The following is a 61,237-nucleotide window of genomic DNA, read 5'->3' as shown; positions in this document are numbered from 1 at the left end:
TTTCTTTCAAAAAAAGTGTTTTCAAGTCATGGAACTCACTTTGCATATTACTTGTTCCATCATATTTTTGTCCTCTCAAATGAGCAATACTTAACCCATGTTGAGAAAAAAAACCATCAATAGCTTTCTTAAGTGATAAGGCACTTGTATTATTGACACGGATGATTCCAACAAATCGTTCAATCACATGACCTTCATCCACATATTGTAGTACAACTGACGTTTGCTCTGGATAGAAAATTGTTTTGAAGATATATCTTTTGATTCGTCTATCAAAATAGAAAATTGTTTGTCACTCACATCTCTTATAACTATATTAACAATCTTTGTTGTAATGCAGTTCACTATATCTTTTTTAATATCAGGTGCGATCAATTTCAAATTATTTGGAGCATTTTCAAAGTTACGGCTTCAATATCCTTGTTATAGTTACATAACTATCGGAATAGTTCAAGAAAGTTACCTTGATTCTTCGAATCATCAGTCTCATCATGTCCACGAAATGCAAGACCTTGTCGTAATAAAAATTGAATACAATCAATCGATGCACCTAATCCAGTTCGATACTCAGCTCGTGCTTGGTCAGACATCCTATTTTAAAAAGTCTCAATATGTTGATTTTGTTTTAAAAGAGCCTCACATTTTCCCCAAGCTTGATTGTGTGCACTATATGGATGACCACCAACATGAGTTTGCAATTTCTATTTTTTCTTCCGATTGAAAAATCCTTTGTTAACAAAATATTCCCCTCCTGATTCTTCACTTACTTCTGGTTTAAATAGGTAACAACATAAACAAAATGCAGCATCCTCTAAAATGTTATATTCTAACCAAATAAGATATTCTTTAAACCAAGTTGGATTAAATCGTCTTGACTTTGTCCCAAATTTCTTGAATGAAAAAATATGACTCCGAGGTTGACAAGGACCCTTTTGTAGATATGCTCTACGAACTTGATCTTGAATATTATAATTATATTCAGAAATTCTAGTTCTTAGATCAGGATCTGCAAGTAGTTCTTCTAAATTGATTTTTGTATCAGATCTATCAGAATCAGGTATTTGTCTCTTGTTTGAAGATGATGCCTCTGTAGTTTCTATCGTTGTTTTTCTTTTAAAATATCTCTCCATACTGATATGTTTACTCTACAAAATTAGTATTAAACAATATAAGTATTATGATTTATCACATAGATTGAAGAGTAAAAACTAAAAATATTAAGAAGAATTTAAACTTACTAGTAAATTGATATGATACTTATATTCTAACGATGAACGGAAAAAAAATTATCTTGTATCGTTTAATTCTGAAACAAAATAAAATAAATATGTACATAAGTAATGTAAATATGTGAATTTAAAAATTGCATAAAAAATATAAATTAAAAAATAATATTTTTTCATGGAATATTGTTGATAGAGTGAAAGCTTGTTAGATAACGAGTGCTAGGAAATAAGGTAGGGTTTTATCTTATATAGGTTTTTTTTTCCTCTTTTAAAATATTGTTTTCCTTTTAGGAAATCAAACTATCTTCGTTTTACGAAACCAAATCATCTTCTTTTTAAAAAATCAAATTATATTTCTTTTAGGAACTCAAGATGTGAGAGTTACAAAAAGCACATAGTCACTGCACCAGAAACTAAATTTACACTTAAAAGAGCATTATTTAATATATATTGTATTTTTAAATTTCAAAATTAATATTAAAATACAAAAATCAAGAAAATGAGAGGTTCTCGTCCCTTCATAAATCCGCCCTTGTTTGTAGATTCAATACCATTTTACATATTTTGTATGAGTTTTGGTAAATGTTTGTATATTTAGTATTAGTTTTAAAGATTGCTATTAATTGTTGCAATATTTTGAGCTAATTTTGATATAAATACAAGTAATATTTTTCTCTTTCTTTAATTTTGGAAGATAGTAGACAAAATTCAAAATGCACCAAACTAACCCCACAAATATTTTTGTAAAAATTACACACTGATTTTTATTTTATATGATTAAGAAAACAAAGTTAATGATCATAAAACCCAGTTGGCGAATATGGGTCCCTCTTCTTTATTTTTTGAAACTCCATAATGGTCTTGATTGACATTGATAACATATCCTTAGCCATGGTCCACCACCATCATCCCCAACTAGTATTCATCATTCCACTATTTATTTTATTACAATTATTCTAAAATTTAAAAAGCAAAAAATTGAAAGAAAAAAATAACATTCAACACCACACATGGGTTGCCACCAAACTTATACCATGCTCATCACCATCATCATCATGCTCCTTTAATCCCAACCCTCCATTTCCTCCATCTACTCTATATAAAAAACCATCCAATCCAACCCAAACTCCTTTAAATTTTGTGGTGAGAAGATCAATTTGTGGAAGAAACTAAGGCCAAGTTCTAGGTCATGGAGAAGAGCAAATCATTCCCCAAGTACTCCTCCTCAACCTCGGGTGAGTTCGGTTTCCAAACTCGATCTAACTCTTACAATTTCAACGGTCCGACTGCGAAAGCAACCGGGTTCTCGACCTCGGCCGATCCCGAACTCCAAAGAAAGAGAAGGATTGCGTCTTATAATGTTTTCAACATGGAAAACAAAGTCAAGTCTAGTGTAAAGAACAGCTTCAAATGGATCAAAACTAAATTTAGTGACATTCGCTATGGTTTGTGAGTTTCCTCTTTTTCTTTTTTTTTTTTTTCTTTTTTGAACATTGTGTAAACAAGTTTGGCATTTTGATCCGTCTTTCCAAGACTTGGAACCAAATTCAAGATATAATTAAAGAGTTTGGAAGTTGTGTGTGTTTTTGGCTCTGGCTTTATTTTGTTTCTCCATGCAAATATATAAGCTTTTTTTTCCCAATATATATACAAGATCATTTACCTCTCCTCTTAGTTTTGTTTTGGCTGTTCTTTTCTTTTTTATTTCCCATTTTCATTGTGTATTTAAGTTGAATTTAAAAAATCCACTTGTTTTTTTTTGTTCTTGTATGGATCATGAATTAAACCTCTAACCTCTACGACATAGCTCTAATTCAAACTCACTTGTTCTCCGTTAACCGCTAAGTTCATAAAAGAAAGTATTTATATGTATTTGTTCATGTGAATAAAATCTACACACATACCAGAGTAAAAGAAATAATGGCTCTTCCTCCTTTCAACCTCAAGCCATCAATTTTGTGTTTTTCTGTTAATGATTTTTCTTGTTCAAATCTAACTCCCAAACTTACTTTCAGTATGTATTTAAAAGAATTTATCTACTTTAACACATAACCTAGCATAAAATTTTTCATCCATCAATTTAACTAACAGCAAAAAAATTTTTAAAAAATTTAAGGTTTTCAAAATAATTGAAAGCCAAAGTCATGGAATTCCATAGTATTTTTTTGGTAATTTAACCTTTATTTTGAAGTTAATATATTTTTAACACATCTTATAATAAAAAAAAAAAGGTCATGGAAAGGGTAGAATAAGCAATAAGTTGGAGTGAGTACTTGAGAGCCATCGACCTATAAAATTTTTGTGTATATAACTCTCTGTTTTACATTCTTCAACCCTAAATTTTTATATATTTGAGTTATTCTTCTTCTTTTTTTTTTTTTTCCTTTAATTTAATATATGCAAATGAAAAGTTGTTTGAAATGTGGAAAAAGAAACAAGAAAATAAAAAGGTGAGCTATTCACATTTTCTTTTTCACACGTCTTTGGATTAGTATGAAGATTCCTTACCAAAAATATCATTCGTGGGTAACAGTGGTCCAAATATTAAATATTGAATTAATTAGTTAGAATACAAAAAGAAAAGAAAAAGACTTGGGTTTTTTTAAAAAATATAACAAACCTCCAAAATATTTACAATGCCTACAAAAATTTTGAAAATGAAAAAAACTAATGGGTCCACTTTGAAAAATATAAAAAATGTCTCAATCATACACACGATTAATCGACCACATGATACGTGATCGTGTAGAAAATGATACACGATTATGTAGGTAGTATCAACATCAACCACACACGCTCATGTGTAATTACTCTTCTAACAATCATGATACGTGCTTTATGTAGGAAATAATACACGATCGCATACCAAGATCTAAACAATCGTGTACCAAATTTAAACGGATCTTGGTTCACAATCGTGTACCAAGATTTAAACGATTTTTGTTCAATAAATCGTGTACCAAGATCTTTTATATTTGGTACACGATCTTGAAGCAAATAACACTTTGAAAAAAATAATATAAGATTGTTGATTGATTGAAAAAAAAAAAGATAATAATTGTAGAAGTATAATGAAAAAGAATAATAATAATTGTAGAAGAATGATTATAATTTCAAAAAAATATATATAAAAGAAAAATTGCAAAAGAAGAAGAGAATGAAGAAAATGGATAGGAAGAGGAAGAAACCGGGGTCGCACGAAATGCAAAAGCAAAAACGGCAAACCTGAAATATTTATAAAAAAAATGGACAGCTTCATAGACTTTTTGATTTTGTTACACGGACCATAAATATTTTGGTGTTTTATTATATATATATGAAAATTAACCTTAAGACAATTCATTTATGTAAAGCGAAATTGTTTTAAATGACAAAATTATTAGAAATGTTTATTAATATAAACAATTTTACTTTCTGTCAATAATAAATTGTGATAGATCTCATATAGATGTCTATTACTTTAATTATAGACATTAATAGATGTATATGTGAGTCTGTCACAATCCATCAATGATAGACTATAAAATTTTGATATATTTATAATTAAGTTAATTCATACATTATTAAAGACATTTGTGACTCTGATCGCGAACTTCCTTTACGCAATAAGACTCCATGCGGCGAAAATAACTTATGCGATAAGAAGTAACTATGCGATGAGAGAAAGACTACGTGGGAACCCTTGTTACAATATAAGCCTACTTAACTAGAAAGTAATTATGCCATTTCTCATGTAAGGAAGTCGGCAATTGATTTATTCTTGTCGTCCAATCCAAATTCGAGATAAGGATAGTGCAAAGACATTAGCGTCCTAGTATTGGACCACTTCTCACTATCGGCAAAAATAATTATTTCAATATGGAAGACTTTACTAGAAAGCCCTATAAATTAATAGAGGAAATACTGTCATTTTGAAGTTGCTTTTACCATGAGTCCAGTTAAGAGAGAATTAAGAAGATTTTTTAGGTTTTCAGAGATCCAAAACAAGTCTGAGAATCCGGCAGGAATTGCAAGAAAGTGCAAGGAAACACTTGGCTAAGGAACTAGACAAAAAAGCTAGCTGATTGTGATTATGAGTGGTTATTCTCATAAAATATTTTCAAAATGAAAAGGATTTCTAAAATGTATTCAAATCCTTAAATATATTTCTATTGAAAACATGAATGATATGGTTTGTCTTTTGCTTTCCAATTCTTAAAATGCATATATAAATGAATTGGTCTTATAATTATAAACTAGAATGATGTGATGAAATTATGCGTTCTCGAGAATGCATGAGATTTGATAAAGGTTGAAGTGAGATGATCATACAACACGAAATGAATTATGAAGAGTGATTTAAGAGAAGTATTTTGTGATTTTCTAAATGAAAGAAAAGTTTTGAAAGCATTCTCCCCAAGTCCTACGTTGCATTTTTGTGTAACACATTATATGTGTTATTGTTAATGTTGACGTTGTTTATGTGAAAAGACAAAACCAATTTTTCTTGAAATGATGATTTCGAAAGAATGCATGAGACTTGATAAAGTTTGAAATGAGATGATCTTTTGTAATCTATGAAATATAATGTCTCATACTTGTGTGATATGGTATGGGATGCCTTATCATTGTTGTGTGATCTGGAATAGAATACCCTATTTATGTTGTGTGATCTTGAATAGGATGCCTCATATTTACTGTATGATCTGGTATGAAATGTCATTCACTCCAAGTCTATGAGCAACTACAATAACTTTCTTGAGAAATGAGAGTTCTTTTGTAGTTTATTTGACAATGCATCTTTAATTGCTTTTTAAATTGATATTTGTGCAATTTTCTCTTTTGCTAAATGATTTTTTTTCTTTTTGGCTTGATCACCCAATAATTCTAGGATTCGAACCACGATTTGGAATTCAGATCCTCGACATTTTCCTGCATCTTCTTCGATCTGGCAGCATCATGCATTCTTACTATCCTTAAAGGCTTATTAGAGTGAATGTTCTCCCCGCAAACCAGCACAAGTCCTTTCAACATGCTTTTCCCCTCTCAACATAATTGCTTCAAGCTAAGCACGCTTAACTTTGAAGTTTCTACGATCAAGCTACCGAAAAGAAAGATGCACCTTGTTGGTATAGGTATTACTTTTAATTCTTTTAAATCTTTATTAACATTACTTTCATGTCGTCAAGATCCCTCTCATTTAGATGTGATACCAGTTCATTCATGTATCATTCCTAATCTTAACGGTTACATATTTCTTTATTCATTATTGTAGGACAATTGTTCTTGAACTAATTAGTTAAGGGTTAATTGTTTTTCTTTGCTTTGTTGTTTGATTAACTCCAAAATCCTCCGTTTTATGAATTACTTTGATTCTTGAATCTTCTTTCTAGTTTTTTTTATGTAGAATTGTATAAATCTATTCACAAAGTCCTTGTGGGTTCTATCCATTTCTTGCACTAATTTGCTTCATTTTGTAATAATTCTTTTTTAGGGTAACATTTGGATGGATTTGAGGCAGAAGAATTTTCACAACACAATAGATAAAAATTCTTTAATTGATATTCCTTTCTTGTACTATTGCATAACTCTTGTATTGATAATTCTTTTTGGGTAATCGTATCAATTCTTGCATTTTTTTTATTAATAACGACCCCGACTACCAAATCCATTTCACACTTCTAATACTAAAAGAAAATTAGTAAAATATTAAATTTTAGATAGATGACCTTATAGATTGAACTCATTTTTTTCTAATCACTTCACTATGTCGTTTATTTATTACTTGATTGACTTGGTGGTTATTGTTGTGCTGGATTCTAAGACCAAAAACCAAAATGGAATGAAGAGGAAAAAGACAATAGAGCAAGGAAATAACAAACCAATAGTGGCCTCACAAGTCAAGTCGGCCTCAACTGTCACGCCCCCACCCCAAAAGTCACTCCATACAACCAAGTGGAGACATGACTGTCTAGACACTGTATGTGAGTCTCTCCGTGAGATAGCATCATAATGCCTAGTAAGCGAAATTTAAGACAATGACACGTAGGCTTAAATGTGGAGTATGAATCCAAACGAAATAAGTAAATCTAGTTGACTTTTAAATAACGGAGTACAATTGAATTTTAATACATAGTCATTCAAAAGAAACTGCATACAGACTCAAAACACAACTTGACTCTTCTTGCCTAGCCTCTACATGCTTATGTAGAAATAATGTCATATGCGCCCAAGGTTTCCACTTAAATTTTTAGCTCATTGACCAAGATAAAGTTGTGTGTAACTTCCCGATCAATCAGCACCATAACCTCACGTCTCCAACAAATTCATTATTTCTGTATTGATTTCCTCGTCCCATTGTCTTTATGCTTCCTCTACCACGTTATCAGTTCCCTCACTTAAGTTTCTCCTTCTTGAAGAGCAATGATGTTTAATTCTCATCTTTTGCAACGGTATCAGAACTAAATTTCTTATCACATGAAACATAATCCCTTTTCCTTTTTTATCCTGATTTCGTTATCGGTATGGTTGGGACATCAGATTTTTTGCACCAGAATCGTGAGGAGCAATAGTTATGGACAACGAAGAAAAAATTCAGCTAGGGTTAATCGTAACATTCTCAATGCTGCGACCCGCTCCGTTCCTTTTGACCTGGATTGATTGTTCAACCCATTGGACCCACTACCTAACTTTTTAAATGTCAAGGTACTAGGGTTTTTTCTTGCCATATGGGTTCTCTTAGTCATCTTCTATCATTTGGGCTATTAACATCTTAGCTTCTAGGCTCATTTTTTAAATGTCAAGCTACTAGGGTTTTTTCTTGCCCTATGGTTTCTCTTGGTCATCTTCTATCACTTGGACTATTAACATCTTAGCCTCTAGGCTCACTGAGTTCAGTTTAAGTGTGAGAGCTGTACCCACATCATACGGGCTAAAAGATGATTAAGTATTTAAAGAAGGGAGTTTGAATAGAACTAGACGATAAGAAGATGGTGTTAAGAATATTGGCATTTAGTGGTTTTTTAAACGGATGCAAATATAATAACTTGAAATGCTATAATAATCAAAATATCTTGTTGTTTCTATTCTCTGCCTTATTTTTCCAATTAACTCTACTTATTAACTTTTTATTTACTTATTTAATTTTTTATATTTAAAACATAACATCTAAACTAAAATAAAGTGTATTAGGTCTCATTTGTTTTGTTTTTTAACCAAGTCTACAAACATTACTTTTATTTTCAAAAAACATCTTTATTACCGATGATTTGAAAAAAAAAATAAAAATTTGAAAACTAAAAAAAGTAGCTTTTTGTTTTTAAAATTTGACTAAGAATCCAACCAACGGTTCTTAAAACGGTGTAATATAATTCATTTTTCATTTTTTTTATAAAATTGACATTTTTATTGGTCAAGTGCATGAATATTGAATTTTTCAAATATTGGTTGTTTTTTCTCAATTTTAGAAAATTACTTACAAAATTTTGGAATTTATATAGTTTACAAATTGTAATATGATTGATGGTGTTGATTATGACCAACCATCATGCGGAGGTTGTATTTATGCAATTCACTAAGACTGATACAGGATATTATGACCCAAGGGTCGATCTATCGTTTTCATACATGGATGTTGATCCATCAACTTGATACATGCATGTACATGGACGTGACCATAGAGAACATAACAAATATCTATAATATGAATCAATCAAAGGACAGATACATCCAACTTATCCCTCTCTATCAATCTATTCACCCTAAAATAGTGTTCCACATGATGTAGCCATCCGTCCACGTTTTATTCTTCTTCCCTTTAAATATTGGTACCTCCAATTTCTATAGCCTCATGTCGAAGAGGGGCATCTCTCGATGATTTGGTGCACACAGTACTCCAACTTCTTCATCCCCAACCGGGTTAGTTTTTTGTTCACTTTTTTCTCCCTAATTTTGTTTCTCATTCATTATTCCCTTTCCTTTGTCTGTGATAGTTTTTTCACTCGAGATAGACTCTTTCGATGCACTTCCAATCACCCCATCCCTTGCACCAACAATTTCAAATCCTCGTTCAATTTTGAAAGATTATCCTCAATCTTCTCTTATGTCATTATCTTTTGAAAGATTATCCTCAATCTTCTCTTATGTCATTATCTTTCAAATCTCTGCTTCTCCACATTGTGTTTCCATCTTCCTTTCAAATGCTAACTTTCATTCTTCTACTTGCAAGAACCTTGTTTCTACTCTACATTCTATCTCGGTCATCCCTGTGGTTACTCCCACCAGACTTGCTTCCAGTTTGATCACCCTAACTTTCATCTTACCAACCATTTTAGAAACGATAGCTCTGATACCAAAATTGTGAGGTCTCAACCTCAATTTTATTTATCAACAGGTAAAGAAGGATTTGAGAGCACCACAATCTCTCTCCACTTCTCTATTGAGAATTCTACACCAAAATAGTTCAGGAAGAAGATACCCTCCTCTTACCATACTAGACATGTAAATAGGCAAATACTTGGAATTACCACTTCTAGATATCTAAAGAGAATACTTAGCCTCTCTCTAACAAACACAGTCCTAAGGGTCCACACAATTAGAATTACCAATTCCCAATCATTATTTTTCTTCCCACTTTTATTTCTACATATGAGTACACCTTTACTATGGGATCTATCATCATTCTAATCCAGATGAGCATCAAAATCTGAAAGTAACATAATTTCAAGTCGTGAAAAAAAAACACTAACTAATCTCTTCCCTACCGAATATGAATTAGTGAGCCTTTAAAAAGTATGGACTAATCATTTCAAAATTCATCTCAAACATGTCAAAATATAAGAAAACTGGTTTTACACCTACAAATCATCTAAGGCCAAGTGTTTTTCTTCTGTTTTTTTTTTTTTTTTATTGCACAATTACTTGACATAAACTAGAATATTAGTGCAATATACACACAGAAAAAACTACACAACAAATCACCCACAATTCACCATAATATTCTGTAATTAAAATTTCAATTATCACGAGTTAGTCTGTTTATTAGTACAAATTATACAATACATCCGGTCAAAAATCAACCCACAATAAATTTTAGCATTGTTTGTCCCCTTTGCGACCAACTGAGATGGTCATCTTTTGCCAATAACTTTGTGGACAATTTCTTTACTTGCTCACTGAACTCCTCATGCTTAATAGCTCACAAGAAGTAAATAATAATCTAATGGAAATAATAGCATCATATTCTTGACAACCATTGTCCCACCTACGTAGTAATGAATATGTAGACAAACAGCTTGGTTGGAAGAGAGACTAGTAAATACTTACTACGAGAAAGATGTCCAGCCCTAGATTTCACAAAAGTCAACAACAAAAAATGGAACAAATATGAGAGATAATCTCCACATGCTTGAAAAAAATTACATAATTTCTTCCAATCTTCTATGAAACTAAGTCAAACTAAAACCTATTTATTTCTGCAGGGAGGTGATTGTAGACATAGGAAGGATTGGGCATCAAAAAGAACAAAGACCCATGAATTCTATAAATAAGTACCTCAACGTTGGTTCTCTTTGCAAATCCAATGAAGCTATACAACCGTGAGAGAGATTGATTCGATTTTCTAGGATTCTTTCGGAGCAGAATAAAAAAGCAACTATGACGAATTTGACTAGCATTTAACATTAGAAGCAATAGGAGCAGAACTTTGCAACGGCGTTCTTGAAGCACTACATACAGGAGAGAAATTAAGGGTTTTTTTGTTGCAGTGCAGAAAGTATGAGAGAATTTTGAAAGGAGTGGGCCTTTATAGCCATTAAGGATGATGTCTAATTGCTCGTTGTCTTGAAGACTTGGCAAAGGAGTCGGAATCAATCAGCATTGAGGATGGTCATGGGCCCATTGCAGAGGGATGGCAGTCAACCATGTTGAGGATGAGGCTAGAATTTTGTTTGAAGTAGAGACAATGGAGGAAACGACAGCCAAGGCAACCATAATGAAGAGACTAAGAGAAGCTTGCAATTTCCAAGGGGAAAGAGAGAAAGTGAAATGAAAAGGGAAATGCCAATTAAAAGTGAATTTAACTTTTAAATGAGAAGGAAATGTAAATTTCAACTGGCGCCTATTTTTTCTACATCTTTTCAATAGCTGTTTTTTTCTTCCTTCTTTTGGTAACCAATGGCTATTGTTGCTGTAGTGTCTGTTTACAGCCAACAAGACTGATAAATCCCCTAACTAATTACCGATACACTCTTCATAACATTCCTATCATTATGGATATTGATATAGTGATCTGACTTTTCACCCTAGACTCGAGATTGACATGAGATGCAAGTTATCTATGAATATTGATTGGAGAAAACATGATAATTAGAAGAGTCCAAACACAACCTGATATCATATGAATATCTTAGACATTTGAGATACCCAAAAGCTTACCCTAAGAATTTAGGGTATTTTTCGTATGTGCTAATACAAGATACAATATCAAAACTCAAAAAATCGTATGTTTTAGAATCCCAGAACATCAGTTAACACAACAAAAAATTTGCGTGCAGACTGCTGTGTAGAGGAAATAAATAAGAATTTACCAGAATTTCTTGTAGTAGTGATGAATGAGAGTAGGAGCAAAGTCTTGTTTCTTCCCAACATCTTTGACACAACCGATGATTCTCTATTGCAAAGTAGAGCACCAACAACACTAAAATTAAATGTAAAAATCAAATATCTCAACTCTGCGCATTAGGTGTGAGAAGAAAAATAAAATTAGGAAAAGTATTCAGATAAAGTCAAGTAGTTAGACGAGGTTCGATGAGGCCGAACTCCAGGACAATGATTCAAAAAAGTGAAAGCAAAATGAAGATTGAGAGAGTTTTATTTCTACTGAGGGCGGGTATCTGAAAATCAATCACAGGATTACAAACAGCAGTTGGAAGTTTTAATAGCTTCCAAGACTGCAATCAATAAATATTAGTTTGTAGTTAGATTAGTTCGGCACCATGAACAGAGCTGAGGTTAAATTAAATATTAGTTGATACAGCAGTATAACCAGTATGGAAAGAAATTGCAGCTACATAAGACACCATCTCGGACACTCAAAAGGCATTTCCATGTGGCCCTTTGGTTCTCATGATCCCTGCAGGAGTTCCATCATATTTGGTTCATACCCAAATGATCTTAACAATTTCATCAATCCCTTTAAGACTCCATAGATTTCCTTGCTCTGAGAATGCCTTTCATCCAAAGAATAAAACTCAACAACGCTATCATTCACCTCAATCAAGCTACATCCTGGCAATTTTTTAGACCCGGTATCCCTCATTAAAATCTTCAACCGTGCAACATCTTTCCATCTACCAAGATCTCCATAAATATTTGATAGCAAGACATAGTTTGCAGGGTTTTTGGGTTCAAGCACAATGAGTTTTTGAAGAGCTAACTCCGCCAAATCTATATTTTTGTAAATCCTGCATGCACCTAGTAGAGCAGCCCAGATGACAGCATCTGCTTCCATTGGCATCCTCTTCACAAACTCAATTGCTCGGTCCAAAAGACCTGCTCGGCCAAATAGATCAACCATACAACCATAGTGCTCAATCTGAGGCGCAATTGAGTATTCATTGACCATTGAGTTGAAATAAGAGGTGCCTTCTTCAACTAACCCAAGATGGGTACAGGAGCACAACACCCCGATGAAGGTGATTCCATCTGGTTTTTCGCCATTGATCTTCATCTGGTGAAACAAAGTTAATGCATCTGCCCCACATCCATGGGTTGCCAAGCCACAAATCATAGAGTTCCAAGTAATAAGATCTTTTAAATCCATGCTTTCAAAAACTTCCATTGCATTCTCTATCAAACCACATTTTGAATACATGTCTATCAATGCGTTTCCAACATAAATGCTTCCTTTAAACCCAATTGTCGCAGCATATACATGCACCCACTTTCCCAAGTCAAGAGCTCCTAATCTTGCACAAGCAGATAGAACAGTGACAAGGGTGGCATCATTGGGAACAACAAGGCCATCTATTAGCATCCGTTTGAAACAACGCAATACTTCAAAGAAACACCCATTATGAGCATATCCTCCAATCAATCCATTCCAGGAGAAAACATTCCGCTCAGGCATCTCCTCAAACAGCTGCTCACAAGCCTCAACATCCCCATTATTGGCATAACCATTCAGCATTGTATTCCAAGACATCGTATCTCGGTATGGCATTGTATCAAACAGCTTTCTGGCAGCTTTCATATCCCCTATTTCGATATAACCAGACACCATAATGTTCCACAGCACAACATCACGTTCCGGTGCTAAGTCAAAAAGTCTTCGAGCGAGTGCCACACGATTACACAAAATGTAGCCACTAATCATGGAAGTCCAAGCAACTATATTTCTCTCCAGCATTCCAACAAACAGCTTGTACGCAGACCCAATTGCCCTCCCACCAGAGTACACATCGATCAGCGTAGTAGCCACAAATTGGTTCCCTTCAAGACCTCCCTTAATCACCTCACAATGTATCTCTTCACCTTCCACAAATGCTCCGATCTTCGCACAAGATTTGAGGACAAGAGGAAATGTGAAGCAGTTGGGTCTCACGTCCATGCTCTTCATTTTCCCAAACAAGAAAACCACTTCCCTGTAAAACGCGTTATGGAAATACCCTCTGGATATCGCATTCCAAAGCTCTACTTTTGGGTCGGGAAAATGATCGAACAGATGGCGAGCATGAGCCATTTGCTTCAAACCAACCCATGAAGTTACCACATTGGGAGCTACATATCCATTGTATTGAAAACCATGGGTAATAATCTGGGCCTGAACTTTCTGAAGCAGCGCAACTGTCTTACATGATCGTAACAGAGAAATGAAGTGTTCTTCAAGGACCCAGCGAGGATGCTTCTGGGCTGAATATAATAACAGCTTCGCTATCTTTCCCGAAAGAAGAATCTTACTTCAGATATTCAAACTCTAAAGATTAGTTCAATGATTAAACAACATATAATCAAATCACCGCCGTCGCATGGATCGTGGAGCAAGGCAAGTGCAAGAGCACGTCAATCTGATGCGCAAGGATGGGTCATCGGAGTATAAGGTCTTGGCTGTTGCTCGCAGAGAAGTCACAAAAAATACACCACTTTTCTTGTTAGTTGATATTGTAACACCCAAAATTACTTATTTATTTGTAAGATTGATATTCAAATTTATAAATTTGATAGTGCACACCCAATTTGAACCAAGACATCTTGTCCATATATATATTGTTCTCAGTTGAGTTAAACTACGTTCTACAACTTCTACAAATTTTAAAAATTTTAAATTACAATATTTAATTTTTTTAAAAAAACAATATTGTATTATTGATGCATAAACAGTAATAATTTAAAAAAATAGTAAAACTTTAAGAATATTATTGATAAATATCGTGTTTTATGAGTTTGTTATCGAGGGTTCGAATTTCGTGCTTAGTAGAAAATAATATTTTTTTTATGGGCATATCATTTTCTATAGGTCTTGTCCACGATCTTATCCTAAACCCATAATTAAAAAAAAAAAAAATCTCGATGGACCTTGTCTATGATGTTTTTTTTTTTTTTTTTTTTTGTCTTTGTTCATCAAGAAACCCTAGACTCATCAATAAAATTTTAAACTCATCGAAAATTCCAAAACAAATGTATTAATTTTTTTTATGATGGGCAATGTCTATCTAACTTAATGGGTATTACCAATCAACTAATATATTATCTCTAATGTTTATTGTACATCATCGAGAAATAGTTTTTTCGACGTTTGTAGACCATCAACAAAACTAAGAGAACTTTTTTCATAAGTAAATAAAAATCCATATTTTTTTATGTTTTTTCGTATTTCTTCAACATAAGATACAAGAGAGTTTTCCTTGACGTACATGACCGTCAAGATAAACATTGTATCAAAAAGAATATTTTTTTGATGGTCATGAAAAATTTGTGTGCATATGAGAAGACCAAATTTGTAGTAGTGAATTTTGGAAGGGTTAATGTTAAAAATGCTATCCATCTGGTTTAGTTTGTAACAATTTCTATACTTATTATTATGATCTAATCATAATGTCTTCACATACATGCCCAAACTTTAGTCTAATTTGTTTTGAACAATTTAATGAAAAAGTAGACTTAAGTTGCATTAGATAAAAATATTATATGTTAAATAAATATTCATCAATTATAAATATCATGTATCCAATAAGGTTTTGTGACTATCTTGCATTAGAGATAAGAATTTTGTTAATTATAAATACACGTTCGAAAGTCTAAAAGTTAAAACTTAATTTATCATTGAATAAAATGTAGATGAGTTATTTGTCAAAAAAAAAATGACACCATCGTAGAAATGTCATCACTGCAATTCTTAATAACATCATTCTTACGGATCTCTAAATTATGAGTACTCTCATTTAAGAACCATAAAATACACGACGAGATCGTTAAAAATTGAAATGTAGAAATGAAAAACATATACTTTATATAATTTAAATTTTAAATTCAATCAAACAATTGAATGTAGTATAGATTCCTTAATTACTAATAAGAATATTATTGAAACAATGTTGGTTTGATTGGCTAGGTTGGGCTCTCAAAGAAAGACGAGATTAGCGATAATAGTGATGAAGAAAAGTATAGGCCTCAACACACCATTTTCTACTGCGGTGTTTGGCATAATTACTGATTTGGGTAAAACTTCAATGGTAAATTTCATACCCATATCGCAATGGTTTCCATCTGTGCAAACAAAATAACGAGGACCAAGACGGTTATTTTGTAAGGTAAAGTTTATTGAAGTATCGAAAACTATTCCTTGCTTTACACACTCGTCAAAATCCTTCTTAGAATTTGCTTCAGAGAAAGTGTGTGTCTCATTCAGTCTTGATACAAATCCTACATTAAAAAAAAAGTCATGTTTTGATTGAGCCATTTAATGTTTGTTTGATAACACTTTTATTTCTCGTTCTCAATTCAACGTTTGAAATTCAAATCCATTTATATTGTTGACTTTTTTCAAATAAAATTATTTTATACTCACATTTTTAATATTTTTGAAACAACTGCATTCAAAAGTATCTTTATTTTTTAATTAATTTCAAAATATATATATATATATATATATATAAAAGTTTGAAGAACTTAAAATTAAGATTTATGAAAAACATGTAGACTAAACTAACATTTAAAAGTGATTAAGCTAAATAAGCTCCAAAGTCTTTGAACGAAAACAGTATTTTAACCAAATGGATTTCACAAAATTTCTTACATTGAATTTTAAAGACTATATTTCAAAATAAGTTCTTACAATTATTTTATTTAAAATTTCACATAACTTTGTTAAAAAAAACGTGAATTATCAATATACTCAAACAATTTCATTTAAACAACGATGAATGAGAAATGAATATTACCAAACAAACCATCAAAATAGTTAAAATAAATGAAAATAATTAAAAGTAGGACATTAAGAATATAATTACTTAGAGTATCATCGATGAAGAAAGTGTTATTACGAGCCCATTCAGAATAGAATGTGAGAGTTGGGGGTAAGTTCCAACCAAAATCACCTCCAACCTTGTGGTCGATAGCAACAACGTGGAAGAGTGATCCGATAAGGAAGAGACATGTAAGAGAACCCATTCCTCTGCTCATTTTGATTAATTTTTGTGTTTTTTGAATGAGAAGAATATAAAAAAGAAAGGTAGGGTTTTAAAGTTGATTTATGTGAAAATAAATATATGGATAAGATGTACAAATTTGAATAATCAATTTAGAATGCCAAAAAGTTAAAAAAAAAAAAAAAAAAAAAAAGAATAGCAGCCAATGAATTTGGGTTGTACAATTTTTAACATGTGACTAATGAGTTCTTTTATGTATTATTTCTTTAGCCACCTTTTAAGCTAAACCTAATTAAGCCAACAACTAACTAACTTCTAAAAGATAGCTTTAATGCTGATTAGAGCTAATTAAAATTATATGGCTAAATGGAGGGTTTTTTTTTTTTTTTTAATAGAATTTTCAAATTGCTATAATTTATTAATAAAAAAAAATCAGGCAACTATGTTTGATTAATCCTTTCATTTTTTTTGCTTTCTATTTTATGGATGGCTTATTTTTAACCAAGTTTGAAAAACTAAAACTAAATTTTAAAAGCTACTATTATTTTTAATTTTCAAGTTATAGGAAGTTTTTAAATAATTGATAAAAAGTAGATAATAATAGGGTAATTGTAATTGATGACTATTTGAGAAATAATAATTAAGGATATAACACACTTTACAAAAATTACAAATATAGCAAAACTATATAGACTTGTATCACTGATAAACTGGTATGATTTATCGGTGATAGACCAATTTTTAGACTCGATAGAATTTGACAAATTTTTTATATTTGTAATTTTTTTTAAATGTTGTTATATACTTAATTATTTTAAATTTAATTATTAAATAATTTGTAAGTATCCCATAATACTATAAGAAAGTTGACAAGGAAAGTTATATTTGTAGACTTCATCTTTAAAAGCAAAAATAAAATATAAAATAGTTACTGATGGAGGCCTAAAATTTTCAGCATTAAATAATACAAAAGTCATATTTTATTTATTTAATTAGAGAAAAAACAAATACAAAAGCTGATTTTAAAGACTCAGTCTAACTCCATGGTTAGGAAAACATAGTATATTAAAGTAGGGGAGAAAAAAAAGTCATATTTTGAAATATTAATCTTTATTTTGAATCAATTTTAATTTTTGTTTTTTTTGTTTTTTAAATAAGTCTATTTTCGTCTCAATTTCTTATCATGATTTAGATCTTTTATTGAATAAAAAGGTTACGTTAGTCAAATTCGATGATTAAGAATAAAATTAAATTATTAAAAAAATGTTCATAAACCTTACACTTTTGAGTAAAAAATATCTATAAAGTTTCAAAATTTTCAAAAATGCTTGTAAACTTTTCAAGAGGGCTAAAAAGAATTACTTGTGTTAGTTTTGGAGGAAAACTATTAATGTTTTATTTTAAAAGTACTTTTAACTTAATAGAAGTTAAAAAAATATATCTATCGTTAGTATTTGAACAAAAGCCAGTTCCTCAAAACAAAAATAAATTTTAAAAAATAAAAATAATAAAAAATTCTCCTACGATATTAATGGTGATCATGGATTTCTTTGAAGTTTTCTTAAGTTTGAAAAGAATCAATTTAAAAACAAATTATATAGATATCATGATTTTTTTTCATATCAATTCTATGGTATTTTCTTTTATTAATTACTTAGTTTTTAGCTTACACCAACTTCGTAACACCCTGAGTTTAGGAGAGGAGTATGAATAAACCAAAATCACATATGAATGAGACGGATCCTAAAGCATAAAAGTAAGGTTAAGAAAGACTAAAGAACTAAAAGTTAATACATTTTTGGTGGCTCGATCATAGGAACTTCAAAGTTAAGTGTGCATAGCTCGGAACGAATCTATGTTGTGTGACCTCTTGAGAATTTTCCTAGGATGCATGTGAGTACAGGTAAGAATGATACTATCAGATCGCAGAGATGTCAAATAGTTAGTAAAAGGGAGTAAGATGTTACCGAAGAAGGGAAGGAGAAAAAGGATGGATAATGAAAAGGTAAAACAATATTAACAATTTCGGTCGATTCAAATAAAACACCAGTGGTTTCCATAAAAAAAAAAAAAAAACTATAGGGATACTTTGAATTCATTTTGGAAGTTTAAGGGTTATTTTGAAAATTTTAAAACTTCATGGACATTTTTTACCCTAAGTGTAAATTAAGCCTTCAGTGGCCCTTTCCTCTTTTTTCTAATGTTTTCTTCTCTTCTTTATCGATTTCATCTCACAAATTCCAGAATTTTTGTTGTCGTCCAGCTTCTATCACCACCACCAAACAGGTTTGGGTTTGTTTGGTCGATTGGGCTCGTGTTTCGACTACTTAAATGTTGTGCAACGATTTCGAAAACTCCTAAGGTAACTCGATTCAACTAACTTCAAGCTATGTGATTCGTTCCAAGTTTCATCTTTTTTTTTTTTTTTTTTTGTTTAATTTGGCATTGTAAGTTTGTAATGGTTAAGTTAGTGAGTTTAATTTCATTGTGAAGTTTATTCATACAGAGAGGTATAGTTCTAAAATCTAAAAACAGTACTCCATATTTGTATGCTAGAGAGTAGCGTACAATATTATGGATTGTATTGAAGGAATGAGACTGTGCATGATGTTTATGTTTAGAGTTCAAGACGTACATCTATAATACTATTGTGTTACCCATTTGTATTTAACTATGACTTGGGTTAATGAAAGGACTTTGTTCATTTGATTTTAATAGGTTGAGTTAAAAAAAACGTATGAATGTATAAGTTCACAATAATTAGTTACTAAAAGATGTAGTTATATCTTGATAGATATTATTGTAGTTTAGTGAATTGAGTTTGAGGTGGTGTTTTGTTTCTCCCCACATAGAAACCATCCTCAATTTTCTTTTGAGTTATTTTCGGTTAACCTAATATAGGTTGGGTAATTTGAGTTGTTGGGTTATTCAGGTTGGACTTACACCTCTACTTTAAAGTCAATAGATAGGTTGTTCCCTTATGCATTGAATTTAGGTCTTGAACAAGGAGTCTCACCCTCTCATTGGCCCGAGAGGGATTTGGTTTATAAGTTGGACCTTAAACCAATTGTTCATTAGAGGATGAGTGGTACTTAAGGAACAAGAAGTAATCTCAAGGGTAAAACGATAAGTTGACCCAGTTGAGATTACGAAAAACTTGTGAATGGTTAACTTACTAATCATAGTTATATCAAGTAGACATAAATATATCTATGGTGGGAGGAGTGCAATTATAGAATTTTAGTAGAATGACTTGTTAGTTAACGAATGTTGATTAGCTTGGTCTAAAAGATTTTAGACCGTTACTCTCGCATCGTTTAAGCCTATATGTGTCTACTAGGTCTATCTACTAGTTCATTACGATAACAAAATTTAAAATAGAGTGATAAAAAATTTGAATAGTTCGAATTAGTTTTTGTAAATGATTATTATTATTAACAAGTTTTTAGAAACAAATGATATTTAAATATTAAATATCGAAAAATTTGAATAGAAATTCAAATTAATTCAATTGGATTGATCAAGATTTAATTTAATACTATTATTTTATTAATATTAATTAATTAGATTAATTAATATTGAATAATAGAATTTTAGAATTTCAATATTTGAAAATCAAATAGTTTTAAATTTTAATGATCATCTGATCATCAATTAAGTGTCAATTCCATATGAATTACTTTTTCATGATAATTCTATATATATATACTTGCTTAATTGAGAAATAGAGAGAGGTGAATGAGAAAATTTTGGAGAAAAATATGAAGTGTTTATACTTTTCGTTTTCTCTAAAAGATACATAAAATCAATCACAGATTCAATCACAAAAATTGCGTTCCAAAGATCACAAAGAATATTAGAGAAGACTCTTATGGTCGTCCACGACTTGAAATCGACGAAAACGATGAAGAACCGAAGGAGAATTTCAAATTCAAAGGTTGGTGTTCTTGAAATAATATTTTTGCTTAATTTTCAATTTCATGTTAATTAGATGAAATTAGAGTGCTCCATCTCGATTCTCTTTCACGGCCATTCTTGTATTTCTATCACATCACATCTTTTGGATTTAGAGAAAACGTTGTTGATCGATATATATATCTAAAAATTAATGGGAGTACGTGATAATTTGTAGAAATACAAGTTATGTAGCATTTTGAGTAAAATAATGAGGTCTTATCGCATGGAAAGAGAAGAAAATAGAGGAAAAAATTAGCGATTTGGTTAACTTGCGAATCACATAATACAATAGAACCTTATCCCTGATTCACTAGTATTTAGTGCTCTTGTCGCAGGTTGTTTTAGGCGAAAAAGAATGAAGCTCGGCGAGAATATGTTTCTATGAGAAGTCCAGCCCAACCTTTGCGGAAATAAAAGTACAAGCTATGTGATTAAGGCAACAGGGACAAAATCGGTTGGCAGAAAATTCAGAGAAACAACAAAAGGACGTTTGAGCAAGGCCAATTGCAGCTTTTCAGAGGTTGTAATGGAGCATGGCAGCTTGTCAACATCAGTCCTCGTATATAAATAAAGCGTCTTACTCCTTAATCGGTGTGCAATTTTGGTCGGAAAAGCAAGCTCCTCCCTCCACCCATTCATCTCCCTTCCCTTGAGTTTTAGATGAAAGCCTACAATAAAGAAGAGAGAGATCCATCCCTTCCATTGTTCCCCTCAGATATAGACAAAAATCAGAGCCAAATAGTATGAGAGATCAACTCTGTGGCGTAACTCATCTGTTGTTTTTCCATCTTGTAATTTTTATATTGTATTGTTTTGTAAGCAAACCTGATGACTGAAAAACTTAACATATTATCTATGAAAACAATGCTTTTCTTCTTCCATTCTCCCATATTTTTGTCTACCCAAATCTACATAGTTGGTTGACTGAACAGTAATAATTGATGTTTGTGATATTCAGAGAATCATAATAAATTCAGTAAGAGTTCTGCTCAGCTAAGTGTGGGTATCTCAACCTTGTTCATTCAAAAGAAGGGCTTGAGTAGAGGTCGTAATCAATAAACAAGTGAAAACCACTTTTAGTTGAGCAGATGGAGGAAAGAATGCAGTCGTGCATTCTTGTTGCCAAGTTCATCCTTTGCATACATCACTTAAAGGTTGGTGAGTGTGTTGAAAGCACTGAAAAGTGTACATCCCAAGTAAAAATTAGCTACTGTTATTGTATTTAAGATTGTTAGATATAAATCATAGCTTATTCATGAGTATTGTATCACGAAAGGTGAGTAAGTACGACTGAAGCACCGAGATGTTGCTCGCCTTATTAATTATTAGTTAATACATGTTTTAGGTCACCCAAAGTATTAAAACATTAATCACGGCCTTTAGTTAATTCGATTTTTCTTCCCCGCCATGCCTACACTGAGTTCATATCTCATTATGTCATACTCTCGTGTTCATCTTGCACAGCCAAGCACAACAGTGTAAATATCTAGAACCAATATTATATTGTTCATATCCTTAGTGTATAGTGTATACTTTGTCATTTAGTACGCGATTAGATAAAATAAGAGTTTAAATTTCCTATGTTCGACCGTGAACTTACCAGAAAACTTATTTTCGCTTGCACTTAAGCGTCATAGGAGAAAACTTGTGTGACAATGTTTAATTCTCATTATAGCAATGCATGAATAAGAATGCACATTTTATCGCATAACCCATAATAGTCGTAAACTTTGTTGAGCACACCATTGATCAAAAAAGAAAACGTGGAATCCGAAAGAGAAGGCGCTCTTCAGCGGCCATATCCCACACTTGAAAGCTTTGGGACTTCAGTTTTCACCACGGGCTTCTCCTTTTGCAATTCGCCGGCCGTAGCTATATCCATTCTCCTCTCATCTTTGAACTTCCACGCCTCCTTCACACATCACACCCACAAACCGCCATCTCCATTCCCCTTTTTAGACCAACAACTACTCAGATCAGAAGACCTCCAGGACTCAACCATTTGACAATCCGGACTTCCAAACCTCAACCGCGAAAAAAAGCAATCAAAAGTATTACAGAAAGACCGACTGAACCGGGCATGAACCGAAACAAAGAGTTCGGTTCAGAAACCACCATATGAACGTGAAATTGCGAAATCCGCGAAATCAAAAACATGTGATCCGCGTTGTTCATAACAGGTTGTTCTAAACGTATCACGTGATTTCCCTGCTTCTATCCAATGCGTGCAGTTTCACAAACTCTCCATCATCATCGTTCAAACTTAAAGCCTGGATCCATCATCAAATCATCAACTCTATCAAAAATCGCCACGCGTTCTCATAACTGAGATTAAGATCCACTCGATTTCTTACTACACTATTTATTATTCTAAAATACCTCTCCTTCCCTTCGTCAAAGCCGAGAGGAATAGAAAGAACCTCGCCTTCTCTCACTTAGTCCTACCAATTTGCAATTTCAACTGGCATATGAGAAGTTGCATTCCCAACATTTTCCATCCTTGAAATTCAATTTTCAAGCTACATCGATCCTTCATTCTTCTAGGTTTTCTTTTTCATTTCTCTATCTTCCTCTCTCTCTGTGTCTTCTTCATTTCTCTCTCTTCTATGGCGGATCTCAAGTCAACCTTCCTCAAGGTCTACTCGGTTCTGAAATCTGAGCTTCTTCAGGACCCTGCGTTTGAGTTTACGGATGCTTCTCGCCAATGGGTCGAACGGGTAACGTCTTTGATTCTTTTCCATTTCTCCTTCTGTTCTTCTGGGTTCTATGTGCTTCCTGTCTCCATTTTGTTTCTTCCTTTCCAATGCCAAACTCTAGAGGGATAATATTCTGCTTCTTCACTTTCTTCAGTTAATACGAGTAACACTTTTTTTTTTTTTTAATTCCACCAATTTACTTCTTAACTTCGCTCTTTACTTGATTACGATTAGCCAACTCATCTGAAAAGGCGAGTGCTCTCCATTACCGTGTGCCATTTTGAAATTGTTGGCCTAATTTTGTAATTGTGAGCTGTTTTATGAACTGCTAAAGGAACTAATGGAACGTGTTTCAGTCATGGTAGTCGTAGATTTGATTGTACAGTTAAGAAACCGAGAAATGAGGTCCTTAGATCTATATATTGTTTACATCGGTTAGCAATATAAGATTTACATGGTTTGAATGATGCGTTTCACTAGTCAAATTAATCGGGTCCACATTTGAGTGGGCTTAAACAAACGACACTTGATATACTATTCAGTCCAATCAGTTTCTGTCTTACTAGGCTTTTGGTCATCCATCGACATAGTTTCTAGTTAACTGTTGATTCTAGTTTATATTCCCATTTGTTTGCTGTTATCACGGTCCTTTACAGTTGATTCTAGTTTATATTCCCATTTGTTTATTGTTATCTCGGTCCTTTACAGATGCTGGACTACAATGTGCCTGGAGGTGGGAAATAATCATGCGAAAGATTCTGTTCATTGATCATATTATTGGACATGTCGGACTATTCATGGACATTTTTTATGAGGAAGTAAGCTAACTTCTAATGTGAAATCATTTTTCCTGCAGGTAAGCTTAACCGAGGGCTCTCGGTTATTGATAGCTATAGATTATTGAAAGAAGGGAAGGAGCTGACTGAAGACGAAATCTTTCTTACTAGTGTTCTTGGTTGGTGTATTGAATGGGTAAGATATAACTATATGATTCATTCTGTTGTCCTGCTTGGAGGATTGATAAACAAGATGATATCCACATCCTCATGAATTTTCTCAAATCTCTGCAGCTCCAGGCTTATTTTCTTGTTCTCGATGATATTATGGATAACTCTGTCACACGACGTGGTCAACCTTGCTGGTTTAGAGTACCCAAGGTTTTCTAGGAAACAATGTATAGCATTCTTCAATCTGTAACTGTTATTGCACTAACAGCTGAACAGTTCTAGGTTTTCTTGGTAGGTTGGGATGATTGCAGTAAACGATGGAGTTCTTCTTAGAAATCATATTCCTAGAATGCTCAAAAATCACTTCAAAGGGAAGCCATATTACGTTGATCTGCTCGATTTATTTAACGAGGTAGTTTCTTGGCAATGACTAACATGGGTTTATTCCAATCTTGATCTAATAACATGCTAACATTCACGTTTTTATGTTCAAATAGGTTGAGTTTCAAACAGCATCAGGACAAATGATTGATTTGATAACCACCATCGAAGGAGAAAAAGATCTTTCCAAATATGCACTATCACTGTAAGTTTCAACTCTCAAAACCTTTTTCTGGTTTCTTTAATTGGGGCAATAAAGTCAAAACGGTATATGCCATACTATATGTGTGAAAGAACAAGTAAACCAGGAACATTTCAATCGTTTTCACTTTCATATATTATTTTGGGGTGCTTTCTAATGCACATATAATGTAACTTTTGTAGTCATCGGCGCATTGTACAGTACAAGACTGCCTATTATTCATTTTACCTTCCGGTGAGTAGCTTTTCCTTGCTCCACTTTAAGAAAGCAGTGTGTGTGAAGTGGTTGAAGAATTAGTAGCTTCTTTGGTGGCTTTGCATTATCCATTTTTATAAAATACATAGTGTGAAGTTTTATTCTGCAGATCATTTCTCTAATAAAATACTCAGTATTGTTTGTGATAGATTTGATTGACCGTGAGCTGTTTTTGTCATGATTGCAGGTTGCTTGTGCACTGGTTATGGCAGGTGAAGATCTTGAGAATCATATTGCAGTTAAGGACATTCTTGTTCAGATGGGTGTTTATTTTCAAGTTCAGGTATATTACCTTCACTTGAATGGTTGATTAATGATTCTGATTTTCTCTAGATTTCTTAGGGTTGAGGTCGCATTCACATTATCTGAACTACACTTAGGTTTTTTAAGAAATGTTTGTTTAAGCCGATGTTTGATTCAAAAACATTCTCTTAATCTTCTTTAACCACATCTTCAAACATAAATGCTTATCTGCTTTTAATCCGAGGATTTTAGCTTTTGTCTTCAAGAGGTGCAAGAATAAACTTCGCTCCATTTTCTCGAAGTTTTTTTTAATTCTTTTCTCAAGTAGAAAATTTTTCTTTTTGTGTGTGTTCTTTTAATCTCTTGTCATGTGACTTTGTGATAATGTGAACAGGATGATTATCTAGATTGTTTTGGCGATCCTGAAACCATAGGAAAGGTGAGTCATGCCCTGTTCTTGTTGAACTTTTCACTCCTTGCACGGTTCTGACAAATCTTTTATTCATGAAGTTCTTGAATCAACTGTTGTCAGGTGGGAACAGACATTGAAGATTTTAAATGCTCTTGGTTGGTTGTGAAAGCTCTGGAGCTATGCAACGACAATCAAAAGAAGTTATTACATGTAATTGTCACGTTTTAAATTCCTTGATTGTTTTCTCATCTGTCTTGCAAGAAGTTGCTTCATTTTTTTGTTTTACCAGGAGGCTTATGGGAAACCAGACCCAGAAAATGTGGCCAAAGTAAAGGCCATCTACAAGGATCTCGATCTTCAGGTCTGACCTTACATCATAAAAACTAAAACCTTACTCATTTTACAACAAGGAAAAATATGACGTTTTAAATTCCTTGTTTGTTTTCTATGCACATTAATCTTACCAGTTTCTTTGCAAAATTTTAGAAGAATCAGAGAAGGAAGTTAAAACACTTTTAATTTTTTATATTTAAGTACTTTTTTGCATACTTGCTGTGAATTACTCAAAAATTCAGCATCTAAATTATTGATGGAACCAAAAAACCAGGGTCGCAACTCCACAACTTCAGTCCTTTCTCTTTCAGTTACTTATTATAGTTTCCTTTGGGTAGGGTGTATTTGCAGAGTATGAGAGTCAGAGCTATGCTAAACTGAATGCCTCCATTGAAGCTCAACCCAGCAAAGCAATTCAAGCGGTTCTCAAGTCTTTCTTGGGTAAAATATACAAGCGCCAGAAGTGAGCTACTCGTAGACTTCTGCTCCCTTGGATTTGGCTTCATCATGCTCTTATTTCTTAGTAAGCTTGGAACGTATACAGATCCTTCTTACTAGCTTCTGATTTACATGTTTTTGGTCTCGAAATAAGGTTCCACGACCTCTATTCATAACCTTGGTATTGGAATACTGTCTCGTTTCTGTTTTAAAATGTTGTTAGATTTACAATTTGATTTCTTGAATAAATATAGAACGATTCTCATTTCTTATTTCTTATTTCTTTTGCCTTATATAAAACAGAAAGAACTATATTCTTATAAGGAAAAGGAACCACTTAGGGGCTGAAGGTGGTGGAGAGAATCCCTTGCCACAAAGGAAAATTATTAGAAGAAGACCATCCTGTATCTAATTAAAGTAATAGCTCCTAAAATGTATCAAACTAATCGTGCAATCCCTCAAAACCCCAACCCTTACCTTGAATCAGGTGTCGCCTAACCTTGTACATTTTTTATTTTCTAAAAAGGTCCCCAATCACAACTTATCCAGCCAATCATTGATCTTTGTCCAGTGGCAAATAGACAAAACCAAACTTATTAAGGAGTTGTTTGGATTGGAGGATGAGAGTAGGATTGGAGGATGAGAGTAGGTATGGGATACATATCCTCTTTTTTGGTTCAAGTTTTGAAGCTTTAGACATGGAAATAAGCTATTTCATGCATCTTTTAATTTATACCCTTGAGTTATGCCCATCCAAAAGCGTGGGTTTTCTAAATGTCTACTCTCTTTCCTCTTTTAATTCATGCATATATTCTTTTATTTTATATATTATTTAAATTCATTGATTTTATACTCTTTTAAAAAATTAATTTATACATGATAATCAATCATTTTCAAGATATTTACAAAATATAGTATCATTCATAAAAATCAAATATGAAATATTTCGAGTAGTTCACTGTTTATAAGTTTGATTTTATAATATAGAAATAAATTTAAATTTTTAATTATTATATTTGAATTATGGGTTTTTTTTTAAAAAAATCTAACTAGCAAAATATTTACACCTAATATAACAATTTTGAAAACGAATAAAGTTAGTTCATCGACCCACAATGGAAAATATAAAAAATGTTTTTGTTAACACGCACGTGCATATTTCTTTTGCTAAACGATTATGATATGCGATCGTGTAGAAAATGATATGCGACCATGTAAAAAATGATACATGATCGTGTAGATAGTATCAACATGATCGTGTAGTTTCTTTTAACGATGGAAAAAATGCTTCAAAGCTAAACGATCGAGTTGGCCACGCTAAATGATTATGTTGACTATGGTAAGCAATCATTTAGATCGTAATCACACAATCGTGTAGTTCTTTTTAAATAGTGAGAAAATGACTTCAATTCTAAACGATCGTGTTGACTATGTAAACAATTGTTTAAATCATATGAAAGTGATATTTAAATTATCGTGATATTCTGGAAGAGGAGCCGAAAGAAAGATAAAGAAGAATAAAAATAGAAGAAAGAAAATCTGGAAGAAGAGTTGAAGAAATCTAGAAGAGAAAATGAATAAATCGCAAAACAAGAAAAAGAAATAGAAGTGACAAATCATTCCCAATATCAAAGACAAATATGAAATTTATAAAAATATTTTACTAACTTCATGAATTTTTTATTTTTATTATCCAAGTTGTAAATATTGTAGTGATTTGTTTCATTTATGAATTCTTGAATTTAACTACTTTAGTTTCATAAATTAATTAGTTATTTTAATAATTATAACTAGATTGTCATTGATTAATTATAAGGGTTTTTTTCAAAAATAGAACATGTTGGAGAAGTTGAGAGTCTCACCTTAGAAAAATCAACTAGACTCATACTCCATATAACATAGATGGGTTATTCCTTCCATGACCAATTGATTTTGAGATGGAACCATATACTGTCAAACTTCACAGAACAAGACGCGAAAATATTTACACTATAAGCCCACAACGTGAACATGTTGGGCTTTTTCTTAATTAAGAAAAATTGTTTTTCAAAATTGTTTACATCTTGTATCCTCTTTAGAGTAAATATTTTCCAGATTTCACCGGAGAATGACCTTCCTCTCTTCTTTTAGTTCAAACTCAGCTTTCCCTCTCTCAAATTAAATTGACAGCCTCAAATTAGAAAATAGACTTAATTTGTGAACTTTTGAAACCAAAATAATCCAATTTGCACAAGTAGTTTGGGAGAAAAATGAATATGAAGTGACCTATTTCTACTAAGTCGTTCATGAATCTTTATTGACACCTTCCTCAGCCGAAATTTAACTTAAGCATGCAAAGGCCACGTGGAACCATTTGAACAACTCCACCGGTTTCTCATCTCGCCTAATCAAATTACCAAAGAGTCAAGGACATACCAAAAGGCCAAGTTAAAACCAACTAACCTCTTTTGTCTCACTACAAACCTCCAAACAGTACATGCCCTTATGCCAACTAACCTCTAACTAAACTTTTCTTGCCTAACATGTCAATTTGCCAAGCACCAATAGAGGTTATCCTACACCTCTCGAACACATACACTAACAAGACGTTCTTGGCCGCCTAGCATAGCTTGTTTGAATAGCCTCACGTAATCCTGTCTCTATTTGAGAAGAAGAAATACGGTCTTCATAAGAAGAGTCATTGTACTCCTCTGAATCCCCTTCAATGGGATCCACCTTCGAATCTCAATATTTAATGAGATCCATAGAGACCATGTCTTCATCTATAGGCTTCCAAGTACCTAGATCAATCAAAAGTTCGATTCTATATGAACTACTCATTTTCAAATGGTATTCATATTCTTCACAAAATATTCATTTTTTATTTGAAAAGTCTTTTATAATTGAATTGATAACAATTTTCACACAGAACCCACAAATGGTTGTAGTCCTCTTCTAGCCCAAATTAACTTCTTTAGAGGTTCTCACACAACTCTTCTCACCTAGGTCACCTCCAAATCGCCTAACCAACATTAAAATAACCTCTAAACGTCTATGCTATGGCCAAAACGCCAACTTCCCAAACTTAGTCAAATTCTCTCTTCTTTTCCAACTAACCTCTTTAAACCAAATCACCAAAGCCTTCCTTCCTTTTTACCTCCCATAGCACACTTATCATTGCACTTCTCAAGCTCACTTACTTATCTTAAATCTACTTATAACAAATTCATTCACGTTCTTAAAAAGATCCAAATTCAATAAGATTCGGGGTTTATAGTCAAATCTTATATCCCAAGATCTAGATGCTTTTTTCAATCCATAGATGATCGTTTTAGCTTGCAAGATTTTTGCTCATGACCTTGTTTCGTTAACTCCTTTGGTTAGCTCATATTAATGTTTCTTCAATATTTTCATTCAAAAAGACTATTTTGACATCAATTTGACATATTCCGTAGTCATAATATGTGACAATAGATAAGATGATTCAAAGATTTTAACATTGCTACAAGAGAAAATGTTCTTTCATAATCAACCCTTTCTACTTAGGTATAACCTTTAGCTACTAGTTTTCAATCTACCCTACTTTTTCTTCTATAGATTCACTTGCAACCTATAGGTTTTACCTATTAAATTGATTAAAAGAATTTAAGTGAGATCTTTGTTATTTAAATAATCTTGTTGATCTACAAGATTTACTAAGTTATAAGGTTTTTGAGTTGGATACCATGAGATCGAGCAACCATATATTTTTTTTCCATTACAAGTCATTTCTTTTCTCATCCATTCATTTACTTAGTTACAAATTGTCATAACATATATATAACAACCTAATTAATCATATTATACCACAAGTAATTTTAACGGATTAAATATGATATTGTGGATCAAAATGTCAGTGTTTATATGTTGAAGTAAAAAGAAGAAAGAAAAACTTGGAAATTAAGAAAATGGAAAAGGTTTCCATATGGTCAATGAGAAGAAACTTAATAGTGAACGAAATGAGAGATTCTTAGTTGTAATGTAATTAGGTTTTTGCTTTTTGATGGGTAAAGAAGTTTTGGCGTTGCCTTTTATGTGTAGAATTTCGGTCGAAAACATTCCACAGAGTCTGAGAAAGGCAAAAAGCAAAAAAGAGGAAAAGAGAAAAAGGAAAAAGAAAGCCACAATTCCAAGCAAATTCCAAAATGCAAAACCGCCATTTTACATTAACAACAAGCACAGATCAATCACCTACTACTCTCTTTTTCCTCTTCTTCTTCCGCTCTCTAACTTGTTTAATTACACTCTGAACACCCAAAAACCCAATCACTCCAAAACCCTCTAATTAATTCTCTGGATCGCACCCAATTGTAGTCTTTTTTTTTCTTTTTTTTTTTTTTGTGTTTTTTCAATGTGATTTTGTGGGTTTTCGACGCCCCATGAGATGAGCGTTCAGTACTTTCAAATCCCACTTTCCTGTTTCATGCGTAACTGAAAGGCTTCATCCCCTCATGGCGATTCGCGTATACCAAGTCTGGAAAGGGAGTAATGTGAGTTTCCCATTTTTTTTTATTTTTCATTATGATGTTTTATCGTTTGTTTTTCACTGTGGGATATTGGTTAACTTTTGAGGGTTTGCTGTTGATTTTTGTTTTTCGTCCTTAAAGTTCAAAATTTTAGGTCTTTTGGGTTGTGCCATTGCTCTAGCTTCCTGAGTTATGTCCACTTGAAAAGTTGAAAAGGAAGCTTCATTGTGTATTTTGTTTGTTCTTTTCGTTTTCCCATATTTGCCTTGGGAGTTAACTGAGGATAGTAGTGGGTTGCTTTGTTACTGGAACTTCATTTGACATGCTCATTGGTGAGGTTACATTTATCTAAGCTTTTCTTGTTCTGGTTGTTTGTTGTTTCGTTTCTGTTCAATCTACGTTCTGTGTTGCTTCGTGTCGCAGAGTTCTCTCTTTTGAGTGAACAGAGGAGTATAGGTGAGAACGACTAATTCAGTCTCTCGTCAGATCGATAAAATGCTAAATCCAGTAGAATAGTTCAGAAAAAGTAAGAATATTAGACCATTGGTCTCTTTGGCCATATGCTTGAGTTATTCTGTCTGTGAAGAGGTTTTAATTTCTTTGCTTTCTAAGAAAGTTTGGTGAATTTTGAATTGTAGACAAACTTATTTTCGAGGTATGTGTCCACCATATAGCTGCCAAGTGCTAACCATTAGAGATTTCGTCATGTCTTTGATAGTAATATGTGTAGCACCTATGAAGCACAAACATTTTGATTTGGGCAACGTATCTGTGTTTCACACTTCGACACTTAGTGTTAAGTTTAAGTATTAGTTGAACCATGAATCAATTGAGTATGAGTCCAACTGTGCTAGACATTAGTTGAAGATGATCCAATTGAGTATGGGTATGACACTTATTGGGCAAACATTGAACACTAATTTATCAAAATAAAAAGAGGACGTGTCACACACTTGGTTGGCATTCTTGGAGTGAAATACATAAAATGGATAAGCATTATTGACTTCTAATTTCCTTTTAGCTGAGATATGTCAATTCATATAGAAAATTGATAACTATATTTGGATGTATCATGATTATCTCGACATAAGACATTATGCTTTAAATGGGTTAGTATCATAAACTAATACACTTTAACAGGGGAATCATTTAAATGTTTAAAAATAATAAATATGAAAAAAAATGTATTTTATTATAAACCATCCTTATGTTTTAGACTTGATTTTGGAAATTATCATGTGGCATATAACTTATTGGTATGATTTTGTGTTTGTCTTTAGCTAATGAATTAGCACTGGTTTCACTTTGATTTGGTAATAATTTAAAATGAAAATGCTCATTGCATTTTTCTTCGTAGGATTCTTAAGCATGTCTGAGAATGAGAGGTTTAACAGTAGTTGTCTTATGGAACATTTGGCTCATACTATCAATATGCCATCCTTTTTTATTCAAATTTTGGACCTTTGGTGCAACTCTGCTGTGAGGTACTTAAGCACCTTGGAGAACCACACCCCAAAAGCTAGCTATTGGGGTGGGAGAGCCAAGCCACTTAAGTATCACATTGGTCATCCGATTCTAACCAATGTGGGACAAAGGCATCCTATACTACCCTGGTTGCTAACATCCTCTCAGTTTGGATATTTTATTTATTGTCTCTTTGCAATATCCACATCATGTTTGTGTAAGTTGTGATTGTTTGAAATTAAAGCAGATTGATATGCTAAAAAATCCTGTTATTAAACTGGAACACTTTTTTGTGAGAGCTACATTAAATGTATTTCTCTATTTCTCTAAAACTTCAAGACACAAATGAAAGGATATATAGATAAGAATGAAGTACTCCATAAAATAGGGCTATTAGAATCAAAATGGTCCACATTTATAATGTATTTTTTCTTGCCTGGATGTCCAGATCAGAGTGGTTGAAGTGACTTGAAACATTTTCAATTGCATGGATGTTATTTAATTGGCCTTCTCAGATTTGTAGTAGGCTGGTCATAACAAGCACGGCGGGTGGAATAAGAATTATATCTATTGTAACTAGAAAAAGACGTTATCAAATTTTGTCTATCTGCTATGGTAGTCCATTTATTAGTTGCTTAATAATTGTTTTCAATGTGCTATTCATCTATAAAACAGTGAAGGTGGTGGTTAACTTTGTTTACATTCGGGAGTAGCCTAAGTGAGAAGAGAATAGCATCTTAGAATGATATAATTTTCAGTTGATGCCATGCATTCTAATTTTTTGCTTTATATATGCATTTCATTTGGGGTTGCCGTGTGTTTCTACATTAAGGGTGTTAACAGCCAACCTGTGGATGCTACTTCCCTAACCCTATTACCCTACAACTTTTCTTATTCTTGTATGGAGCTTATAAACTCGCTAGAGTTTCACTGTTCTGATACCTTTACCCGTCGTAAATATTAAAATACTCATCCCCACCTCCATCTTTACACTTATGTGCTATATTATTGAATATTTTTTCCCCTCATTTCTTTTTGCTTGTGATTTTGCAGAAGTTTATCCTTGGTGGGAGACTAATATTTGGGCCTGATGCTAGGTCGTTGCTTGTCACAATACTTTTGATTACAGTTCCAGTTATCATCTTTTGTGCATTTGTTGCAAGACATCTTCGACACAAATTTTCATCATATAATGCAGGATATGCCATTCTGGTGGTCGCCATTGTTTTTACTGTATATGTTAGACCTCTTGACCCTTCTTTAATGTTTAAGTATTTGTGTAAATTATTGTTTGTTAGAAGGAAAGTGTTTTATGCAAATTGGATACGAAGAACTGTTCTATCTTTGATGAAATATCTGATCTCTTCTATGTTCTCTGTTTTCTTTCTTTTGTTCTTTCTTTATTTGCATATTCTCTTAACCATACTATATTCTATGTATTTAGTTTTCTATTAATGTGAACTGAGAACAAAAAAGTGCGGTTACCAGTAACTTGAGAGATAAAAGAAATTTAGTTTTATTAATCAAGGAAACAGACTTCTATATGGTTTAGTATCTCATCTGTGTAATCAGAGGAAGTTTTACTGTTAAGCACTGTTCCTACCATTTGTGAAATTATGTGATGTCTGATTTGTTGGAGTCGTTGTATGAAATTATGTTTACACCTTTACTTTGGAATTTCTGATGTTATCTCATTCAAGTTATTGTCATGAAAACTGAATGTCGATTTTTGCACAAGCATTTAATCCCAAATCTGAACCTTATTATTATCTTCTTTCTAGGAAAATCTGCAACTGTTACCGTTCTTGGTCATGTTGTTCTGTTGCATCTTGTTGCTCCCTCACTTTTTTTTACCACTACCTATCTGTCCAACAAACTTAGAAAATTTTGAAAGCAAACTTTTGTAGTTTGACATTGAATTTAAGGCCTTGATGAGATGTAATTTAGTTATTGGTGATGGTAGGTACTGGTACTTCTTTTCCTTACTTCAGCCCGGGACCCAGGAATAATCCCTCGCAATTCACATCCTCCAGAGGATGAAATCCGTTTTGACTCTTCAGTATCAGTTGATGTTGGGGGAAGGCAAACTCCAAGTCTCCAGTTTCCACGGACAAAAGAAGTTATTGTGAATGGGCTCCCAGTAAGAGTAAAGTATTGTGACACGTGTATGCTATATCGTCCTCCTCGTTGCTCCCACTGCTCAATTTGCAACAATTGTGTGGAACATTTTGATCATCACTGCCCTTGGGTGGGTCAATGTATTGGACTGGTAAGCTGTTCACAGATTGATTCAATTTCCTTCTCCACTTAATGTTCTATGCTGTGTGTTGGGTTTTGGCTCTCCCTTTTGGTTCCTTTCAATCTTGATGTAGGGTGTAGGTTGGTAGGTGGTTGGATTTTAATGTTTAATCCCTTGTATCTTTCTTGCTTCTCATCCCCCCGCACCTGCAATCCACAAATATGAATGAACCAATGAAAAGAGAAAAGAGATTTATGTGTTTTTCTACTTTGACAGCTGATATTATCTCTCCATTTTTGGGTTCATGCAGCGGAACTACCGTTACTTCTTTATGTTTGTATCTTCTTCAACACTTCTTTGCATGTACGTGTTTGCAATGTCAGCATTGTATATCAAGGTTCTGATGGATCAATATGAGAGCACTGTTTGGAAGGCAATGAAAGAATCACCTGCATCAGTCATATTAATGGCCTACTGCTTTGTCTCCCTTTGGTTTGTTGGTGGTCTAACTGGCTTCCATTTGTATCTTATTGGCACTAATCAGGTTGGTTCTTCACTTCGTCTTAGTATTTTCTTTTTCTACTCTACAATCTTCGAAAATGGAAGATGCATCATAAACTGCTTTGTTTTTGCCTCAATGTGATATGTTTATTTCTTGGCGAATCAACTTCAAATGAAGTAAGGAGCTGTGTCTAAACTGGTGCTATAAGATTAATTTCATCCTGGGGTATTGTGGGCTGGATGTTTTTTATTTATTTTGAATATTTTATGAGAAATTGTTTGATTGATAGAAATTCATATAAAATGAGGGGAGGGAAGCTTCAACATGCATGATTAGTGTTAGCGACAAACTTTTAAGATCATCCCGTTGAACCCTAAACTTGAACTGAGCAGTGCAATTAATATCTTTACACTAAATTAGAAAATTGTTTGCGAACTAACTCATAGATCACACAATTATCAACCCATTTCAAGCTCAAAGATCAAGCCACAGAAATTTTGACATTGTAACATAGAATTACCAACCTAAAGTGGTAAAAGTATGTCGAAAAGTGAACAATAAAAGGTCTAAGTCGAGTCTAACATGATTAGCTGAGTCAATTTCTTTAAGATCGGTCTTGTCCAGCTTCATCAAGAGTGCTAGCCAAAGATCTTTTTAGAAAAATACCAACTTAATTCATTGAAAGTAGTTATTGCACTACTTGCTCGAAAAGTTCCATTTAAAATGGATTAACTATACCAAATATGGGGCTAAACATAATTCTTTTCCTCCAACTTCCTTCCATTGGTATAAGGAGAGAGAAACCTACAGTTACTTGAAGGCTTATACAGCTGCGCAAAGAAGCAACAACAAAAAGTCATTTCTTCCAAGAACTGAAAAAAAATTATTTTCCCCCAAAGTTACTTTTTTAATATAATTTTTTTAACGACACAAAATGATTTAAACCGAGATTATTTCCTTTCATGGATGGATTAATGAGTAAAACTTTAGTCTCATTTTTGTGGAATTTGAATGCTCTGCACTGCTAGTGCTAACAAATACTATGGTGATATTTCTGTATGGCAATGAAGGATAGAACTTCACCTTATTTTGCCTTCTGTCGTATCAAATAAAATGCAATTGATCTCTTAAAATCAAGGAGCTATTGTGGAGTTGTATGGCTTATTTTTTCTCTAATTTCTGGATATCAGTACAAATGGTTTGAAGAAAATGAAAATGCATAGGTCTTACAATTTTTTTATTAGATGATTGGTTATGTTCGGTCCTAACTAATTAGTTGTGTGGTTTCACTATATGTTTTTACAGACAACCTACGAAAATTTCCGGTACAGAGCTGACAATAGGATCAATGTTTTCAATCGGGGCTGTGCAAATAATTTTCTTGAAGTATTTTGCTCAAAAGTAAAGCCATCAAGGAATAATTTTCGAGCTTTCATCCAAGAGGAGGTGCCAAGGCCTCAAGTTCTTCCTCAGTTGCCTCGTGCTGCAGCAGATGACTTGGCTTCACATCCACGGTCAAAAGTGGAAGACGATCTTGATATAGGGGAAGACTTGTTGAAAATCTCCCAGCGTCGTAACATCGATGAAATCTCAGAGGACATACGTAGTAGAGGAAGTAATGGGCCGCCTCTTAATGCCCCAGAGACTGACCCTGTTTTGGAATCTGATCATCAAGCACCAACAATTCGATCAGACCGACATTCAAGTTGGGGAAGAAGAAGTGGTAGCTGGGAAATTGCAACTGAGGTCTTTGCCAACTCGAATGTGACTGAAAGCCGAGGTTACGTAACATCAAAAGAGGCATTTCAGGGATAATGTATCACAATTGAGTTTAGATTGACGTTTCTTTTAGCTGGAAGGAAAGCTCCTTTTTCTGGCACTTAAAGATGGGAAAGCTGCAGTAATGAACAACATAATGTGATGGGAAAGCAAATGGAATCCCATTTAGGTACAAAATTATATAATTCTCTCCCCCTATTATTGTTTCTTGTTCTTTTCTTATTTTCTTCATTTTGTTTATGCTTGAAGATCCATCTAATTTCTGAGAAAGGTAGAATTGGTATTGGTTGTAATTGTTTGGAATGAGTAGTGATTTGGGCTGTCAAACATTTTTTTTCCTATTTCTTTATTGGTAGTTTATACTTCACAACATTATATTCTGGCACATTCTCAATTCATTTCTTGAGGCCCCTCCTTATGCTTTCTGATGACTCAATAGCCAGGCTGATTTCTTTTTAATTTTTTGTTCGTGGTGCAATGTTGTACTCAACTGACATTCACTCTACTTCTAATAGATAATTAAATATGTTCCCTTTTATAGTTTGTATTAGCTCAAGGGTTTTGTTAATGTCTTTCTTTGATGGAATTCGAATACGCATTTGGAAGAACTCGAATATATGTTGCTGCCTTTATATACATATCTTGATGCATTTGATCATGTTTCCATTTCAATGTGTAATAAATTTTGCTTCACTTTAATACTTGTCTTTTATTTTTTGATTGATTAGATTTTGATAATTACGCATTATAGGTTTTTTTTTTTTTTAGTTTAGAAGTGCATTTTTTTATATATATTTTGTAATTGTTAATAAGTTGGTTTACATATTTTGTAGATAAGGGCATTTACAAGAAAAGTCAAAACAAATCAAAGGATGAAACAAATTATAATAATCAAGTCGATAGCACACATTTATATATTTCTTTTGTAAAAATTGTAAAAAAAAATAGCTAGGTAAAATGTTTTAAATACTCTTGTTTCTTGTTACTAATATGCATTGGATACATTTAATACTTCTTAACTCACTTGATATTTCTTGATATATTTATCACTTCTTGATATCCTTTGAATCTTGATACATTCATACTTTTTGGTACACCTAATATTCATTGTTTCACTTATTCTTACTATTGATAAATTTATTATGTTTCACTAGTATACTCAACGAATTTGATACGTTTGATACACAGTGATATGTTTGATACACTTGATGCATTGTAGATACACTTAGTATTTTTCACGAATACACTTGATATAATTAAAATTCTACTGATACACTATTGATATCCACTTGTAAACTTTGTTGATATACTTAATAATGATTTACTTTACTTATATGTTAATATACTTTACTAATATATCGTTGATGTATTTGATAATGATAAATTGAGTTATACAGCTCATATCCTTAGTAATGCGTTGGTTGTAAATTGATACATTTGATAAAAAAAATGATTAGATACTTGACCATAGCTACAATGAATTGCAAAAATTTTGAAAAATTGAAAATCATGCCGTAAGTATATCAACCAACCAACATATATAATATTAAGTATATTACAACACTAATATACAAAACTAATATACAAGTTACAACTAAAACAAAACCAATAAAAAAAAGTAAAATAAAATCATCTGAAATTAGATTCAACTTCAAAATACACGGAGAAAGCAGAGAACAATCGTATATAAAGTTAAATTCTTTTACTCATCAACCACTATAGATCAGATTGGAATTAATACGAAACCGAAAAAAAGAAGCAAAACTATAAATAAAACTTAAAAAAAGTAATTCAAATAGTTGACAAATACAAAAAATCAAACTCCTAAAATCATAAGGACGAAATGGAAATCAATAATAATGAAAGATGAAATCAAAATAAAAAAATTCCATCATGATATGAGTTTTGAACCTTAACCTGTGCCACATTTGCTAGAACTTAAAAAGAGGAAACCAATTGAAATCTATGGGTGAGGACGAACAAGGAAGAACAGATTATAGTGAACGTAAGAGAAAGGATAATTAAGAATTTAAAAAGTGGGAGAAAAAATACGTTCAAAGATAACTTGGGAAGAATAACATATTTAAGAAGAATGAAAATTTGGCCACAATTGTAAAATTAAACTGTCATATTTGCTATACACTATTCTAAAAAAATTAAGATAAAAAAGTAAGAAATTTGTTCTATTTACAAAATTGTAAAAGGAAGGGCCATATTTGGTATATACTAATAAAAATACACACTACGATTTTTGTGTTTATGTATTGCAGTTGTCTTGTTAAAATTAATGAATGAAACTGTATTAAACTACAAGTTTAGTCCTCCATATATTTAACATGTTTACCAATTATGTTTTAAATCATTTTTCTTTTTTTTTTTTTGCTGCAAAACTTTAAACTAATTAATTGTATATAGTAGGTCTTCGAGTTTTTCTAAATGTCAAATAGGTTATAAATTTATAAAATTTAAAATTTAAAAAGAATTTTTTTTAATATTTATATGGTATAGAATAATTTCTTTTTAAAAAAACCAACAAATCCCACGACATGAAATTACAAAATGCCCCTGCGATTAATTAGTTACACACGTGCGAAAAATGATTTTTTACCCCGCCTAAACGATCTCTTAGCAAGTCTAAACGATCTTGTACCCTTCTATATAGTTTAAATGATCTTGTACCATTCTACATAGTCTAAACGATCTTGTAACAAATCAAAACGATTTATTAGTGATAGTGGCCTATCTCTGTCTATCTAGGATAGATAACTGATTGTTTAGATATTGATACACGATCGTTTAGATCTTGTATCAAGAAGAAAAAAAGAAAAATGAGAAATGAAGAATAAGAAAAAAATGTGGAAAAGGAAATGAAGAAATTGGTAAATGTTTAGATAAATAATCATAATATTGTAAAATGAAGAAGTAATAATATGAAATGAGATGAATAAATTGCAAACAAGAAGAAAAAGAAGTAAAAAATTGATAACCTTATTCAAGGGCAAACCTGAAATTTATAAAAATATCATATGTTTTTTTATTTTGTTATACGGGCCGTGTTTTGTTATATTTATGAAAATTAATCATTTAAAGACTCAATAAATTTTCTCTACATTTTAAAATTTTTTAAAGGGTCTTTAAATAATAGAACAAACCGGTAAAATATTTATACTCTATAGAAAAATTTTGAAAACGAAAAAAACCCACAGACCTACAATGAAAAATACCAAAATACCACAGTCAACACACGATTAATCGACTACACACGCGTGTGAGTAATTTTCTTCTAAATGATTGTGTACTATAGTCTAAATGAATGATCTACGATCGTTTAGGTCATAATACATGATCGTGTAGTTCTTTTTAACGATCGAAAAAAGACTTCAATTTTTAACGATCATGTTGACCATGCTAAACAACCGTGTTGATTAAGGTAAGTGATTGATTAGATCATATCCACATAATTGTGTCGTTCTTTTTTAGATGATGGAAAATGGACTTCAAATTTAAAAGATCGTGTTGACCATAATAAACGATCGTGTTGACAATGGTAAACGATTGTTTAGATCAGGTCAAAATGATATTTAAACAACTTTGATATTATCAAATATGAAGAAAATGAAATAGCTTTAAATAATCTCGCTGAAAACAGTGAAGATGAAATAGAAGATTTAAACAAGAATAAATTGTTTAAAAATAGAAGAAAGAAAATTTGGAAGAGGAGATGAAGAAGTCTAGAAAGAGAAGATGAATGAATCACAAAAAAGAAGAAAGAAAAGAGACAAATCGTCTATAGTATTCAATGACAAATATGAAAATATTAATGCAAAACAATAGTTCAGAAATCAAGAAAAATAACTTGAATAATCACGAGATTTGATAAGAGCATACATTTTAGATCGGCTAGGGATCCCGTCGAACCACACGTAAGTTATACATCACACAAGATCAACCAACAATCCTATAATGTTGTTTAGTATTGTCCATGCATAACCAGTACATGTAGACTCTTAAATTTTGAGTGAAAGGTAATAGAATCACTTTCCACTCAAAGGTCTAGTAGTAGAATCGAATAACTCATATTAGCTAAAATATTTGCTTGCTTATAGTAAATTTTTCCTCAATAAACACGATCCTAAATCATAAGGGAAAATTTAACAACCTTAGTTAATAAAATTACCCATGGCTAGCATCCAAAATTTTTCCAAACTTACTCAATTGGTTGAAACTAGTTCAACCTTTGATGAAATTTTTTTCACAAATTAGTCCTTCCAAAATTTGTCGAAAAAACCATCAAGAAAAACCCTAATTAGATCCAAAATTAAATTTATCATTGGATTCACTTAAATGCGGGTAAAACGAACAAAAATACCAAAAAAAACCCCTCACGCAACCGTGGTTGCAGTGGCTGAGAGGAGGCAGATTGGCGCACGTAGCTGGGAGAAAACATGTTAGCTTGGCTTGCGGATGGAGGCGACTGTTGGAATAAATGGTAATTGTTTTGTGTTTCTTCATGAATGGATGCATTATGAGTGAATGCATCACTTCATGAAAATTAATAACTAACTTATAGAAAAAGACATGACTTTTCAAATGGCCACGAATAAGTCTATAAATAAATCATTTTCTATTCGGTTAAAAGAACACACATCTTTTCCATTATCCATAATCTTGACGTTCGATCGATCCACAAAGTTTCGTTTGTTGATCTTCTAGACATGTTGCTACTCTTAGAAAAAAGTTTATCTGTTCTATCGTGGGAGACAACTACTCTCAAAACTCAAGCACTAGGATGAGTAAATTTATCTTAGGGAGACAACGTGAATTCGTTGGACTCAGATTTATAATGCATATATGAGTTTCTGTTTGTTGTAATGATAATACTGTTAACAATCTTAAGACAAATTTATATTTTATGATAATATTGAAAACCCCATTAGCTTCGAACTACTAAAATTGAGAAATTGAGGAAATATTCATATACCAATTTGTTGTTGGATCATGTTGATTTTGTTTTAGAATTTCATATATATGTATATTATTCCACAACCATGTTCTGTGTGTAAATCATGAAAATTATTTTTAGTTTTCATTCAACCAATATTTGCTTGAAGTGTTTCTAAATTTTAGTGGGTTGTTTTTAATTAGTATATAATTAAAACTCTTGGACAAATGACATTTAAGATTTTTCGATTTGCACGATTTTAATTAAAAAATGTTGCCACTTATATAATTTTTGCATGAGTTCACCGTTTGGCATATACAATGGATTATTGTTTGATGTTATGCATTAGTTTTGTATTAATACTAAGTGTGTATTTGATAATAAGTCATGAGTGTTGTATTATTTATGTTATTATTGACTTGTTTTTATATTATGTGTATGCATATTTATTTCTGATCAACATTGCTGTCTGTTCATATAAAATAAACTTTTCACCTTTTGATACTTAAATTTGTGAAAAAATAGAAATTTAGCCCATAAAATTTAGTTGACAATAATTTAACCTTTGTAAGCTTAAAATTTGTAAGTACTTATTCTCAAATTTTAATAAGTAAGAAATTTACCTTTGGTAGATGGTGAGAACTACACCTTCCTCCAGTAAGGTGCTTACTTAAATTTAGGGGTGATCGTCGGTCAAAGTCGATTTTTTTAAAATCCAACTGAAGTGTCAAATCGACCTTGATTTGATGTGTAAGGGTCGGTTGGTCAGTTAGATTCGATCGAGTCGAGTCAGTTTAGCAATTAAAATATTTTATGAAAGTTCTCGATTTGAAACTTTCTAAAACCAACCTCTCTCATTATTTGATTGACCAACTTTGATCTGGTCGGTCAGCTCGGATTTTTTCTTTATCATACTCACTCCTACTCATAATGTACTAAAAATTGAAAAAAAAACCACTTTGGTGAGTCAAACATTTTAACTTTTAAAAATGAATTTTGAAAGTTGGTTTAATTTTCCAAAGTTATTATTTAATTATATAATTATATTAATCAACCTAATTAATTAATTTTTTAATTATTTTAACTAATTAAATAATAATATTTCATTAATTAAAATTTTAAATTAATTTTAATAATATATTATTAATTTCACCATGTATCCCAATCAATCCAATTGTTTAAATCCCTAATCAAATTAATGATATTTAAGTATATTGTTTCTCTCTCAACCTGTAATTGTTAATTATTATTAAATATTATTAACGATTCATTTTCTCAACTAATTCGAACATTTTTTATTCCTAATCACTCTGTTTTAAGTTTAAATCCATAACAAGCTAATAGAGCGACCTAATGGATCTATAAATCATGAGCTCCAACGATCCAAGGTTAATTAACTAGCTAAACTCTTTTAACTGAGTTAATCAACATTCGTTAATTAATGAGGAGTATTGTCCACTATAACTCATAGTTGTACTCTCCTTCCCGTAGCATTTTTGTCCACCTGATATATCCATAATTAGGTAAGTCAACTCTTTATAGGTTGTTTGTAAATTTGACTAAGTCAATTTACCGTTTTACCCATAAGATTATATCGTGTTCCCTAACCCTCAGTTGATCCTCTAATGAACAATTGCTTTAAGGTCCAACATATAAATCAAATCTCTCTCGGGTCAATGAGAGAGTGAACCCCTTCGTTCAAAACTTGAAGTCAGCACTTATAGGAACAATCTATTTACCAACCCTAAAAGCGTGCAAAAGTGAATTTTATCTTGTACTCTACTTCCCTAGCCATCCACCCAATCTTACCACTGAAATAGAAGGTTTATTTGATTAGTGTTGATGAACTGTCAATCACCTATGTAGATCTAAGAATAATTTCGTGTGAACAGAAGTTCATAGTTAGCTCAAGATTAAGGTCGAATTATCCTAGATCATTAATAATCGAAATATAGTCAATTTTAATAAGTTAAAGGTGTTATAATATAAAAGTGACTATTTTATGGTCTGATCTTATACAATCTCAATGCATAAGATGCTCCTACTTGCATGTTTCTACATGAGCATCGCTTGGGATCACTCTACTTGTAATAACTACAAGGTGGGTTGCATCCATGGTGTCCCGACCAGAATAAGGCGCGCCCAACTTTATTCCTATATTATAAACTATTTAGACTATTACTTGAACTTGATTCACGTTTATGTCTTTTCATAAAGTTAAAATACTCATACTATAATCAAGAAACCTTGTTTATTAGATTCTAAGTTTTATCCTAAGCAAATTTCTTATACGAAATTCTTATATAAGGATAATAAGAACAACAACAAAGTTTCTTACCCATATAAAATCAATAAATTAATCCAAAATCCAACCTTTTCATATACATCAAGAACCATGCCAACTTATGAAAAATAACATTCAATTTTTAAGATTTTTCAATGATAGTGATTAAATTATTAAAAAAATTAAATTATTATAAATTTTATAGTTTAAAAATAAGATTAAAATTCTATTATTGTTCTTAAACAGATTCGTTTGATAACGTTTTCGTTCATATTTTTTATTACAAAAAAACCATTTAAACCTAAAAATATGTATTACAAATTTCCAAGTATATTATTAAATGCTTAAGTAAAAGTGTATCTTAGCCTAAAAATTTTAAAGAATTATAGCATTTGACAATTATATATATATTTTTAAAAAATACTAAAGAACTGTCAAATCTTAATGGCAGTAGGCACTACTAGATTTCAACGGTCCAATCATTAACCATCACCCGTTTGCCGGAGGACGATAGCTGAATCCCGTCGGAAACGGCATCGAAGAACCTCCGTTGCCTTGGCTCTGGTTTTCCGGTGGCAGGTAGTGTCTAACTTGTTGCTCAGACGATGGAAAAGGAAAATTCGAAACGCCGGAAGATGAAACCAAAGAGGATGGATTCACTAATGGCGAATTACAGAGCACTCTCTCAAACGCCGGCACCGGCTGGCTAGAGGTTTCGCGAGAGTTCGGAAGCAAACGAGAATACTGTAGATAGTTTCCGATGGCATCTTGCGGTGGTACCACCACAGGAGACGACGCCAAATGGGTGGCTGACGGCAAAGACGACGGTGGAAAAACAGAGACAAATTCAGGGAAGTTGAGCTTGGCTTTACTCCCTCGGAAGCGCAAGGCGGCGCCGTCGTAGGCTCGAGCGGCGGCCTCTGCAGTATCGAAAGTGCCAAGCCAAACTCGAGCAGCTTTCTGGGGGTCACGAATTTCGGCAGCCCACTTTCCCCATGGCCTCTGTCTTACTCCTCTGTATCTTCTTCTTATTCTATCCTCGCCGGAAAATGCTGCCGCCATTGTAGGTGCCGTTGTTGCCGCCGTCACGACGGAGATGGTGTTACTTGAACTTGAACCTCCTTCTTCTCTTAGAACTGCACACAAGAATTACAAAATTCACCTTTGGTTGACAAGAAAAAAGATAGTCAAATTTGGTTGATAAAAATAATATATGATCAAATTTGAAAGTGGTCATTTTCATTTTAAATGTTTTAATTCCTTTTAGGAAGGTTGATAGCAACCCCTAATCTTTGATTAATCATATGTATTTTGACCTTTTGATTTAAGGTCATGTTTATAATTTAGTTTAGAGATAAGATTAAAGTTGAAAGTTGAACTCAAATTTATTGGACTGTATAATTTCTATTTTATCTAATTTATATAAATGTTACCCATTTTAACTTTGAGCTTTAAAAAATAAATATTATAAAATCATCTGCTATATTCCTTTTAGTTTATTTTCTAAAATCATCCGTAGCTTTTATAAAATTAATCTATAAAGTCATCTGTTTTAGACGTGTAAAAGCATTTAAAATAAAGAAGCTTAATGGATGAAAATGAAAATTTTAAAACAAATGTAAAGAACAAAAATAAAATAAATTCCAAGAAGACAAAAAGATTAGAAAAAAAGAAAAAGAAAATTTAAGAAAGAATTAAGAACTAACAAATTGCAGGGGAGGGCATGGAAAAACTCTGCATTGCTGTGGAGTCCACAATCATTCCACTTTCTCCTCCTTCTTCCCTCTCTCTTTTTCTACAACCCGTCGCAGGCGCTCCCACTGCCGTCCGCACCGTCGCCGGAGCAGCAGAGCCGCCAGAAATGACATGAGTCAAAGCCGAAACCATAGCCATTAATTCCCCGGCAGACGAGGAGAACATCCCCTCGAGCTCATCTCGGTCGCCGTCTCCATCTCCGCCACCCTGGTTCGCCACCTTCAAAATATAGCACATGAAATGGAAAAGATGAAGATCTGAGTTAGAAGAATGAAAGGGTATTTATAAATTTATATAATTTTTTGAAACGTGCTTGTAGCCGCCATTAAAATAGTGGAAAGGGATTTGGAATTGGAAGGTTTATATTTGAAGTATTGGAACTCAAAATTTTGGAAATTGGCCTCAACAGGGTATAACCGACCAATATTCTTGAAGTGGTTTCACACCTAAATTATTTAAATTATTTGTATCTTTGGGTGAAAAGATAAGGACTGAATTCACGTGGAATTAACACATGAAAAAGGAATAAAGTATAAGGGCAGGAGAGGTGAGAGACGAGAGATGAGAGATGGTTTTGGAATTGGTTTGCCGACTTGAATTTGTTTCGAAGGGTTTATCCTATTCTAATAAAAACAACACACCAACAATTCCATAAAGATATTCATATTAGAGGCATACATGGTTCAATACAGATATTATAAAATGAAGAAAACAATGCATGCTTTTCACCTTCTTCACTTTTCAAATGGATGTCAAATTAGTACCAAAAATATATTATTTCAATTCATACTTGTTGCTATGTTTCTTGGGAAAGGTTTTGTTATTTTAATATGATTTGTTACAAATTTTATTATGCAAATAAAACTTAAGTTATCGAGATTTGGGGTTGATTTCAAGTAACAACTTCCTTTTTGGGTCAATATGACGATTTCTGTCTTGTAAACTTTTTTTCTTATATATATTTGTAATATTGCCGTTTTTAGGACCAATAAAATAATTTGTCATAAGAAAATGAACTAGGCATTTGCAAGCTCCTACACTTGAGGTGTGTTTCGTATCCTCTTTGTGTGTGGCACAAAGATCATACTAAGGTGAAATGATGGTTCTGTTGAAAATCGTGTATTGATTTTCAGAGGAGTTTGAATCTAAGCATACCGAATGAATCTCACATTTAGGTACAAAGACAATTCTTTTTTTTATGTAATTTGAAAGTTATGAGTGATTAGAGAAACTTAAAACATGTGGGGGAAAAATTCAATCCAAAGAACCAATTCATCCGAATTCTCCAATATGCACGACAAGTTAACCGAGAGGCATTAATACGTTCATTAATATTTTTGATATGATACGTAGAATAAGTTGATTAATATTTTTTATTTTTTATTATTTTAAAATGTATATTTATATGTTTATTTTCTACATGATCATCCTTGTCTATAATTAATACAATCCATTAAATAGGGCAAAATTGAAACATTGTTATATTTTTAGATTTCGTAAATACACTAGCCATTTTTTGAATTTTTGGAATACGTGGTTTTCATATTTGTTGAATTGCAACATTTCTTTATATTTTTACTTTTTATTGTTTTAAAAAGTATATTTATATTTGTAGTTTGTGTATGTACCCTATCTATATTTAAGAAATGATTTTTAACTCATATAGCCAAATTTGCTATATGATATTACATACCTAAATTGTTAATAATTTTCTCAAAATTACTAATGAGCCACTATCTTACACAAATTTAAAGCCCAAATTACATCTTTGCCCATTTTATATTATTGAATTGATAATTTATATAAAAAAATAAATAAATGGAATAAATCGTGGGATTTATGGTTTTGGAAAGGAGTGGAAATTACTTTCCCTATACAAAAACCGTTCTATCTTACCTCCATTATACTCACAGAAGACAACGTGGATATTGAGCAATTTGAGAGCTTTCGACCGTGAAGAAGAAGACATTCGACGGCCAGCAACTTCATAACTTTTGCGACAGAATCTGAGTAGAAATTTACAATTCTTTGCTTCCATCATACTCCATTATCCTTCTCAATGCCCTTCAGTGCAAGTTCGGTTTTGCTACTCACAAGATCTCACAATCTCTGGTTTTCCTTGACATTTCTTTTCTTTTCCTTACGAGGGATATTGGGATTTTGATATTAGGTGATGTTTACCAAATATGGTAACACATAGAGATTCTTCGTCTTGTTCCTTTGTTGAGAGGTGAAAATAAAAAATATCACCCAAAAGAGTATTGAATAATTAGATGAATGTTTTAAAGATTTAGAAAATCAAATATGTAAATCATTTGTATATAAATAAATAAGGGAGAGATGGAAAATAGGGAATAAAAAATATGAAATCCGCCAAAGAAATACTTGAAAAGATTTACATAAATTTCAAATTTAAATCAAATCATGTGGAAAAATCAACCATTAAATGATGATGAGGGCAAATTTGAAACTCATTAAAGGTTTCTCGAAATAATGAAAAAAAGAAAAAGAAAAAGTAGACACAATTAATTTGCAAAAAATCTTATTATTTCTTATTTTTGTTATTTTTCAGTTTTCTATATCAGAATTTGCTATTTTAACGATTTTCTCATTATCAATGAGGCAAAGTGGATTTATTGGGCTCAGGTACTCTCTTGTGTGTGCAGGTCCTAACCCTAAACACTTCGAAAGATACAATTTTAAAGATAATAAAATAAATCAAAATATTTATAAATTATAACAAAATTTTTAGATTATATCAATAATAAACACGAATAGACTTGTATAAGTGGTTATGATATGTTTATGGTTGATAGAATCTAAAATTTTGCTAAATATTTGATGGAATTTTAACATTTATAATAACTTCCCTGGTTAGAAACTATTTTTTCTAGATATATGGTTTTGTTTGCAAACACTAGTTGGAAGTGAATAACAATTTGACATGGATAAGCTTAATTTTCAGAAAATGAATTCAAACACAGCTTTACCTCAAAACTAAAACGCTGTCAAATCCAGACTTGAGTAACAAAAAAAAATGTAAGTTTCCATCAAACAATGATTAGCAAATTGAAGAAAAGTTTTCAGTTATCTCTTTCCCCACTTTCATGAAGTTGGAGAGAATGAACCGAAAGTAGTTTTTTCTTTTTTTTTCAAGTCAAAGCTGAGTAACAGAAGTTTTTTTCCTTCAGAAAAGCATTAGAGTTTACACTCATCACTTTAATAGACATCACTTTCAACCAATTTGTGTATTATCTATCTATATATATATATTACACTTTATACATCACTTTCAGCCACATAATTTGCTCCTTTAAGAGAGATTCCACTCTTTATCTGAACTTCAATTAAATATTTAGAGTTTCATAGGCATGAAAAATGAGTGGATTTATTCAACCAAACTTTCTTTTCTCCTAAATATTCTATTGATTTTACATATATATGTATATGTATATAAATATTGGTGAGTGATTGGGTCACAGTTTGTTTACAGTTCAACTAAACTAATCATACAATCCATCCAATCCTAGAAAACTTATAGAATTTTAATCTTTAAGTAGCAGCCATCCATGATCTATTTAGTCATTTATTGAGACCCTTCTTTTCTTTTCTTTCTAATTACTGGCCAAGCCTTCTTAATCTTCTACTAGTAAGAAAACCTTAAAAAGATTTAGGACTAGTACTTTACAATTTGAATGGGAAAATATGCAGCTTCTTTCATATACCCCACAAAGATACTGGAATTGATATAAGGACTAAGAAAAAGAGAGGCTTGATATTCTTATTGGAGAGAGAGAATCCTACATACATGGAATTTGTATCAAATTACGTCATATCAATCATATCCTTCTTGGATTTAGTGCTTTCTTGGAGGGTTGAGGAGTTTCAATGTGACTTTTAAACATTTAACAAAATTGGCTAAACCAACCAAGAACTCATATGACCAATAGAAATGGAAAATCTAGTGACAAAGAAACTGACAATATCTAAAGAAATTGCATATCTTTCTATTCATTTGATTTCATGCTCTTATCAAGTAGAATAATAGTTTTATCATGCATGTAGTTATCCAAAATTAATCTAATTATTGAAGAATATGTACTACTTCAAATATTTGAGATTTTGATGAATTGATCAAAAAGTTATGCATGCAAATTAAATACCAACAAGAGATAAGTTGTATTCTATTTATGTGTACTTGAAAGTGACAATATTGCATGGTAAAAGAATATTGCTTCTATAACATTTATAACTTTTCAAACAATTATTTTGAATATACTTGATTATCTTCAAAAGACTAGGAAATTCTAACACTTTGGTATGTATGAGAGAATAAATTAATTTTTCTCATCAACTTTCATCGATTATAGTTGTTTGTCTTATTAAGTTTGGATTGAAAATAAGTGTTAAAAAATATTAACTACACGTATTTTAACGAATAACGATAATATTGAAACAAAAGTTGGGTCAAATGAAACATATAGTTCATTTTGTGGTGCATAATAATTTATTAAGTTTGATCTCTACTATATATTAACTTTGTTTTATGTCTACTTTTTGTTTAAATAAATTAGTAGATTTAATTTCTTATTTTATTTTCCTTTTAAGATAAAAATTAGAGAAGTTATCAAAAAAGTAAGATTTGAAAATATGATAAAATTAATCACCACTTTTTGTTTAATTTGTTTATATTTATATGATTTCTTCTCTGCTTGGAAATTCCATGAGTGATCCAAATTAATAAATTATTATTAGCTATAAATTAATTAATATGGAAAAAGATGTTATGTATCCACTTTCATTATTTAATCAAAAAGGAAAAAGAAAAGTTATGTTCAAATTGTCACTTTGGAATATATGCTTTTCATTTTAGTTGTGGATAAGATCGCTTAACCTAAAACTTCTTTGGAATTGAGTCTATCGTATTTTCCTCCTCTTCTATAATTTTCTTATTCTTCTTTTCAAAATTGATAATTGGTTCAAGGACGCATACCAAATATAAATATTAATTTTTCTTTTACTTTCTTTTCAAATTGTTAATTGGTTGTTCAAGATCGTGTATCAAATATAAAAGATGCTAAAAAAAATCATTGGGATATTGTTACATCGTTTAGATTTTTGTACCAAAAATAGAAAAATCTAAACGATCCTGTACCAAATAATCTTTAAAAATCGTTTTTATTTGGATAGTTAAATCTAAATGAAAGTAGTACCAAATAAAAACGATAATGTACCAAATCTAAACAATCGTGTATCAATATCCAAATCTAAACGATCTGTATATGAAAGCATATTGAAAAAAATGGTTTAGATTTGGCTCCGAATCTAAACTATCAAATATAAACAATCGTGTACCAATTAACGGTCAAATCTAAACGATATATGTACCAAATATTAATATTGGGATTTATGTCCTAAAACTCGTAGATTATAAATATAATTCATTGACCGTTAATAATAAAGTGTTATTATTATAATAAATGTTATTAATTATCACTACAAGAAAATGGAGATCTCTCGACACACAAAAACATCGGGAGATATATGAAAAAGCATTCAGCAAGGATTTTTCGACGCATAAATTCGCATCAAGATCAAAGTTGAGAAAAATATGTCGAGAGAGGATCTCCCGATGCTACATTTTGTGCATTGAAAAATTCTCTATTTAAAAAAGAATATATTGCAAACTAGAGAAACCTGGAATGGAAAACGAAAGAAAAATGAATAGAAAATTAGAAGAAAACGAATGGGAAATTAGCAAAATTAGAAGAAACCTAGAAAAGTAACACACATATTTAATATTTTTTTCTCAACCTCAAACAAAAAAAAAAAAGTAAGAACAAAAACTTACTGGCAAGGGGCGGTTGACAGCAATGGTGGAAGGGCAACGGCGGATGGTGACAACAAGGAGAAAAACACACAAAAGGAAGGTCTTGACAATAAAAAAAAACATACCTATTTAATATTATTTTTCAAACTCAAAAAAAAAAAAAAAAAAGAAAAAAAAACACTTACCAATGAGGGGCAGACGACGGCTCACAAGCGTCGACGACAACAACAAGTAAAGGACGGTGGACAACAAGTGGCAGTAAATCTTAAGGGAAAGAGACATTCGAGGAAAAAGGAGAAGAAAAGTAAGAAGACTGAGAGATTTTTTACGGTCTTCAAATTTTTAAAGGGGAACTTCTGACGCCATGCATAACGACGTCGGGAGAAGTTTCAAATTAAAAAAAAAAAATCAAACTTTTCCCGACGTCATATATAATGGCAACGAGAGAAGTTTATTCTTTAAAAAAAAAAATCAAACTTTTCCCAACACCATGCATAACAGCGTCGAGAAAAGTTTGATTTTTTTTTTATTAATTAATTACTTTATATTGATGTCGTCTTATGTTGCATCGGGATTGTAAATCTTTTCCGATGAAACATCTACAGAGTCAGAAGAAGCTTTTTCTCTCAACATTCGTGTTGTGCATCAAGAAATACATATTTTCTTGTAGTGTATATTATTAGTTTTGTCTTAATAACCTAAATTCAATAAACTAACATCCTAAGTTGTTTGATGAGTCTTGAACAATATGTAGAGACATACAGTGATCAATGTTTGAGATCAGTTTAAAGAGTCTATAGCATAGGGATAAGGGTGGGTACCTTATCCTGGTAGCACACTATAGATACAACACATTTTATATTTGATTCAAACGCAATGATCCAACACATTCATATAGGTGACATGCGAGTGAAGGTATCCTATGCAATGAGTTTGCATAAGGTCGAACCACGTAATAGTAACCACTAGATGTTTCATCAACCTCATTAATCAATTCCCTTATTAGTTTTCGCTTTCAAATTCTATCCTAAGTACTTGTGGATTAAAAGAAGGGGAAAAAAGGGAGAAAAGGGAAAGAAAACAACTTAATTGGGCCACCCAAAATCGAAAATAGAATGTACCTATTGATTTTGTCTTTTGTTAGACATTGGTTTAAGATTAAATTACAAAAATTGCTCGTGAACATTCTAGTTTGTGCAAAAAATACTCATAAATTTTTAAATTTTTTAAAAATGCCCTTAAACTTTAAAAAATATTTTTACCGTCTAAAATTTTGTTTAAAAAATACCCCTAAACTATTGAAACTTTTCATAAATACCCTCAAACTTAAAAAAAAAAAAAAAAAAAGTTAAAAGTACTCAAAATTAATCTAAATTTTACAAAAAAAAAATTCTCACAAACTTGAAGCAAAATAAAAATTTCAAGTTAAAACCATAGTTTTAAAATTATTTGACTATAAATAAACACACAATGATAAATCATGAATACAATCAATCTCAATAGTTGTTGTAATTAACATATCGTTAATTATCAAATAAAGAAATGTATTCGACTATTAACATATGTAATAGTTTAATAGATCTATTAGCATGGACTTTTTTATTTACTTGACTAGTAATTGTTTTATTATATTTTAAAAAGGATAATTTTTTTAAACTCCATGAGATTTTGTAGAATTTTCATGTTTTAACCAAGAATATATAAAATATCGATGTTGATAGATATATCGAAGTTTTAATTTTATAGAAATTTCAATTTCGATGGATATTTCTAAAAACAATTATAATAAAAGTAAAACAAACTAAATTAAAATTAGTAAATAAATATTTTACTATTCTCAAATAAGTAAAATTGTTATATTATTTATATTATATCATATTAGTGTCATTTTTATGTTTATATTTTGTGCTTCGTGGACTTTTCTACAATATAATAAAAATATCGATTCACCTCTTCTATCGAAACGAATCCATGAAAATGTGAAAAATATCGACAGAAATATCGACATATTGATGGAAAATTTAAAACTATGGTTTTAATTTTATTTATTTTGGGTGCTAAGAAATTTTGTATAAAAATTAGATTAGTGGGAATGTTTTTTGAAATTTTTTTTTAGTTTAAGGGTATTTATGAAATTTTTTAATAGCTTAGAGGTATTTTGATACAAAATTTTAGGGGTTTTCATCCATAACTAACTGTAAAGTATTTTTTTAATAATCTTTTAAAGTTTAAAGATATTTTTGAAAGTTTTTTCGACATTCCTAATTTTTTATAATTTAGCCAAAAAAAAATATTAATCAAGAAAAATGATTTCACTGGGAAAATCCTAATAATGACACGTGTAATTGTAAATTGATTGACCACAAGAGGAAAGTAAACGGCGGTGGGCAGTTATCGACGGGAACATAAAACCCGCATTAGCAAATCCAAAAAAAGTGATTCTAACAAAACGACAATCGGAAAAAAGCCAAAGAGTCTCGACCTCAGTCTTCCTTCAATGGTTGATAACAGAGAATCTTCAGCTCCGATGATCGATTCTGATCCCGACGATGATACTCCCAAGTCCCCTCCATCTTCTCCCAGTTCATCCACTCGCAAGGTGCTCTGTACTCCTTTTTCGAGCTTTTTTCTCTCTCCTCTTTATCATCTGCTAAATCCTTTTCTATTGATTATAATCATTTCTGTTTCGCGCTATTTCTTTCATTATTAAAGCTATCTAGGGTTTATTCTAGCTGTAAAGGGTGCTTTCAGTTTTAGTTGAAGGATCAATTGAGAAGGAAGAGGAGTCGGTCTTTGGATTGGCGATGGGTGCTTAGAGATTCTCTTTTAGTATGATGATATCTTCAGGAACAATAATTTAGTTTTTTTAAGTATTTTAGAGAAGGGAAGCTTCTGTTTAGGTATAGGAATCGTGTGGTATAAAAAAAGGTTGGAAAAGGATGGTAAACTCGAAATCCCAATTGCTATTTCTTGAAGGTCTATTGAATTAGTTTTTGATGTTAATGCCCCTCTTATTGATATCTCCCCTGTGAATGTTTAGGATCTCACATAGCAAAAGTAGAGAAAACCTGTTAGCTTTGAGATAGAAACTTCCTGTTATTGAATAGGTTTTAGAGATAAGTTAAAGGAAAAAAGTCGGGATCCAATCCAAAATTGGCAAACTGAAAGAGGCACCATCTTAATAGATAGACCGCCTGATATGAAAACCCTAGGTTTTGAAAATTGGGAATCCAATTGGTGAACCCCTAATATCAAATCTAAAAACCCCAATTAATTTGACAACAACCCAAGGCAATGGACTACATTTGGATTATCTATTGATCGAAGACTAAGAGTTAAGGAGAACTGATTCCTCACTTCAAGTTTGGACACTTCACAAGCAAGGTGATCAAACTTATCTGAATGTTCTTGGCATGCAACCCTGAATCAATAATTGCAAAAGGATGGTGATGAGACTCTATTGATAAATAAAACCCAAAAACTTCAATTATCAAAAACTTCCTTTAAACAATCTAAAGACAAGGCTTAAATAGCCTCCCAATAAAACGCTAATGCATTGTGAAAAGACTAAGTTAAGCCTACTTAAATGCTATTTAAAATGATAGAACTGAAAAATATTAAAATTTCATCACGACTATTAAATAGAATCTAATTAATAATTTGATGCTTGGTCGGTTCATATCATCCTCTCCTTATTTTGAAGGATTCATCCTCGAATCCAGATCAAAACCTTGTAAAGCAGTCATGAAGTCATGAGAAACATGTAGTGTATTTCATTATTGAGATGTTACATATCTTCAATGCATTCCAAAGTTCTACAGTGATTAGAATCTTGAAAAGTTTCTTTGAAATGGGGCTAGCGCTTGTTTCGATTTGAGAATATGTCGCTTCAACATCCAAGCCTCCTTCTAACTCTTAAACAATATGGTGTATTTCAAGTTACAAGTTAGAACCCTAGTAACAGAAGTCAGCTGAGAAAAGGTGAAACGCAAAACTGGCCTCTGTTTTTTGGGCATTTCTTGGTGCTAGAGAGTACTTGGAGCGTTGTCACAACCTGCAGTTCCCATCTCTTGTTCTAAGATCCACTCTTTATTTCATGTTTTTTAGCTACTATTTGTGGATTATCTTTAAAATAAGTGGGTTTTTCAACTATGTCAATTATTGGATTTTTTCAGGCTTGCTATGCTGTTCTTCAAAGTTGGGTCTCAAAGAAGTTCATGACTGGATGGTAATCAGCATTAAAAGAGTGTTTGATACTGCTTATCTGCAACCATTTAAATCAATTTCTAGGCCTTCAATTCCAACTATACAAGATTTTGATAAATGATGGAATTGCAGTGTGGTTCTGTTTCCTGTTGCCATTACATTCTTCATCACATGGTGGTTTGTCCAGTTTGTCGATAGCTTCTTCAGCCCGTTATATGCCAGGCTTGGAATACACATATTTGGTATGTTTCTTATGCTCCAGTCATTGTTGTTAATCTCAAGGAACAACCTATGAGTTTGTTTGAGATTTGTACTCTTTACTTGCTGAATTGTTATCATAAATATATATTTTCTGACTTTTTCAGTCTGATTCTAGGCTTTATCACTTTTTTTGTTTTTGTTGAAGATATAGCTTTAGACTTTTCTTTTTTTTTTTTCATTTGCAGCTCACTAACTTCATCATTTACGTAAATTATGATATGCATATTAAATAAATGATTTTTCTTTGCAGGTCTTGGATTTGTTTCATCGTTGATATTTATATTTTTTATTGGTCTATTTGCTTCATCATGGATGGGTGCCACTGTTTTTTGGCTAGGAGAGTGGTTTATAAAAAAGATGCCCTTTGTTAAGCACATTTATTCAGCTTCAAAACAAATTAGTGCAGCTATTTCTCCAGGTATCTCATGTGCTTCTATTTGTTGATTTATCTTTGTAACTTTTGTTTTCGTATCTCAAGATTGACTTTAATTGCATTAATCTTGTTTCAATTTAAATGGAGGATCTACAATATTTTTAGTTCATGTTCAATCATTCTATTGATATTTTTCCAATACAACATTTGAAATTGATTCCACTGTAACTTGTTCATTTGTGATACCAATCACTATCAGGAAGAACACAGACTGTTATAGGGACTTATTATAGTATGGTCAGGTGTTTATTTTCACTCGTTTGATAGGTTAATTCTTTTTGGTGTCATTCTCCTTTAGAAGCTACTTGGAGTTTTCTTGCTAGTGCAAAGCCTTAAATTAGTATGCTTTATCAAAATCTAGTATAAGTGTAAAATTTTTGCTTTTGTGATTCCTTTTTTTTTCTAATTGTTGTCCAGGTTTAAACTTTTAATATAATTGTGTAAAAATGACTGCATTATGAGGTATAACTAGTTTACAGATTTCTTTCTATTATTCCTTTTGTACAGACCAAAGTACCACAGCATTCAAGGAAGTAGCCATAATACGGCACCCAAGAATTGGTGAATATGCAATTGGTTTTATTACCTCATCAGTTGTTCTTCAGGTATTTTATGTCCCATAATTTTCTTCCAGTTCATTTTAGGAATTGCTGTTCTACAATTTTAAATAAGATCCCTTTATAACGATTTCATTTTAGTTTTATGTTCTTACAAACTATGCTAGATTTCTCACCATTTATTGGGTAATTTGGTACATTTGATTATAACTTACACTTGTTAGCTAAATGTAAAATTCATTAAATCAATACCATGTTTTCGAAAACTACATTTTTTTAGTTTTCAAAGTGGCCCTAATTCTGAGAACACGTAAAAGTAGACAACAAACAAGGAAACACAATACATAAGGTGGAGCTGGCTGTAATGTTTGGATCTCTAATATTCACTTTGAAAACCAAAAAGTAATTAATGAAATTTTTATATAATGGGCCGTAGAAACTGTCACCCTTAACCTGTCAACAGATATAGGACATCAAACTGCTTGATCTACAGATTTTGCTTAGAATAAATGTACATGACTCAGTTATGCCTTCGACAAATTTTTAATGATAATGACAGATGAACGGATATGAAGAGTTGTGCAGTGTTTATGTTCCCACAAATCATCTGTACATCGGTGACGTTTTTCTCATAAAATCTGAAGACATCATACGACCAAATTTATCTATCCGAGAAGCCATAGGTCAGTGTTTGCTTTTGATAAAATTTAATGGAATGTTTTTTCTCATGCTCATTGCTTTATTTATATGTGATTTTAGAGCAAATAATTAGGACTTTTTTATATATTGTTTGAGTTGACAGGTTATTTATTGTGAGACGATGCTATTACTGACCTTTATCCTTTTAACCAAATCGTAGCTGCATATTCATGTAAGAAACCTGAAACAGCTTCTCATTTAAAGCCCAAAATGTTTAAACCCTCTTCCCCCCATATTCTCCTTCTCCAATCATCAACTTTCTCGTCCCCCATAGTCAATTGTATCGAAAGAAGGAAAATAGAAAGATAAACTATTTAACGTGGAAACCCTAGAACAAGGAGAAAAACCACGATGCTATTCTCTTATTATTATTTTTTAATCTCATAATGATAGAGGGAGCATTTATTTATAGGTTATAGAATCCAAAAATAAAAATAATAAAAGATCATTAGGGCACTACAAAATCTTAATAGACTCTCGGGCTTTCAACATATAACAAGCCCGGTAATTCTAACACTCCTCCTCAAGTTGGGCCGTAAATGTCAAAAAGACCTAACTTGCTAACATTCCCCCTCAAGTTGGACCGTAAATGTCAAAAAGACCCAACTTGCTAACACAAGACTCGAAGCTTTGTATGAGAAGTCCTTTTGTGAGAATATTAGCAATTTGTTGGCTTGAAGGTATGTAAGGAATGCAGATGCTACCACTGTCAAATTTCTCTTTGATAAAGTGTCAATCTCTACATGTTTAGTTTTGTCATGTTGGATCAGGTTATTAGCAATGCTGATAGTTGCCTTATTATCACAAAAAAGTTTCATAGACACCTCATAGTCCTGGTGAAGATCAGATAACACCATTTGAAGCGAAATTTCCTCATAGATTCCCAAACTCATGGCCCTATATTTAGCTTCAGCACTACTCCTGGCAACAACACCTTGCTTATTGCTTCATTAAGTAATGAGATTGCCTCATACAAAAGTACAGTACCCGGAGGTAGATTTTCTATCAACAGTAGACTCTGCTCAACCAAAATTTGTATGCCTCAATACACCTTTTGTCAATTTTTCTGAATCTCAATCCCTTACCAGGAGTTTTTTTTAAATACTTCAAAATTCTGTTTACTACCTCCATGTGTTCTTTTGTAAGGAGTCTGCATGAATTGACTAACAGTACTCACAGCATATGAGATGTTGGGCCTAGTGTGAGATAAATAAATCAGTTTGACCACTAGGCGTTGATACTTTTCTTTGTCAATCGAAACTTGATCACCTGTATCTCTGAGTTTGGCATTGGACTCGATAGGTGTATCAGCAGGACGACATCCTAGTAAATGAGACTCTAGTAATTAATTGGATGCCAAGGGGCAATCTTAGTAGACACTATCTTTCATGAATTGGCCAAGAAGGATCCAACGTTGACAGGGGAGAAAAGTATTATGATAGTTTAGTCCCGACTCCCGATTGTTCTCAAGGAAAAGGGTGCAAGCAACTCACATTACTTGGTAGTACGTATAGTGAGTTTAGTCTCGAGTGTTCCAAGGTTATATCAGTCAGAAAAGTATTATAATTGGTTGAAAGTCAATAAAATGGGATCAGATTCAGTCGGCGTTTTTATGATTGTTTGTTGTCAATAATATACACCATCACCCTTTATTGAGCAAACATGATTTTCCTTGAACTTCAACATGCCAATGAAAGCTCCTGCAAAACTCAAGGAACTGAATGATATTCAATACGATTATTATTTGTGTGTGATCCTTATTGGGCTATAATTTGCATCTTCTGTAAACAGCTATATCCACTTTTCTTATTCATATAGCAATATATGACTTGGGATTTTATTTGCATAATGCAGAAATCATAGTTTCGGTAGGGATGACGATGCCACAGGTAATTTCTCCTGTTGAAAGAGAGAGGATTCCACATCAAAATGATATGATCCCGTTCAATAGAATGGCTTCCATTTGAAAGGTTATACAACATCATATGTAGCATTTACTAACTAGTCTTACCTTACACGTAACTTAACTAGTTACTTTAAGGACATCTTCACAACCCATTGTCTGTACCAATATATGAATTTTCCATACTTATACATGACCACATATACAGAGTGAATAAATTATTCTACTCGGAACGGAAGAACATTAGATGCTGTAATGTTCTCATAGAATAGGGAAATTGAGCTTCTAACCTTGGTAAATAGTACAAACTTTATTCCATTTGATCATATGCATATGTTGTTTCTACATTTCATTTTCAAGTTTAGTCAATTTCAAATAATTGTGTTGACTTGAGGATTGTTAATATTTCGTAGTAAATTTATGGTAATAGATAAAGAAATTAATTATCATTTTAAAGGTATATGGTTCCATCTCTCCCCCTTGCAATTTTTAAACTTGAAAAACTTTGGTGTTGATATTGTTGAAATGCAAACTTGATTCTCATTCCTTCTACTTTTTACCAACCAATTCATTGAGGGCCTATGAAAAAATGGGAAAAAGAAAAATTATGATAATATGATACATGTTACTACATTTTTTAAATTATAAAGATAGCAAATTTAAAAGTGAATAGTTATCTGATAATTATATGATATATTTAATTACTTCTCATATTTTTTATATGAAAAAAGATATGCAAGTTGGAGGTGTTATGGACTTTTTTATAATTTGTTATAATTTGTTTATGCAACTTGTGCAAGTGTCTGTGCAAATGTAATAAATGGTTTAAAAATAGATTTGGGAAAGACTAATTTAATATAATAAAGCACTAAAATATTTATGATTCGTGTAACAAAATAAAAAAGTCTATGGACCAATTTCATATTGGTCATTGATATTGTTGATGATTTGTCTTTTTTTTTTCTTTGTTGAGATTTATTCATCTTCTCTCTGTTCTCCTTTAAGATTTTTTTTTTCTTTTTTTCTTATCAAGATCGTTTAAATATCACTATAATATGATTGAAACGATTGCTTACTTAGTCAACACGATCGTTTAGCATGGTCAGCAAGATCGTTTAGATTTGAAACATTTTTTTCTATCATTGAATCGATCGTATATCATTTTTTATACAATTGTGTATCATGA

The 61,237-nt window shown here is 31.9% G+C and overlaps 6 protein-coding genes and 1 long non-coding RNA gene across 8 annotated transcripts; 4 read left to right on the top strand and 3 right to left on the bottom strand.

Moving 5' to 3' along the window:
• Window positions 1–9,008: 9,008 nt before the first annotated feature.
• On the top strand, window positions 9,009–11,509 carry LOC116404780. The gene is made up of 2 exons (XR_004217857.1): window positions 9,009–9,122; window positions 10,685–11,509. It is a non-coding gene; the product is annotated as an uncharacterized LOC116404780 (long non-coding RNA).
• A 405-nt stretch (window positions 11,510–11,914) lies between these two features.
• On the bottom strand, window positions 11,915–14,382 carry LOC101211326 (pentatricopeptide repeat-containing protein At1g08070, chloroplastic). The gene has a single exon (XM_011658166.2). It carries the CDS (start codon window positions 13,942–13,944, stop codon window positions 12,328–12,330), a length of 1,617 nt encoding a protein of 538 aa, XP_011656468.1. The 5' UTR covers window positions 13,945–14,382; the 3' UTR covers window positions 11,915–12,327.
• Window positions 14,383–15,694: 1,312 nt separating this feature from the next.
• LOC116404342 (umecyanin-like) lies at window positions 15,695–16,909 on the bottom strand. Its single transcript, XM_031886543.1, has 2 exons — window positions 16,712–16,909; window positions 15,695–16,124 (listed from the first exon to the last, which is right to left on the bottom strand). The coding sequence occupies exons 1-2, from the start codon at window positions 16,881–16,883 to the stop codon at window positions 15,823–15,825; spliced, it is 474 nt and encodes a 157-aa protein (XP_031742403.1). The 5' UTR covers window positions 16,884–16,909; the 3' UTR covers window positions 15,695–15,822.
• A 6,272-nt stretch (window positions 16,910–23,181) lies between these two features.
• On the top strand, window positions 23,182–26,985 carry LOC101210090 (farnesyl pyrophosphate synthase 1). 2 transcript variants are annotated; one of them, XM_004138318.3, is made up of 12 exons: window positions 23,182–23,523; window positions 24,211–24,235; window positions 24,359–24,474; window positions 24,573–24,659; window positions 24,745–24,861; window positions 24,947–25,035; window positions 25,215–25,266; window positions 25,475–25,570; window positions 25,925–25,969; window positions 26,063–26,152; window positions 26,232–26,303; window positions 26,614–26,985. In XM_004138318.3, the coding sequence occupies exons 1-12, from the start codon at window positions 23,413–23,415 to the stop codon at window positions 26,740–26,742; spliced, it is 1,029 nt and encodes a 342-aa protein (XP_004138366.1). In that variant the 5' UTR covers window positions 23,182–23,412; the 3' UTR covers window positions 26,743–26,985. The 2 variants fall into 2 exon arrangements, with proteins under 2 accessions (XP_004138366.1, XP_031742737.1); XM_031886877.1 differs by lacking the exon at window positions 24,211–24,235 and having other exon boundaries at window positions 23,191–23,523.
• Window positions 26,986–30,756: 3,771 nt separating this feature from the next.
• LOC101210342 (protein S-acyltransferase 8) lies at window positions 30,757–37,721 on the top strand. The gene is made up of 5 exons (XM_004138319.3): window positions 30,757–31,221; window positions 33,715–33,900; window positions 34,625–34,930; window positions 35,211–35,444; window positions 36,708–37,721. The coding sequence occupies exons 1-5, from the start codon at window positions 31,183–31,185 to the stop codon at window positions 37,215–37,217; spliced, it is 1,275 nt and encodes a 424-aa protein (XP_004138367.1). The 5' UTR covers window positions 30,757–31,182; the 3' UTR covers window positions 37,218–37,721.
• A 6,937-nt stretch (window positions 37,722–44,658) lies between these two features.
• On the bottom strand, window positions 44,659–46,488 carry LOC101211577 (ethylene-responsive transcription factor ERF110). The gene is made up of 2 exons (XM_031886876.1): window positions 46,114–46,488; window positions 44,659–45,543 (listed from the first exon to the last, which is right to left on the bottom strand). The coding sequence occupies exons 1-2, from the start codon at window positions 46,397–46,399 to the stop codon at window positions 44,897–44,899; spliced, it is 933 nt and encodes a 310-aa protein (XP_031742736.1). The 5' UTR covers window positions 46,400–46,488; the 3' UTR covers window positions 44,659–44,896.
• A 7,906-nt stretch (window positions 46,489–54,394) lies between these two features.
• Window positions 54,395–60,420, top strand: LOC101210587 (protein LIKE COV 2). The gene is made up of 7 exons (XM_004138320.3): window positions 54,395–54,591; window positions 56,168–56,220; window positions 56,331–56,440; window positions 56,710–56,877; window positions 57,400–57,497; window positions 58,009–58,132; window positions 60,003–60,420. The coding sequence occupies exons 1-7, from the start codon at window positions 54,490–54,492 to the stop codon at window positions 60,113–60,115; spliced, it is 768 nt and encodes a 255-aa protein (XP_004138368.1). The 5' UTR covers window positions 54,395–54,489; the 3' UTR covers window positions 60,116–60,420.
• Window positions 60,421–61,237: the final 817 nt, after the last annotated feature.

Source organism: Cucumis sativus, chromosome 6 (genome assembly GCF_000004075.3).
Source record: "Cucumis sativus cultivar 9930 chromosome 6, Cucumber_9930_V3, whole genome shotgun sequence".
Lineage (NCBI taxonomy): Eukaryota > Viridiplantae > Streptophyta > Magnoliopsida > Cucurbitales > Cucurbitaceae > Cucumis > Cucumis sativus.
Note: the sequence above shows the minus strand (reverse complement) of the source record. Positions and strands in the feature narration are given on the sequence as shown.

Excerpts from the sequence above, each read along its gene's own strand:
- LOC101211326 (XM_011658166.2), bottom strand. The coding sequence starts at position 13,944 with ATGGCTCATGCTCGCCATCTGTTCGATCATTTTCCCGACCCAAAAGTA.
- LOC116404342 (XM_031886543.1), bottom strand. The coding sequence starts at position 16,883 with ATGAGCAGAGGAATGGGTTCTCTTACATGTCTCTTCCTTATCGGATCA. Across the intron at positions 16,125-16,711 it reads CTTCATCGATGATACTCTAA|GATTTGTATCAAGACTGAAT; the intron begins GTAATTATATTC and ends TTTTTAATGTAG.
- LOC101210090 (XM_004138318.3), top strand. The coding sequence starts at position 23,413 with ATGGCGGATCTCAAGTCAACCTTCCTCAAGGTCTACTCGGTTCTGAAA. Across the intron at positions 25,036-25,214 it reads TCCAAATATGCACTATCACT|TCATCGGCGCATTGTACAGT; the intron begins GTAAGTTTCAAC and ends TAACTTTTGTAG. Across the intron at positions 25,970-26,062 it reads ATCCTGAAACCATAGGAAAG|GTGGGAACAGACATTGAAGA; the intron begins GTGAGTCATGCC and ends AACTGTTGTCAG.
- LOC101210342 (XM_004138319.3), top strand. The coding sequence starts at position 31,183 with ATGGCGATTCGCGTATACCAAGTCTGGAAAGGGAGTAAT. Across the intron at positions 34,931-35,210 it reads TGGGTCAATGTATTGGACTG|CGGAACTACCGTTACTTCTT; the intron begins GTAAGCTGTTCA and ends GGGTTCATGCAG. Across the intron at positions 35,445-36,707 it reads ATCTTATTGGCACTAATCAG|ACAACCTACGAAAATTTCCG; the intron begins GTTGGTTCTTCA and ends ATGTTTTTACAG.
- LOC101211577 (XM_031886876.1), bottom strand. The coding sequence starts at position 46,399 with ATGTGCTATATTTTGAAGGTGGCGAACCAGGGTGGCGGAGATGGAGAC. Across the intron at positions 45,544-46,113 it reads CATGCCCTCCCCTGCAATTT|TTCTAAGAGAAGAAGGAGGT; the intron begins GTTAGTTCTTAA and ends TCTTGTGTGCAG.
- LOC101210587 (XM_004138320.3), top strand. The coding sequence starts at position 54,490 with ATGGTTGATAACAGAGAATCTTCAGCTCCGATGATCGATTCTGATCCC. Across the intron at positions 54,592-56,167 it reads CCAGTTCATCCACTCGCAAG|GCTTGCTATGCTGTTCTTCA; the intron begins GTGCTCTGTACT and ends GGATTTTTTCAG. Across the intron at positions 58,133-60,002 it reads ATCTATCCGAGAAGCCATAG|AAATCATAGTTTCGGTAGGG; the intron begins GTCAGTGTTTGC and ends TGCATAATGCAG.